The sequence below is a fragment of the Vicia villosa genome, linkage group LG5 (assembly GCF_029867415.1).
Source record: "Vicia villosa cultivar HV-30 ecotype Madison, WI linkage group LG5, Vvil1.0, whole genome shotgun sequence".
In the NCBI taxonomy this organism is placed as follows: Eukaryota; Viridiplantae; Streptophyta; class Magnoliopsida; order Fabales; family Fabaceae; genus Vicia; species Vicia villosa.
In genome coordinates, this window is record NC_081184.1 from 129,912,029 (window position 1) to 129,984,117 (window position 72,089).

Here is a 72,089-nt window from a genome sequence, read left to right on the forward strand (position 1 = left end):
TCGACAACAACATATCTGATAAACAGATGTCCTTCGACAGCGTTAGATATGAAGACACCTGAAGAAGTTTGGTTGGGACATCCACCAGATCTCGACAAACTGAGAGTATTTGGTTGTGTAGCCTATGCTCACATTAGGCAAGACAAGGTCGAACCTAGAGCTCTGAAATACATGTTTATGGGATACCCTGAAGGAGTCAAAGCTTATAGGCTATGGTGCCTAGAGCCAGGTCACAGGAGGTGTATCACCAATCGAGATGTAGTTTTCAATGAAGCTGAAATGGCTTTTAAGAAAATTGATGATGTTGGTCGAAGTATAGAAACATCTGACGAAGAGCTGGAACAGGTAGAGATTCCTGTTGAGGTGGAGCATGTTTTTGCTGAATTGCATATCCTTGATGAAGTCGAAGAAGAAACAGAAGATGCTAAGGAAGTTGAGGAAACTGAGGATGACTACCTATTGTCGAGAGATAGGTCGAGAAGAGTCATCAAGGCACCTCAGAGACTTGGGTATGCATATCTTATAGCTTTTGCCTTAATCTCTGCAAGTGAGGTTCTAGACGAAGAACCTAGAGACTACAAGGAAGTTATGAGGAGTCGAAATAAGACTGAATGGCTGAAGGCCATGGATGATGAGATGAAATCTCTTCATGATAATCATACTTGGGAACTGATCAAGAAACCTGCTGGGGCAAGGTTAGTCAGCTGTAAATGGATTTTCAAAGTTAAGGAAGGTATTGAAGGAGTGACGTCGAAAAGATACAAGGCAAGGTTAGTTGCAAGGGGTTTCACTCAGAAAGAAGGTGTCGACTTCAATGACGTGTTTTCTCCTGTTGTGAAGCATAGGTCCATTCGAATGTTGCTTGCCATGGTGGCACAGTTCGATCTTGAACTGGAACAGATGGATGTGAAGACTGCGTTCTTGTATGGTGATCTAGATGAAACGATCCTGATGAGGCAACCTGAAGGGTATGTCGAAAAGGGGAAGGAAGAGTGTGTGTGCAAGTTAAAGAGATCTTTGTATGGGCTGAAACAATCTCCTCGGCAGTGGAATAGGAGATTCGATAAGTTCATGGCACGCATAAGTTTCATTAGAAGTCAGTTCGACCACTGCGTTTACTTCAGATTTCGACCTGGTAATTCATTTGTTATTTTGTTGCTTTATGTGGATGATATTCTCATAGCAAGCAACAATGTTGAAGATGTGACGAGGGTGAAGGCTGAACTCAATAAGGAGTTTGATATGAAGGATCTGGGAGCTGCTTCCAGGATTCTTGGAATTGACATTCGAAGAGATAGAAAGAAGCTGAAGTTATGCTTATCTCAAGAGGCATATCTACGGAAGATTCTCGAAAAGTTTGGTATGTCGAATTCGAAGCCAGTTGTGACTCCAACAAACCCTCAATTCAAGCTGAGTATTGATCAGTGTCCCAGTACTGATGTCGAAAGGGCCTATATGAATAGCATCTCATATGCTAATATAGTTGGTTCTTTGATGTATGCTATGGTATGTACTAGACCCGGCATAGCATATGCAGTAAGTCTTGTAAGCAGGTACATGGCGAATCCTGGAAAGGCTCACTGGCAAGCATTGAAGTGGATTTTAAGGTACATAAATGGGTCTCTGAACAGAGTCCTAATTTATGGTGGAGCCTTGGGTGAAGATAGTAAAGCAGTAATAGAAGGATATGTCGACTCTAATTATGTAAGTTGTATGGATTCTAGAAAATCTATTTCTGGATATGTTTTCACTATGTTTGGCACTGCAATTAGTTGGAAAGCAACACTTCAGAAGGTTGTTGCTCTATCAACCACTGAAGCGGAGTATATTGCCCTAACTGAAGCTGTGAAAGAAGCATTGTGGCTTAAAGGTTTTGCGAAGGAGCTGAAACTTCAAGGTCAAGGTATCACTGTTAAATGTGATAGTCAAAGTGCAATACACCTGTCAAAGAATTCAGCCTATCATGAGCGAACTAAGCACATTGATATAAGGATGCATTTCGTCAGAGGAGTAATCGAGCGTGGAGAAGTCCAAGTGCTGAAGGTTTCGACTGAAGACAATGCTGCTGATATGATCACCAAGACATTGCCGGGTTGCAAGTTTTCCCACTGTATGCAGTTGATAAAGATGCATGAAGAAAGCTAGTTTGTTCCCTTGATGTAGTAGAGTTAGATCCAAGGTGGAGATTTGTGAGATATTGGATCGAACTCTAGTATGATCGAACGGTAGCTTCTTGGTTCGACAGTTCGACAGAGTTAAGCATGAAGTCGAAGGTTGTTCACATGCTGGTGTCGAAGTGTGCATGCTGTAGTCGAAGATGGGTCTATGCAGATGTCAGAGATGCTAGGGTTGTTAGCATGTTAAATTAGGTTTTAGTGTTTAAACTCTAATTTGTTAAGTTAGCTTGTTTATTAAGTTGGTTTGTGTAATGGGCCTTGCTGAAAAAGCCCATTAGTTAGTATGTTAGGTTTTATTATAAATAGCACATTAGTCTCTCATCATTGCTAAGCTGCAAATCCTAATTTAGGGTGAGAGAGGTTATTTGTTATTCTTGTAAACTTGTAATCTTGTTTTAAGAGAAAGTAAAAGAATAGCAGTTATAATCAATTCTTGTGTTCTTCTTATCTTCCCTAATTACCTATTATACTTTGTTCTTGACATCGTTTTTCACAACAGTTCCTATATATACTATGCTCATATTTTCCCATTTCACTCACCATTCTCCTAACTAAATTTGATGGCCTTTAGAAGCATTGTCGTTCCAGTATTATCAGTGATCATAAAAATATTATTACATATTCATTTATGTTTATCGGCGGATATTAGTAGAGCAGATTTTCCAAATGGCTTTGTATTTGGCACTGCCTCTTCAGCTTTTCAGGTTACTTTCACTTCTCAATTTCCGATTAACTAATTAACTGCTAAGAAATAAACTTGTGTTGTGTGTACTGTTTAGTGTGAAGGTGCTATGAAAGAAGATGGAAGGGGTCCATCTGTGTGGGATACCTTTTCTCATACTTCTGGTAACATTTCTTGCATACTTTTTTGAATCGCTTACATAAATAAATTGTATGGTATATGATAAAGTTTATACAAAAATAGACGAGATGCTTAAATGGTCGTTGATCATTATCACCTCACATTTGTTATAGGCAAGGTGATTTCAGCAATGCTGATGTTGCAGTGGATCACTACCATGTTAAATATTAATAATATAATCAAAATCATAGATATAATTGTAAGGCATATCATTATATGAATATTGCTATAAACATGTACCTGTTAAGGTTGAATCCATTTGCACTAGTAGAAAAATAAACTGAGAATCTACTGCCCTCTTTCTGATGGTACGACGGCTTGATATCTGACCTAATGGGATAGTCAGAATATATAACCACCAGGTGAGGGAAGGGACCTCTCAGCAGGCTAAACAAAAAAATGGCCCAACCCATCACGGGTCATTCAACAATTAAGCCCAATATATTATTCATTTTATCTAATAAAATAATAATTGATATTATAATTATATTTTATTTAATAATTAATTAAAGTAAATCCATAAAATTTAACATTCTCCCACTTGGATGACTTTAATTAATTACTAAAATATAATAATTATCAATTTATCATCAAAACAGTGTGAGAAAACACAATTCAACAATATAGATATTGTATCCGATAGGGAAAAAAATCATGCATGTCAAATACTCACATCCCACATAACAATAATGAATATGGATTAACATAATATAATTAAGTTTGTAATCCAATAATGGTCCAAGCATCTGAAATGCTATAAGAGATATGATTATTAAATTGACGTCATCTTATACATATCTCATTACAATAATTTAAATATAACAATCAGACTCCCACTAATCCAAAATATCAAATGACTTAACTACACCCATGTTGGTTGCATGCCTTTGAAAAACTCCAACAGTTAAGCCTTTGGTCAGTGGATCTGCCAGCATGTTCTCTGTGGCAAGATGCTCAATTCGAGTCTGAAATTCAAGAATTTTCTCTCTGACAAATAGATACTTAATATCAAAATGCTTTGAGCGGGAAGAACTCTTAGTGTTCTGAGAGAAATGTACAGCAGCAGAATTGTCACAATATATCACAAGTGGCCTAGATATGCTTTCAACAACTTTGAAGCGAGAGATTAAGTTCTTCAGCCACATAGCTTGACAAGTAGCTTCATAGCAAGCTACATATTCTGCCTCCATGGTTGAGGTAGCTATAAGAGTCTGTTTAACACTCTTCCACGAAATAGCTCCTCCTGCCATCATAAAAATCAAGCCGGAGGTAGACTTTCGGTCGTTAGGGCAACCCGCAAAATCAGAATCAGAATAACCAATGACCTGAAGTTGATCAGACTTCTTATAGGTCAACATGTAATCTTTGGTTCCCTGCAAATATCGCATGACCTTTTTAACGGCTTTCCAATGACCCAAACCTGGGTTACTCAAGTATCTCCCTAAAACATTAACTGCATATGCAATATCGGGACGAGTACAAACTTGAGCATACATCAAACTGCCAACAGCGGAAGAATATGGGACCCTTTCCATTTCAGAAGTTTCTTTATCATTTTGAGGACATTCAGATTTAGAGAGCTTATCACCCTTTTGGACAGGCACAGTGCACGGAGAGCAAGATTGCATATTAAATCGCTTAAGGATCATTTCAATATATCCTTTTTGAGACAAACCAAGAATACCACGTGACCTATCGCGAAAAATTTGGATGCCTAAAACAACAGAAGCATCACCTAGGTCCTTCATATCAAAGTGGTTACTTAACATCATTCTTGTCTCATTCAAAAGACTAACACTACTGCTAGCAAGAAGGATATCGTCGACATACAAGACTAAGATTATAAAATCTCTCCCACTGATCTTTAAATAAATGCACTGATCTGAAGCATTTTCATTGAAACCAAAAGAAGTGACAACTTGATCAAACTTTAAATACCATTGTCTAGATGCTTGTTTTAATCCATAGATGGATTTCTTCAGTTTACGTACTAACTTCTCTTTTCCTGCTTCAATAAAACCTTCAGGCTGAATCATGTAAACATCTTCAACAAGTTCTCCATTCAAAAAGGCTGTCTTCACATCCATCTGGTGAAGTTCCAAATTAAATTGTGCAACCAAAGCCATAACAACTCGAAAGGCGTCTTTGGTAGAGACAGGTGAGAAAGTCTCTTTGTAATCAATCCCTTCTCTTTGACTATAACCCTTTGCCACCAGTCTGGCTTTGTATCTATCAATCTTACCATCTGGATTACGTTTAGTTTTGAAAACCCATTTGCATCCAATAGCCTTGGAATCAGCTGGTAACTCTGTGAGATCCCAAACACCATTATGAGACATAGAATTTAATTCATCATGCATAGCATTCAGCCAATCAGAAGCATGAGAACAAGAAATTGCTTCATTAAAGGTGGTAGGATCATCATCATCATGAATATCAAACTCATGCTCTTGGAGATACACAACAAAGTCATTTGATATTGAAGGCTTGCGAGCTCTTTGAGATCGTCTCAATTAAACTACTTCAACATTGTTATTTGGTTCAGCAACAACTACAGGCTCTAGAATATCAGCTTGTTCATGTTCATCTGCATGTGGTGTCACAACTTGATCATTATTTTGAATAGCCGGAATCACAACCTCATTAGGAAAAGTAAAAATTGGTATAGGAAGAAAAGTACGATCTTCTTCAAGGGTAACTGGTCGTGGCGTAGAGACTCCACTATCCAAATCATCCTCAAAGAAAATCGCTCTATCAGATTCAATGACTCGCGTAGAATGAGAAGGACAATAAAATCTGCAACCTCTAGACCCAATAGTGTATCCGATGAAGAAACCACTAATAGTCTTCATATCAAGTTTCTTCTGTTGAGGGTTATAATGTTTGACTTCAGCCTTACAACCCCAAACATGAAAATGTCTCAAACTTGGCTTTCTACCTGTTAATAGTTCATAAGGAGTCTTCAACACTGATTTACTAGGCACCTGATTAAGAATGTAGACAGCAGTCTTCAAAGCATCACCCCAAAGAAAATCAGGCAATGAAGAATGGCTCATCATGCATCTCACCATGTCCATAAGTGTTCGATTACGCCTCTCTGCAACTCCGTTCTGCTGAGGAGTTCCTGGCATAGTGTATTGAGCCTCAATCCCACATTCATCTAGGAATCTAGCAAACGGTCCAGGATTTCTTCCAGTCTCATCATATCTACCATAATATTCTCCTCCTCTATCAGATCTCACACATTTAACCTTCTTTCCTGATTTCAATTCAATGGCAGACTTAAAAGATTTGAAGGCATCCAAAGAACTAGACTTGTCTTGGAGAAGTTCTATCCATCCAAATCTGGAGAAGTCATCTATGGAAGTGATAAAGTACTTATATCCACCCATAGCATTGGGTGTAATAGGTCCACACATGTCTGTGTGAATCAATTGCAACACATCTTCACATCTATTCGCTTTTGTATTCCTCCTTTTGGCAGTGAACTTTCCTTTGAGACAATCAACGCAAGTGTCAAAATCAGCGAAGTCAAGATTAGGAAGAATACCCTCCTTAATTAATCTTTCAATACGAGGCCTAGAAATGTGCCCTAACCGTCTATGCCATAGCATCGAAGAACACTCATCCTTCCTATTGCGCTTAGTCCCAACAACAGAATTAACAGACATCTCATTCACATTTAGCATATACAAACCATCACACAAATTCCCAGAACCAACAACAGTGGAATTAAAACAAACATCAAGTTTTCCATTACCAAAAACAAAAGAGTAGCCACATTTATCCAAAGCTGAAATAGAAATCAAATTCCTTCTCATTGAAGGTACATAAACTGCATCATTTAAAATCAAAATGTGTCCTGAAGGTAAAAACAAAGAAACAACTCCTATCTCCATCACTGGTACTCTAGCTCCGTCTCCCACAATGACCTTCGCCTCAACATCACTTGGTTTCCTCAGGCTTTTGAACCCCTGCAGAGAATTCACGACATGAATAGTGGCACCTGAGTCCAACCACCAAGTGTTGGAAGGAACATCTACTATATTTTACTCAAAACAAGCTAGAGCTAGGAGTGTACCTTGCTTTTCAAGTTTCTTCTTCAAGATAAAACAATCATCAGCCTTATGTCCATACTTCTTGCAGTACTTGCATTCTCCCTTAAAGAATTTCCTCTTAAAAGACTTATCTCTAGGCTCCAAATGTTGTGTTGTCCTTTTTACTTTCTTATCATCAAAGTGATGTTTTCCCTTGCGGAAATTTTTCTTGAAATCCTTTGTTCCTGAGGTAGAAGCGATAAACTGAACACTTTGAGCTTTTGCATTTTTCATAGAATCTTCCTCTTGAGTTACAATGGCTATCATCTCATCCACTGTCCATTCAACTTTCTGAGTATTATATGAGGTCCTCATAACATCAAATTGGGGAGGTAGAGACTCAAGAACCCTCCAGATTAGAGTACTTTCACCAATTTCAACTTTGAGAGTTTTCAGCTTATTATAATAGTGAATCAACTTCATAATATGCTCACGCACACCACTAACACCATCATACTTAGTTTTGTCAAACAAAGAGAGATACTCACACTTCTTAGCCTTATCAAAACGAGTGAACTTCTCACCAACAGACTTTAAGTAATCTTTTGCACTCTCACTTTCTGGTATGCTTTATCTTATAGATTTTTCCATAGTGTAAGATATTACCTTAAGGCACACTCTATTAGAGTGCTCCCATTTTTCATAAAAAGTCCTCTGAGCTTCAGTAGACTCATCAGTAATAGCGCCAGGTTTTTCAGTTCTTAGAGCCAAGTCAAGATTGGCTATAGCAAGATAAAGGTCGAGAGACTCTTTCCAGTCCTCATAATTGGTCCCATTCAGAGTTTTGACAGAGTTAGGAAAGGAGGCTGTTAAGGTCAAATAAGGAATCATTAAGTGAACAATTATGTAATATAGAAAATGATTCCACATATACCAGCCAAATATTTCCTTAATAAAACTCTAGCTCATTATGATCTTATATCAGAAATACAATAATAAATAAAAACTTATATTATCAAAATTTTAATATCGATAGGATATCTAAACATGATAAAATAAGCATAAATTGTCAACGATATTTTGTACCATAACAAAATTACACTAATAATAATATACCGATAGGATATAATTATTATTAATATAATACAGATCATAATTACTAATAAATTTTATTTACTTTAAATTAATATTAATAATATACCGATAGGATATAATTATTATTATTAATATAAATAATTATTATTGTCACTAAATTAATTATTATGTAATCAACACGTGGGCAAGATTATAATTATATAAATCAACAATATTTATGTTTAAGAGACTATGCCAAATTTTCACTATGCATAATAATTATTAATTATATAGAATGATATTACATGTCTCAAAATAAAACAATATAATTTTCTAAAATATTGCTACGTAATAGCAATTATCTCCGGCATATGAAAATTAGTTATAACAATAATTATGTGTGCATATTGAATAAGGGAAGCATCAGACTAATAAAACAAATGGCTAAATAAAGTTAATTGAGTTGAAGTGCTTCTTCTTCACCCGATTTACAGTAAAACGGGTCATACTACCCGGTTTTAGATCCGGTTCATTTTCGATCAATTCTTAACGCAAGACAACAAAATTTATATTTATTTTAATCGGTTTTCAAAGTTACAGTGATCCCACATATTAGTTTCACGAATCGGCGACCGAAAATTGCAAATCGATAGTTTAAAGTTCTTAAACAAAAAACGAAATGGGATTGCTCAATGAAAACTAACTGAAAAACTTTCATCTTTTATATGTTGTTCGCACAATCGTATTGATTCCAACCGTTCAAAAAAAAAAATAATAATTCTAAAATGGTTTCTAAAATAATCAATTTGATTTTAAGGGTTTTATGAAGAAAATAAAAAAATAAAATTTGTGTTTTTTTTTTTTGTTTTTTTTTGTTTTTTTTTGTCAATACTCATTTATCGATCGGCATATAACACACTTATCTATCCACACAGGCATATAACACACTTATCGATATGACACATACATAAATTTTCATAATCAAATACATCATTACAACAAATAGCCATACAATATATCTACGAGACTCTAATACCAATTGTTAAATATTAATAATATAATCAAAATCATAGATATAATTGTAAGGCATATCATTATATGAATATTGCTATAAACATGTACATGTTAAGGTTGAATCCATTTGCACTAGTAGAAAAATAAACTGAGAATCTAGTGCCCTCTTTCTGATGGTACGACGGCTTGATATCTGACCTAATGGGATAGTCAGAATATATAACCACCAGATGAGGGAAGGGACCTCTCAGCAGGCTAAACAAAAAAATGGCCCAACCCATCACGGGTCATTCAACAATTAAGCCCAATATATTATTCATTTTATCTAATAAAATAATAATTGATATTATAATTATATTTTATTTAATAATTAATTAAAATAAATCCATAAAATTGAACATACCACCGATACCAGTAAATCAGACTTGATCATAGTTCACTAGAAACTCTTGTTAGTTTAATTACTTAGCATCTTAGGCCTTATTTGGATAAACTTTTTTTTTTTTTATCCAGGAAGACATACAACTCATCAAGGATATGGGAATGGATGCCTATAGATTTTCCATTTCTTGGCCTCGGATTTTTCCTAGTAAGCAACTTTCATACTTTGAAAAATTTTATTATTGTTGTTTTGTTAGGGATACCCTATATATGATGGACGATTAGAGATGTCTCATGCTATAAACGGTTAGTTAATATCTAACGATGAAACCGTATGTGGCGTGGACAGTGGACCGAGTACGAGTCTCAAATTCGTGGGTATATTGTACCTTCAACACCTTATGATTTTGGACTGATGACTGAGCCTCCTTGTCACGCGGGGCCTTTGACAGGCCCCAGAACAATTTTCATCTTTAAGTTTTTTTATTGATTCTAGCTACTTTGAAAGGTTATCTGAAACCATAAACATTTCATGTGTTAGATGGATCTGGAACGATCAATCAAGCAGGAATTGATCATTATAATAACGTCATCAACGCATCACTGGCAAAAGGTAGCTCTCTCGTTATTATCCCTCCATAATCGTTTCATCTCATCAAATCTGTTTATAGTTTTAGTTAGTAGTTATGCATGCTTTTGTTTGCTTGATCATCCATTACATTTGTAGGAATCGAACCTTACGTGACACTCTATCACTGGGACTTACCTCAAGCCTTAGAAGACAAGTATAAGGGATGGCTCAGCACTGAGATCATGTATAGAATGTTACAAATTACTTTAAACACGATTTGAAACTATTCTTATGATTCTGGACATGAAATTGAAAACAACACTTGTATGATTTATATGCATTACAGAAAGGACTTTGCAACTTTTGCTGAGACGTGTTTTCAGGAATTTGGGGATAGGGTGAAGCACTGGATTACATTCAATGAGCCACATACATTTTCTATACAAGGATATGATGTCGGTTTATAAGCGCCCGGACGATGCTCTATTCTCCTTCACCTGTTTTGTAGAGCAGGGAACTCTGCGACTGAACCTTACATTGTTGCTCATAATGTCCTACTTTCTCATGCATCAGTAGCTGATATTTACAGGAAAAAGTATAAGGTAAAGTTATCGGCAGCTTGGAAGAACCTTGTGAAAATTCAAGTTGAAATCCATCGAAAATTGTTTTGGATATAAACTACTACTAATAACTCGGCTATTCAACAGAATATACAGGGTGGATCACTTGGAATAGCTTTTGATGTAATTTGGTTTGAGCCTGCCACAAACACTCAAGAAGACATTGAAGCAGCTCAGAGAGCTCAAGATTTTCAGCTAGGCTGGTAAGTTATCATTCACATACTACATAATAGATTGAAAATCATTGATATGAAAACTAATTACCTTTTGCTTACATTTGAAATTAAGGCTTAAGAAAGTGATAATAACTCAATCTTAATTACTAATTGTTAAATGTGTTAATGGTAGGTTTCTTGATCCTTTGATGTTTGGAGATTATCCGAGTTCAATGAGAAGCCAAGTTGGAAACAGGCTGCCGAAGTTTTCTCCATCTGAGGCTGCTCTTGTTAAGGGTTCATTAGATTTTGTTGGAATCAATCATTACACCACATTTTATACAAGAAAAGATTCCGCTAATGTAATCGGAATTTTGCTCAATGATGCTATTGCAGACTCCGGTACCATTTCACTTCGTAAGTTTCATACCAAACATTATCAAAATGCTTTATAATTTTTTGGTTTTGCATTGCCACTAAGTGATTATTTCCTTTTCTTTCATTTTCAGCATTCAATGGCACTAACATTTTTGTAGAAAGAGTAAGTTATACATCAAAATGTAATGTAATTTATTGTTATCATATTCAATTATAATCAACTATCCTTATATTAACCACATATCGCGGTAATGGCGTAGTTTCATTAATATATATAAATTCTGAATTGCAGGCAAATTCTATATGGTTATATATTGTGCCACAAAGTTTGAGAACCTTAATGAACTACATCAAACAAAAGTATAGGAACCCTCCTGTCTTTATCACCGAAAATGGTAATCTTCAAACTCTCATGATATCTCGATCTTCCATCTTGCATTTATAAATAGAAGTCTGCAATAATTTCACAGGGATGGATGATCCAAATAGTTGAGTTATTTCCATGGAGGAAGCTTTGAAGGATGAGAAACGGGTTCGATACTTCAAAGCCTATTTATCTTATCTACAAAAAGCTATTAAGTATGTAATAAGTTAATTATCTCCATGGTCAAATTATGAAGTTAACAAGTTAATTAATGAAGTATTGATTTGGGTAATTGCAGAGATGATGGTTGCAATGTGAAAGGATATTTTGCTTGGTCATTGATGGATAATTGGGATTGGCCAGCTGGATACACTGCAAGATTTGGTCTGTATTTTGTTGATTACAATGATAACTTGAAGAGATATCCAAAACAATCTGTTCAATGGTTCAAGAACTTTTTGAAACAGGCTAAATAGTTGGAAGAATAAAAAATTGTATTTCAAATCCATTACTTATATTTCATTTGGGAGAGTTGGTGTTGGTGAAATCGGTAGGAAAGAGGCGTTGAGATGGTGGCTCAGTGGCAGTACCGGGTTGTTAGGCGTGGCTGTGATTTTGGGTGTCTGTGGCAGTTTTCTATTGTGAGTTTTCAATCCTTTGGAGCGGTTCTGGTGGAAGACATGGTTTGGCTACCATAAATTTGTGAGTTTTATTAGTGTCTTGATGGGTTCTTTGTATGGTATGCTGGTTTTGGGTTTAGCTTTTGTATGTGAGATTTGGTGTTGTTGTTTGGGAGCAGTTTTGCTTTAGCTTCTGTCTTACCTTACTAACTTATCGTTTTTATCTTGCACATTTTATATAAAAATTGATTTATGTAATATATAGTTTGTTGAAAACATATTTCATTTGGTTTGAAATGAGATTGAGGTAATTGGACTGAACTTTAGTCTTGATAGGATAGTTTTATGATTAGACTTAGTATTGCATGTTGTAGTTGGTGTTTGTTAGTCTAAGATGTGCGTGTTGTAGTCGATGTTTGTTCTAGCAGGTAGTTGTATAAGTTAGCTTGTTGTTTAAGCTAGATTAGTGTCTAAGTTAATTGTGTATGTGATGTATGTATATGGGTTATCATCATACATAACATACATAGCTAGTAGTCTATAAATAGGCTGATCGCTCAGGTTGTTGAGAGAGATTGAAGTTGATTGTTAATTCTATAATATTTGTAATCATAAACCCTAATGAGAAAGTTAAGAATAATGGTTTTAATCAGTCCTATTTTTTTGTTTTCTTCTTCTTCCTTCTTCTCTCCCCTTTGTTAACTAACCATTTTTTTGTCAATCATGAAACTCTTTATTCCTCACTGAATCACACTGTTATTGCTATAGTTTGTTTCAACAAATTGGTGCGGTGAGCGTGGATCATGATGTCATCAACAAAGTATGAGATTGAGAAATTCACCAGAGTGAATGATTTCGATTTATGGAGCTTCAAGATGCAAGCTCTTCTTATTCAATGGGGTTTGTTAGAAGCGTTAAAAGGATCAAAGAAGATGAATGCTTCCCTAGCAGAGAATGAGAAGGTGACAATGATCAAGAAAGCCCGCAGTGTCATCATTTTGAGCCTTGATGATAAGGTTCTCTGACAGGTCTCAAAGAAGAAAACTGTCACAGGTGTATGGCTGAAACTGGATGAATTATACATGACCAAATCCTTGATAAATTGTCTCTACCTGAAGCAAGCTCTGTATTCATTCAAGATAAGTGAGACAAAGTCTTGACAGAGCAGCTGGATATTGATGTTACCATCAATGATGAAGATCAAACGTTGTTGTTGTTGTTGTTGTGTGCTTTACTCAGTTCTCATGCTCACTTTAAATAAACTCTCTTGTATGGATGGGAGTTCCAAACCTTTGAAGAAGTTCAATCATCCTTGTACTCGAAAGACTTGAACGAAAGAAAGGAGCAGAAGCCATCATCTGTTGCTGAAGGATTTTCTATAAAAGGAAAATTCTAGAAGAAGGATAGTATGTTTGAGAAGAAGCAGAAGAGTAAAGATCAACACAGTTGAATAATGGCAATGCTCTTGAAATTAGGTGTTATCATTGTAAGAAGGAGAGTCATACAAGAAAGATGTGTCATGAACGCTTGAATAATCGTGGAGGTAAGGATAATGACTACACAACTATTGTGCAAGATGATTTCGAATCATCTGATGTTCTTGTAGTTTCAAGCAGCAACTCTAGTAAGGAAAGGATATACTTAGCACATGACTCCAAACAAATACGTGTTTGAGGAATTATGTGATCAAGATGGTGGGTCAGTGTTGTTAGGAAACAACAAAGCCTTCAAGATTGCAGGTATTGGATCTGCAAGATTCAAGCTCCGTGATGAGTTAATACAACTATTGACTGGTGCCAAGTATGTACCTAATCTTAAGATAAATTTGATTTCTCTGGATGAATTTGACAAGAAAGGATATGTTTTCAAAGGAGAGAAAGGTATCCTGAAAGTCATAAAGAGGTCGAAAGAAATCTTGAGAGGCGGGAAGAAACAAGACTTGTATACCCATGAGGATGAGGTTGTAAATGGCTCAGTAAATGAGATATTTTCTAACTTATCTCATTATGATTTAATTAATCTTGCTAAATATGTTAAAGGTGTGTGTCGAGTTAAAGTTAGATATGTAGAAATTATGAAAAAGCGTTATGATCTCTTGAAAGATGAATCATATTTCAATAAAAACAAAAGTATTGAATCTAAAAGAGATCGTATTACTTTAATAAATGACATGGTTGACAAACCTCTTAATAAGTATGAAAATGCTTATAAGGAGTTTGTCATTTATGGCTTTAATAGGACAAAATTGGCCTCTATGATGTATAAAGTTGGAAGAAACAGCGGAGAAGGTCTTGGCTATTCTAGAAAAACAAAAAATATTAGTGACCGAAATTTCGGTCTCTAATTTTTATATATAAATTAAATTGTATATAAAAATAGTATTTCGTGGCCGATTTAGTGACCTCTTAAAATTGGCTTATGAATATCAAATTTTGGTGGCTAATTCGGTCACAACATTTTGGTCTCTAAATTGGTGGTTGATTTATTTTAGTGACCTCTTAAAACTTGCTCATGAATATCAAATTTTGGTGGCTATTTCAGTCACTACAGTGACCAAAACTTTTCGATCACTAAAAATGAATTTTCTAGTAGTGGTAGTGTTGCTACTGTCTTTGTGCCAAAGTATCATGTCTATCTTTTGAAAATCAAGCGCTAGAAAGAATTGGTTTTATCTAAACTTTTGTTTAAGGATAAAGTGTTTGGTTCTGTGTATTGGCTCGGAATTTGAGGATGATCAGAAGCTAGGATGATCAAAAGCTACTATGGTCATAGAAATGATCGTGGAGTGTGGGTGGCTAAATGGATGATTGAGTGTCCATTCAATAATGATTATGAAAACATAATTGTAAGTTGAACTAAGTGATCCTTGCCTTTTAAGAATTTCCCCTCTCATTATATTTCTAATTTTCCTAAATATTTATAATTATATGCAGGTTGTGAGTACCACAAGGATGAAACTTTCACTTTATCTCCTTCAATCTTCTAATAATGTTTTGTTGAACGAAGTTATGCCAAAGGCTACATATTGTTGGAATGTTTAGGAAAAGAGAAGGAAGGCATTGGTTAAAGTATGAAGTTTGGGATAATTTTGCATTATGTTGGTTTTGTTCTAATTGAATTTTATTTTGGCTATTCTATTTGTGTTAATCTTTTTGAGTTTGGATAATTTGGTATTAATTTGGTTGATGTTCCATGTTTGGCGGATAACTTCTTTGTATTTTGGATTATGTGATCTTTCACTCTATGAATTATTTTCATGGTTACTAGTACATTTTGTTGTCTGAATTTAACATACACACCAAATACACTTAACATTTTTTTACGTCTGGATTTAACATACCTCTTTAGAATATAATTAAGTACATCTGACTTTAGAATTCATATTCTCCTTCTTCACATGTTGACTCCATCTCTAATCACCTGCATATTCATCTAACTTATGTTAATATCTAATAGTAGAAGTCAACCTTAGGCAATAAAGTGGAAAAAATTTATTCTAACAAAATTTGTTTTAGAAATCAACAAAATTTTTCATGTATTAATCTAAGCTCTTTAACAATTTGATATTGAAAATCAAAATTTGATATTAAAAATGAACAACAATTTTCATGATACAATATGCATGTAAATTTGAACTCAAACATAGAGCATTATCTACGACATCGTTCTGTACAAGTTACTTGTTTATCATTACATTGAATAAATCATAATTTATCAAACTTTTGGACTTGTCTAATTAAGGTACATTAAACAACCTTCATTTGTAACTGTAAAGTTTACATTATTGAACTCAAATACAGAGCATAATATATGATATCTTTCTATAAAATTAATGTACTAGAACTTATCTCAAATTTACAGGCATGTATTTCTTATGCCAAGTTCTTGCATACGACATAGAGAAAGTATATGGTCTTGTCAATACAACCCATTAACTTTGATTTGTTCACCCATTCAACCCCTTCTTCAGTGTGTCTTTTGGAGATTAAACTCGTCAACCGTTAGCTCATTTGTTTCCTTTCTCTCATAAGAACCTTATACAATAGTTTTCCTTACATGGGATCAGAGTGAAGATATTGCATTCATTACTTAAATGCAAAAAAAAAAATTGAAGAATAAAGTATCAAAATAATTCACAATAGCACACAAACTAAATTTGAAAAATATCACAATCTAGTTTCACAATTCAATTGAAATGCTAACAATTAAATAACACGTCATCAAAATATAAATTCTCAATTCAAATCAAACCCTAAGGCTTTGTTTGGGAGTTTGGGGAGGAGGGAAAGGAAAGGCTTCCAAAAGTGAATTTTTAAAAAAAATATAAGAAAATATTTGACAAATTTTGAAAAATGATTTTTTATAGAATAATAAAAGAGTGTTTATCATTACTATATCTTTAATTTTCAGAATACTATAACAACAGAAAATATATTTGAAAAATTTATGTAAGTTCTCCAAAATCCTCCTTCAATACAAATTTTGAGTTCTCCAAAATTAGGGGTTTTTGATGTTATGAATAAAAGCAAACTCTGCAAAACCCTTCCAACCAAAATTCTTCAATTCTTTCCATTCAATCATTCTCTTTTTATAAAGCTTTTCCTTCCCTTCTCTTCCATTCCCTTCCTTTCCCTTCCCTTCCAAACTCCTAAATAGAGCCTAAAGATTCTATTGAATGCAGCTTATTTCACAATCTTTCAATTTAATGCAAATGAAAATTCATAATTTATGAATTTGATTAAATACAAACCCTAATCCCAAATTACATAATTTCTAGGTAAGATTTTAAATCAATTTTATAATTTATGAATTTCATAAAATACAAGCCATAATCCCCAATTACATAATTTATAATTTATGAGTTTCATAAAATACAAGTCATAATCCCCAATTACCGAATTTCTGGGTGAGAACTCGAATCAAATCAATTTCATAATTTATGAATTTCATAAAATACAAACCTTTATCGTGTAAAAGTTCAAATCAATTTTAGAATTTATGAATTTCATAAAATACAAATCCTAACCCCCAATTTTATAATTTCTAGGTAAGAATTCAAATCAACTTCAATTTTAAATACAAATCTAATCCATAAATCTTAACCCCCAAATTATTGTTTTTGGGTAAGAATTGAAATCAACGTCAATTTTAAATTCAAACCTAATCCTCATAATCCTCAAATCAATGTTTGTGGGTAAGAATTCAATTCAACTAAAATTACAAACCTTAAAACTCAATTCAATATTTTGTGTGATAACTAAAATCAACTTTGAAAAAATATAAAGATTGGAATGGATATGAACAACTATAACAACATGAAAGTATTACTTTGATGAACACCACAACTAATACGAAGTACATGAACGTTTGCTCTAAAAGCTAAAAAAAATTAAACTAGAACACGGTGAGAGCAAAGAGGTCGAATAAGAAGGATATGATTTAGAAATTTAAATTAAAGTAGCACAAAATAGAGGTCAAAATTGGAAGAAGGAATACAAAGAAGAAGAAGTTGTACAAAGTATTATTAGAACGTTATCATTCAATTGACTTTCATGTAATAAATATGGTAATTAAGATATGATTTTGCTTCCTCCAATTCCATAACTACATTGAAATAAGGACACTCATTATAAATTATAAATTATTCGTTGTCGTTTATATGTTATATAAAACTCTATTCAAGTGATGAATTTTCAACTATTCATTAGCACATCCTTGTCAACCACATGAAGTATCCTTCACATGGAAAGCAAACTAAATGAAAACCAATTGAAAACCAATAAGTGGTGATGAGGTAATGTAGAAAGTCTTAAAAAAATTACTTTAAGTTGTATTTTGATAGTGTTATCGTAAGTATATTGGAGTTAAAATGTTTTTTTTTTTCAATAAGCAAGATATATTGAATAGAGAACAAAGAGTTCTCCGAATCGTTTACAAGGGGACACGGGAAAAACCCAACAAAAAGAAAATTACAAACCAAATAAAATTACGAGAGGAAAAACAACGGGTCTTTAGAAAACTCGTAAAAAGAACATTTGGAATGAGTAATTTTCCCACAAAAAGTCCACTTCCAAACGAGCATCTTAATATTCCACACGGTGTCATCAACGCTCCACTTGTCCTTCCGGAAGCTCACTCCATTCCTTAGCAACCAAATGGTCCAAGTAATGGCGAGCCACACCACCCCTAACTTCCTATCTTTCACCCCTTTTAAACGGAAATACCGGTGCCAATTCAAAAAATTTCCCATCCCGTCTTCCTCACCGATGTCCCCTTTGTCAACCCACAAAGAAATCCCCCTCCAAACCTTCCCCACCACCGCGCAACTAAAAAATAAATGCTTCATGTTCTCCACACCATTCCCACACATAAAACAATTTAAATCTTCAATAGATAAAGTAATACCTCTTCTCAACAAAAGCTCTTTTGTGGGAAGCCTATTCCGAAAAAGTCTCCATCCAAACGCCTTTATTTTGAGCGGAACATCCAATTTCCAAAGAAAGCCAAACGCTACGTCATTCTTGTTTGGAGGTCCGAAAGGAATTCTAATGTGATTATAATAATTATAACAAGAAGACACCGAAAAAGTAGAATCCGCATTTCCCTTCCAAGTAACCAAATCCTTCCCTTCCTTCCACCCCTCAAAAACCTCCAACCGTTCCTTCAAGTCTTCCAAAAAATTACCGAAGCCATTTTCCCTCAACCCATCCTCTTTCAAGCCTAAATCTCCCCAACGCCACCTATCATCCCTCCAACCTCCCATCCCCGCCACCGATACACCCTTCAACAAAGAAGCATCAAATAAATCCGAAAAAACATCTTTCAAAGGAATATCCTCCAACCACGAGGATTCCCGAAACAGAGTATTATAGCCATTATGAACGGTGAACTTAGAAGGAGCTTTTATGGGATCAAAATAATAAGAAAAAGAAGAAGAAGATGAATTAGAAGAAAAAGAGCCTAACTTTAAAATATCTTTCCACCAAACGGAACAAGGGGGAGAGACTTTTAACTCCTTACCGGCATTCAAAATAGCCGACGAAAGATCCCCATAACGAGACTTCAATATATTGTACCATAAGGAATTGTGCCCTTCTAGGATCCTCCATCTCCATTTGTTAAGGAGAGCTAGATTAAAAAAAGAAATATTCTTCACACCTAGACCTCCTTTCTCAAACGGTAAAGTAACATCATCCCATTTAACCCAATGAATTCTTCTTTTCTTCTCCACACCCTCCCATAGAAACTTATTTTGAATAGAAGTCATCTTCTTGACCACGCTTCTCGGCATTTTGAAGTGTAATGGCTAAAGAACTAAGCACAGACTTCAAAAGAGTAATTCTTCCTCCCAAATTCAAAAACCGATTCTTCCATCCTTCCAAACGATTCTTCATCTTTGAAATTAACGGGTACCATGAAGCCTCCTTCCTTGGATTGAAACCTATCGGAATACCAAGAAAATACAAATTGCTCTCTTCCTTTTTGCAAGAAAGAAAGAGAGAAGCCGCATCCAAGAAATAATTGTTAGTATTAATCCCAATCAACTTACTTTTGTGAAAGTTAATACCAAGACCGGACACTATTTCAAAGGCCCGAAGCACCGCTTTAATCGCCCGAACTTGTTTCCAATTGCCTTCACCCGCAATTAAAGTGTCATCCGCAAATTGGAGAATGTCCACTTTACAAGAACCCTTAATGTCAAAACTTTGAAATTCCCCCACTTCAATTGATTTTCTAATAAGACCCGTAAGCCCTTCCGCCGCTATCACAAAAAAAAAGAGGAGAATGAGGATCTCCTTGTCTCAATCCTCTTTTAACAAGAAACTCTTTTATAGGACTTCCATTGAAAAGCACCGACATACTACTATTGAACACCATTAATTCCATCCATTTCATCCATTTCGCTCCAAACCCCATCCTATTAAGCATGTACCTAATGAAACTCCAACTCACATTATCATAAGCTTTCTCAAAGTCAACTTTAAAAAGAATACAACTTTTCCCTTATTTTCTAGCGTAGTCAACCACCTCATTAGCCACAAGCACACCATCCAATAATTGTCTCCCGGGAACAAAAGCATTTTGACAAGGCGAAATGATAGTATTGAGCACTCCTTTCAATCTCCCCGCCAAAAGTTTAGTCACCGCTTTGTACATACACCCTACTAAACAAATCGGCCTATAATCATCCAAACTCAAGGGATTTTAAGACTTGGGAATCAAAGTCAAAAAGGAGGAGCAAACCGCCTTAGAAATAGAACTTCCCTCAAAAAAGTGGTTGAAGTAATTAATAAAGTCTTGTTTAATTACGTGCCAACATCTCTTTAAAAAGAGAAAAGAATACCCATCCGGCCCCGGACTTTTATCTCCACCACAATCCCATATTGCCTCTTTAATCTCTCTTTCAAGAAACGGTTTTTCAAGCCCCGCCGCTTCCTCTTCACCAATGGCATTAAAAGAAACACCGTCTAACATCGGTCTAACCTTTTCCAATTCAATAAATTTATTCCCAAAATGATTGAAAACCGCTTCTTTCACCTCTTCCATCGTTTCAACCATTCCGTTCGATGATAAAATTGGCCCAATATGATTACGTCTTCTTCTTTCCTTCATCACCTTATGAAAAAATCCACTATTCGAGTCTCCCTCTTGAATCCACTTTAACTTAGATTTTTGGAGAAGCATATTCTCTATAATGCTCAAGTTCTTCCAAAATCTACAACACGCTTCCCTTCTCTTTTCTAGATTCTCATTGAAAAAAGCGTCATCTTCTGACTCCAATTTCTCATCAGCCAAGTTAATATCCCTAACCACTTCCTCCATCTCCAAATCAAATTTCCCGAATACCCCCTTATTCCACCATTTGAGCCTCTCTTTAAAAAGTTTAAGCTTTTCTTTTAACACAAAATCACCTCTACCTCCAACCTTCAAACTTTTCCATTCTTTCTCCACGAACGGAATAAAAGACTCGCTAGAGAACCACTCATTGTTAAATCTAAACGGTTTAGGACCCCAATTAGATTTATCCGACAACAACCAAATAGGACAATGATCCGAAATATCCCGATCTCCAATAAATTGACCGATTATCTCCCACTTGTTAACTACATTGATAGATAAAAGAAAACGGTCTATCCTACTTCTTGACTTGCCATCTCCACTAAACCAAGAAAATTTCTTCCCTTTGCAAGGAATGTCAACCAAAGAAGATTTGTTAATGAAATCCGCAAATAAAACCGCCTCCCTATTGTTATACATAACCGCCCTCCCTTTTCTTTCTCTTACATTTTTTATGGCGTTGAAATCTCCACCCATAACCCATTCACCGTCTTTGAATCTTTCCATCGTGACAAGTAATTCGTTCCACAAAGTTTTCTTTTTTCCCAAATCACAAGAGGAGTAAATATTAACCACAAAATATAAATGATTCTTCCACCGCACTTTAACCCCCAAAAAACCTTCTCTTTTGAAGCTATTCACCACTTCCACATTATCCTTATTCCACAAAGTGAGCAATCCCCCCGATCTTCCCATCGAATTAACATAAGAGTAACCCAAATTCGGACATCTCCAAAAACTATGCGCTATATCATCATTCATACTAGTGACCTTCGTTTCTTGAACCAAAAAAATATCCGCTTTTCCTTTATTAATCAAAGAAGAGATTCTTCTCCTTTTGAGTGCATTCACTCCCCCTCTAATGTTCAAAGATCCTAGTATCATTGAGACACCGATTTTATCTCCTTCCTAACCCTTCCACCTATCCCTCCTTCTTTTTCCAAGTTCTCTATTCTACCAATAAGCTTGTCTCTTCCTTCCGCATCCACCACCCCTAAAGCTACAATAGCCGACCGAAGTTTTCCCGGAACATCATTTTCCAAGAAATCTCATTGTCTTCCATTGTTTCTTCGGATATCGGACTCCTCCTTTTAATTTCCATAACACACCGACATTCTCCCACTTTCATTATCATCCACTTCCTTGAAATCATGCTTCCAAAGCGATCCTTTTTTATTAGCAAGGATTGCCGTCGAAGTTTTGTCCCGCTTACTACCAAGAGTATAACTCTTTCCCTTTTTACACCTTATTACATTTTTCCCCTTAAACACATTACCTGCACCTCCCACCCCATTAATACTCTTCCACCTTATCTTTTTAACGCCTCTATGTGACAAATCATCCTCCTTGAGAGTTACAGAACATCCCTCCACCGATTTAACGAAGCTCTGGTCCGAAACATCAACCCCCTGTTTAATCACCTCCCTACTGCCCTCCCCACCATTCTCCCTAATTTTTGCCACCTCACAATCAAAACTGCCTTGCTCACATTATTTACTATCCCCCTCTGCCTCCTCTCCCACGTGAACCCTCAAAGCCACACCAAGACTTGTTCCCTTATCCACTACCATATGCTGTCCCACTTTGGAAATGTGATCCTCCATATTACTTTCTTTGCAGCATGAAACCGAATACCCACAACTCCCAGAATTCACAGAGAGGCCCACCGCCACTTCCTCATCATTATCCACTAACTGGGTGTACCGCTTCTCTTTTCTAATCCAAACCGCAAGAGGCATAGACAACACCGTGTTTCCGCCTTCCTCCTCATCCTTTCTGCCGCCGCCAAACCTGTTAACCTCCTTCGAGCCAGTCGAGAACAATTGAATACTATCCTCGGATCCCAAGGAATTAAGGTCGTCGCCGGCATCAAAATTATTATCGCAGACAAAGTCATCGGATTCCGATGATTCAGAAACAGAGAAAAGAGTTGTCGGAATACCTGGATTGGACCGAATTGTTCCCATAGCATCCTCTCTCACTGTGAGTTTGAAGAGAACACCGTCAATGCTAACCGACAAGAAGTCCGGAATTTGCGTAAGAGGAACTCTCAGCATCACGCGCGCGACGTCCATAACTTTGCCTTCAGCGGTTTTCTCGTCTATGCAAATAAAGATTCCCCACACCTCTGCCAATTTAACAAAGAAATCCGAGTGCCAAGCTAAAGCCGGAATACCGTAAATCCTCAACCACACCTCTCTGTAATCATCCACCACGTATTCCACCAATTGTCCTTATGCCCCAAGAAATCCTCTATATATCCTGCCTCCAATTCTTCCAGCAAACATAAATTACCCCCGAGAGGACTAACCTTGATTGCATAGATGCCCTCCATCTCCATGTGCATCTGAATGTTATACGCTGCTCCGGGAATCAACGCTTTGGCCACAAAAGCCTTCTGAAACCTCTTTCTGTGTTCCTCACTTGAGATAAAAGTGAGGCTTGGAACGATGCCTTCCTTCTTTCCTGAAGACTCAGCAACACCCACAACAACCTTTGCAAATGTCCTAGTATCCCTTCTTGCAAACACATTATTTCTGATTTGCCCCTTTGCCTGTTCATGGACGAAACCGCTCCCTGACCTAACCTCCTTCTCCTTCGAACCCCTCACATACCGAGGAAGATTCACATGAATCTTCTTGCCAGCTATCTGAATGTTATCGAGCCTTACCGCCATCATCCTCCCATCCTCGACATCCTTGAAACGAGCGAAGGCGAATCGTTTCCCAATATTATTCCTCCTCGGAGACACAGCAACCTCCACCACATTCCCCGCGCAACCAAACAAATCAAACAGGTTCTTAGCTGATTGAGAATCCGGGAATTCCGAAACGTAAAAAGAGATCACTTCCTCCGCCTTCCTCGACCCCCAATCGCGCGAGTTTGTATTTCTCCCTCCCCATGGAAACACATCCCAACCCAAACTCTTCCCTCCTCCGCTGCGTTTGTGATAGACCTTCATCCATCCTTCATTACTCTGAGCCGATATACCTTCGACCATGGAAGAAAGTGAACGATGTGCCCTAACTCTCTCCTAGAGAGAAGTCAGAGCGTTTCTAGAGAGAGATCGTTACTTGAATTTTTTTATAACGTCTATTGTAACACCCCATTTCTACCCGGCAAATATTCAAGAATCAGAGTTTCAAAATTTCTCGACAAACAAATGAGGCGTCACATATTCATTTAACAATAAATCACATCATCGCATTTAGCGGATACATAGCACCTTTGAAAAACAGAATAACTTATTTTATTAAAACACAACGAAATCGTCTCAAAATACGAAAACTTCACTAAACACTCCGAACATCTAGATTAAGCAAATAATTGAATTTCTGGGCGTTACATCTATCTCTTCGCAAATGATATTTTTAATGTTTCTGTATTTTGTAAATCATATACATTGTTTCTGTATTTTGTAAATCATATACATTATAGAGAAAGGTTATGTTTACACTGATTTTGTACAACTACACCGTATAAATATACGGTACAAGTACTTTTTGTATTTTATTTATTATTTTTATATAAGTTGAAATATATGCCACTTAAAAATGATGTTTGGAAAATTACGGTGTAAGTCACAGTCTCATAATTTTGATGTAGATATAGCATTGCTCAACATTATACCATAAACTTTCTGTTCCTAAGTTTTTCAAGAAAATTAAAATACTTCGTATATGTTGTTTTTCTATTTGTGTGAATACTTCCCAAGTCAAATTGTATAAAGGTCTATGATCTAGACATTTGAATTTCTATACTTTCATGTTAGTTTTTTATATTTCCCTCATGTCTTCTTAAATTCACTCAATTCATAAGAACATAATAAAAAACATACTCAAAAAACACATTTGGTTTTTTGAATTCTTTTATAATATAAGAAACTTAAAATTCTTTGAAAAACAAATTAAAACGAAATATATCTCTTTCAATGCCAACAAATACTTTTTATTCTTCGCTCTTCATCCATTGTCTTTGTTCTACATACACTAATATTGAATTTTATAATTACACTTAAAATATGTTCGACAACTTCTATTCTAGCATATTTTATTTTATAAATATTTTTTATAATATTAAATTAATTATATTATAATATTTTTAAAATATTTTGATTTTATATTTGCTTTTAATTTTAAAGTATATTACTTTTCATTCTAAAATAAAAAATCAACATGAAAAAAAAATGACAGACGTTTAATGTTTTGTTTAATGTTTCAATCTGTTCAAAAGAACGACAATTTGATTTGAAATACATTAAAAAATTACATTATAAAAGATAGATATTTTGAAATATTCTAAAATATACAAAATATTTTAAAATATATAAATTTAATTATTCTTTATAAAATATCAATAAATAATGAAGAACAAACTTTATTATAAATGTTGAAAGAAATAAAAAGGAATTATAAGAAAATTATAAAAAAAAATTAATACTTATTTCACATTTTATAAAAAAAATTAATATGTCTAATACTTAAAAGAACACATTTGAGTCTCAGGCATAGCGTGGATCATAATTTAGTTATTATTAACTTAATGAAAGACTCATATTCAGTAAGGAAAATTTCTTAAAAAAATACTCACCATAGATTTCAACTTCAAACACTAATAGTGATGTGACATCAGCTTATATTATATGGGAAAAGATATATTGACTAATTAAACTGACTTCAACAAAAAAAATCAATTGTATATATGATTTCACCTCAAAAATTCCCTAAACATTTTCGCTCCACATTTTGCCCTGGTAGTTTCTCCCACAAGCACCGCACCGATGTTAATTAAAGTTTATTATCATTCTGAGACCACATGTCCAGTCCATGGAAATCAACGTGGCAGATGCTGTATAAGCAACGGTGGCAGGACTACTATCCTCACCAGCACCGCCTAACAACTCAAATGTATATATACTCTCTTTCCCTTTGATCAATATCCATAACACCATAACATATATAACTGTATATCTCATATTCTCATTCTCATCTCCTCATCATCTATAAACATTCGTTTCTTTAAAATGGCACAACAGCAACAACATCGTGACGAACCTCAACATATTTCTAGAACCGACGATAGTGAGATCAATGACCGTGGTATTAGGAAGAACGACGGAGCATTCGGAACCGGAACCCCCGCGGACCCTGTAGCCGTGTACGCTTATGAAACCATCGGGAGTGCCCCTGGTGTTGGTGACATGCCTGAGTATGGAGCAAACATCACCACAACCACTGAATACACTGCTGTGTATGGTACTACTGCTGCTCCTGGATTTGGTGCTCCGATGGCTGGTGCTGCAGCCGGAGGCGGTGTGGGGCCGTGGGGACTAGATGCAAATACTGGTGGAGGTCAGTGGGGACAAGAAGCAAATACTGGTCGTGGTGGTGCTGCTGGAAGCCAGAGAGGGCAGGAAGCAAATGTTGATCGTGCTGCTGCTGGTGTGGACAATACTGGAAGGAACAAGAACAGGAATGTTGGCAGGGATCAGAAATAAAGATGCATCATTGATAACATATATGTGCTAAGTTAGTTAAGGTTGTGTGTTGCTATAAATAATGTCATACGGTCATAATAAGAAGAATGAAGTCTCTTTTCTCTTGTAACCAAAATATAATATAAATAAAGGCTGCTTGTTTTTGTTTTACTAACTATTATCAGTAAATCTGTAATAATAACACCAACTAGCAAAAATTTCTGATTACATTCAAGTATAGGACAAACTGTTCTACCTAATTTCTATGATGTGAGTCCAGCTGAGGTACGAAAGCAAAGCGGAGTTCTTGAAAAGTCTTTCAAGAGCCATGAAGAAATATTAATTCAAAGCTAATTTGAAGGAATTACAAAGATGAAATAATTGGAATGCTTATGGATAAATGTAGGTATGTATTTCAATGAAAAGAAATTAATTATGACAAAGTATAACAAAATATTTATTCTATCACATTCTTACCAAGAGACCAAGAGAATACGAGGAACTTCTTTGATGAAGATGTTTGCGATCTGGTGTCTAGATGGCACTGGTATTATTACAATATACCAAAGTGGCTTGAGGAATAGGAAAATAAAGTTTCAGGAGAATATTGTGGAATCCAACATGATTTGGAGACAACATTGGCAAAACCCCTATATTATGTTTCATCATTAGAACGGGAGAGAGTAGGTTGCCTTTGGATGTGTAGACAAATATGTAGAACTGCATATGATATGTCAGGTCGAGTGAATGTTAGATATTGTAAAGCCTTTGCAAGACTGATATAGGGAGGGATATTCATAAGGAGTGCCAGCGGAGGTGCTGACTTTTTGCTTGGTGTCGACAGGAGTGGCTGACAGTTTGCAGGATGTCATGCCAACACGTTCGATGATCTCTAAGACATAAATGTTTTGATTGAGAAAGATGTCACTAGAGTGACGAAATACTGCAATACCAAAAAAGTAACTCACAGGCCCTAGATCATGCATCGCAAATTTAAATGTTAATCGTGACATAATTGATTTGCAAAGCACATGAGTGGAGGTAATAAGGAAGATGTCGTCCACATATATAAGAATGTGTGCCATGTTAGAAATTTGTTAATATATGAAGAGGAGTGATCTTATGTGCTGTGGCAAAAACCAATAGTGGTGACATAGTCAAAAAAGTGTTGGTATCATGCCTTGGGCGCTTGCATGAGATCATAACGTGACTTTTTCAAATAACAAACATAATCTAGATTATGGGGGTCACAAAAACCCAATGGCTGATGCAAGTAGACAGACTCGTGAAGATCACCATGTTAAAAGGCATTATGGACATTCAATTGATGAATGGACGAGGATTTGGATAATGCAATGGTGAGCACTATTCAAATGGTAGCAAATTTCACCACGGGCCTGGAAGTTTTATCACAATCCACACTTGCAACTTGTGATATGGCATCACCTATAAAATGAGCTTTATAACGCTCAAGTAGGATTTTTCATGGCATAGTTCTTTGAGAAAATCAAACCGAACCAAATCAAACCATAGAAAAAATTCACTCAAACTAAACCGAACCGTTTCAATTTACTCTGAACCGAACTGAACCAAAATAGTTGGTTTGGTGTACCATTTCGAAATTCCAAGTTGTACAAAACCGGTAGAAGTTATTTTCTTTCCAAACCAAGTCATTTAATAAAGAACCGAACCGTTAAACTATTTTTTTAATTAGAAAAAAAATTTAAAATTTGCTTAATTTTTTTTCATTTTTAGTTTCAGTTTGGTTCGGTTTCAATTTCAGTTAAGTTCTAGAATTATTTGTGCAATATGGTTTGGTTCACTAACCAAACATAACAGTTCGATTATTTTAACTTCAGTTCGGTCCAGTTCATGGTTTTTTGAACAGTTCTACTCTCAAAGTAGCCATCAAAAATTTTCTTATGCCTAAAAATTCATATACATCAAATAAGATTAGCGTTAGAAGGTTGTGGAACTAAATCCCACATCTTATTTCTAATAAGAACATCAAATTCAGGTTGCATTACGAATTTTTAATTCGGGTCAAATAAGGCTAACTTAGGGTTTTTAGGTATGGGAGAGATGGTATGGTCAGGTAGAGAAGCTTATAGGGTAAGTATGTGTAACATCTTGAGATAGAATGGAGTAGATGAAGTATACAAAGTTCGACTCTTGGATCTTAAATATGCCCTTCAATTATTTTGTAAGAAAACCTTCAAATTTGATGATATCATGAGTTGTTACACATACTTTACATATGAAGAACTAGCATATGTGAATGGCCTTCCACTAGCATATGAAGAACTAACAAAATTATTTATGAAAGAGTTAAAAAAATAAAAATAGTTTCTCTTGAAATTAATTTTCGGTCTCTCCAATAAATGGTAGTTTTACCCGCTTAAAATTTTAAAATAATCTCTGTTCATAACAAAATTTTATCAGTGAAAACATAAATTATTTTTAGTAGATTAATAAAAAGTTAATGATAAAAATAATAAATTTTATTTTTCTCGACCGATATTTTTATATAACGCAGTATAGAATAACCCGAAAAAGAATTTCATTATCGGCAAAAATTATTTCGGGCATTTTTATCAGTGTCACGTAACACCGAAAATTATACAGATAAAACAAAATAAAAATTCTACAGAGAGATAACGATAGATATTTGTAGATATGAGAGAATATTCATCATGACATGTATTAATGAGAAGTGATTGGTCATGATGATTAACTGACAAGTAGAAAGAAACCCTTGGATATAGCTGAAGGAAAATAACATAAGAAGGTGAACTCTTGCTATAAATAGGGTAGTGTTGTGCTAGTACTACACACCAGAAAAAGAAATATATAGTTGATCACTCTCTATTCTCTCTTCGTACCTTCTTACACAGTAGAGAAAAAAAAACAACACTCCTAGTTCATCTTCACTTTTAGGTGCACGGCCCGCCAAATAAAACATCAATTCTACAACTCTCGTAACTGTAAGGGCATCTCTCTATTTTTATATACTTCTCTCAAATATATATATATATATATATATATATATATATATATATATATATATATATATATATATATATATATATATATATATATATATACTCTGTATCTTCTTACGTGTTTATTTTGAATGTGACTAATTGTGAAGGTGAGTAAATGTAATATAAATATATTTGTGTAAATTCTGATGCATGAGATAAGTGCTTATATATGGTGATGTTACCCATATTATTGAAAAGCATATGTGGGGAATTGTATGCTCATACATTTCATGGTTACGTGGCTACCGGAGAGGAGTCACGAGGTGCACATCGGAGAGGTGGCACGGGTGCGTGTCCAAGAAGGAACCACATTATCCCGTAGTGGATCATTGAGTCTGATTGATGGGTAGATACCTATCACCTTATTGGTGCTAAATCCTGAAGCAATACCACGACCCTTTGCGGAGGGATTGATATTCCGGTATCATATGCATTAACATATAGACATTGCATTAGGAATGAGTCTTAATTTTTCTATATGTATTATTAATTGTAAATGTTTATATACATGTGTTAGAATGAGATCTCTAGCCATGTATAATGTATCCTCTGTTTATGCTTACTGCTCCGCTGTTGTGTATTTGTTATTTTTGGATTGATGACCCTTTCAGTGGATTGTGTGGGCTATACGCCAATAGATTATGACGCACCCGGGACACGAGGAGACACCACCGTCGAGGGTGACAGACTTCACCTTCCCTGATGCATGGACTGACACACCCTGGGGGTTCGACCCGGCCCTAGGACGACTCACCTTTTCCGGGAACGTGTTGGAGTTCACTACTATCATAGGACAGGATCCAAAGACCACTTACTCCCGTAGGACCGTGAGCTTCCAGGTTCCAGCTTCCCTGATCATATCTAGTTTTCTCTCCGGTGTGATTGACCGTTTCGGATTATTGACTCCTCCTTCAGCCCCACCTGGACCCTCATATTCTTCAGTCATGGGAGGGGGTCCATTCTTTCATGACACATTTATGCCTCCCTTAGACTTACAGATGTCGCTAGGGTTACCCTCGACGTACACACGTGACATTTTTCCAATAGGCGGGCTTCCCCTTATAGACCCGACACGTGTGCCATCTTTGGAGTCGGACGTAGGTGGAGCAGGGGACGACGTAGGTGGAGCAGGGGATGACGTAGATGGAGCAGAGGATGATGATTATGACCCCTTAGAGCACGATTACGATAGCGGACAGGATGGCTCTGATCATGCACTGTTGAGCGCTTGTAGGGGTTTGTGCGGAGCTGGAGCTGGAGAGTACTGCGGCTGTCATTAGTTTTCGATCACGTTAGTTAGGGAATAAATGATAGTAGTATTTTTAGCACTAGATGACGGTTACTGTATGCATGGTCTGGACTTTTCCCTGGGGCAGCTCTCTTGCGTGGGTGTCTATCGGGGACTCTTATTTTATCGTTTTATGGTTTGTATTGCTAACCACTATTAGCACCTTATCACTCATGAAACTACGATGTATGTATGTATAATATGTTTTGCTTATGTCCTAATCTATGTTATCTAATTTCCCTTATAAACCTAAGTTGAGTTCTTAGAACTTATCTAAATACAAAACGCATCGTAGGGTTTAATTATTTTATTTAAAAAAAGGACGTTATTTTGTATAAGGAAAACCATTAATTGATTTATTTATGGAAATAGTCCTTTTTAAATAATACATCCTCGCTGTTAAAAATCGGGGTGTTACATTGTGGTATCAGAGCTTAGGTTTATCTTGAGGATCGAAAGTTTAGTATTCTAAATTCATCACGTCATGCCTGGGAAATTTAGAGCTTATATCCACATTTTTAGGATAGTTAAGATTTGACATCCACTCACGATTTGGAAGTAAGATATTAGAAATTCTCTTGAAATAGGTAAGGAGAATTCTAATTGGGTGTTGGTGTTGTAGGAAAACAATGCCTCCAAGACGTGACAATACTAACAACCATCAGGTGGATCAAATGGCCCAAGCTATGGCCAATATGGAAGCCGCTGTCACCGCTCAAACTGCTGCTAAGAACCTTTGAGATTTAAAGAAGCGAGACAGAGAGATAAGAGTCGCAGAATCAAGAGGATTAACCGAGTTTCGCCGCTACGATCCACCTAAATTTCAAGGGGATGTTACTCCCGAGAAGGCTGACTTATGGTTACAAGAAATTGAAAAGATCTTTGAGGTAATCAATTGTCCTCCAGGGGCAAGGGTGTTGTATGCCACGTATCTTCTCTTAGGCAATGCAGAGTATTGGTGGAGAAGCACTAGATTGATGATGGAGGGTGCACATGAAGAAGTGAATTGGGAAGCATTTAAGACAAAGTTCTTAGACAAATACTTTCCCATAAGTGCGAGGGCCAAATTGGGAGATGATTTTCTAAAGCTTCGACAAGGGGGTATGACTGTAGGCGAGTACACCGCCAAATTTGAAAATTTATCTAGGTATTTCTGATTCTTCCGGGAAGGAGTCGATGAAGTTTACATGTGCCACCGTTTCCAAGAAGGACTCAAGTACGAACTACAAGACTCAGTCATTAGGGATACAATGTTTTCAATCATTGGTGGAGAAATGCAAAGAAGTGGAAGAAAGGAAGAATAAGAGGACAAATCGCGGGGCGGTCCAGAACTCTGGAGGACCTAATCGCCAAAATGTTTAGAGTTAAGAACGTAATAAACAACAGATGCGGCCATACCAACGACCACACTATAACAACCGAGGACCTTAAAGAACAGAAAATCATAACGCCAAAGGAGGAGGAACTCAAGCTGCCCCAGGGGTACGTTGCTGCCAGTGTGGTGAAGATAGACATTATGCGAATGAATGTCCAAATATGGGCCCTACCTGCTTCAAATGCAATAAAAGGGGGCATATGGCAAAGGATTGTAGAACTCCAAAAGCAGAGTTAGCTGTTAATGCTGCCAGAACTGTTTGGCCAACTTCTCAAGGAAGAGTGTATTGCATGGGTGCAGAAGGAAGATCTCCGTCCAACAACTTGATCCAGGGGAATTGTGAAATTGAAGGTACCATTTTAACTACACTTTTTGATTCTGGGGCAACGCATTCATTCATATCCAAGGATTGTGTTGATCGATTGAAAATGAAATTAACTCCACTACCTTTTGACTTGGTAGTATCTACCCCTGCTAAGGTTATAACTGTGAACACTGCATGCTTATTATGTAGAGTAGTGGTTCAAGAGAGAGAATTTCTAGTTAATCTAATATGCCTACCCCTACAATCTCTTGAGATTATTCTCGGGATGTATTGGATGTCATATCATTATGTTATGTTAGATTGTGCTCGAAAGTTGGTCATTTTGCCTGAACCGGGGGTTTTTAAATATCTATCAGCTAACCAACTTAAAGCTTCTCGAAATAGTGGAGCCTTGGACCTTTCAATACTTGCTAGTACAGAGGTTATGGCTGAAGTCAAGATTGAAAAAATATTAGTCGCTTGAGACTTTGAGGATGTGTTTCCTAATGAGATTTCGGGTTTACCACCTGTAAGAGACATTGAATTCTTCATCGACTTACACCCGGGAACGGGACCCATTTCCATTGCACCATATCGGATGGCACCAAAGGAACTTCAAGAACTTAAAGAACAATTGGAAGACTTGATGGAGAAGGGACTCATTAGGCAAAGTGTTTCCCCATGGGGAGCTCTAGTGCTTTTGGTAAAGAAAAAGGATGGGCGTTCCCGACTATGTGTGGACTACAAGCAACTTAACAAGGCAACCGTGAAGAATCGATACCCCTTACCTCGCATTGATGACTTGATGGATCAACTTAAAGGAGCATCTGTATTTTCTAAGATTGATCTAAAGTCCGGTTATCATCAGATCAGAGTAAGAGAGGCAGACGTACCTAAGACTGCATTTCGGACTCGTTATGGACATTATGAGTACCTAGTCATGCCTTTTGGAGTAACGAATGCACCCGCTATTTTCATGGATTACATGAACCGAATTTTCCACCCATTTCTGGACAAATTCGTTGTTGTATTCATTGACGATATCCTTATTTACTCTCAAAGTAAAATGGAGCACGAAGAGCATATACGTCAAGTGCTACAAATTTTACGTGAAAAGGAGTTGTATGCAAACCCATCCAAATGCGAATTCTGGCTAGAAAGGGTGAATTTCTTAGGACATGTCATATCAAAGGAAGGAATTGTTGTAGATCCAACAAAGATTGAAATCGTGCTCGCATGGAAGCAGCCTCAAACAGTCACTGGCATAAGAAGCTTCGTAGGATTAGCTGGATACTATCGGCGATTCATTGAAGGATTTGCAAAGATAGTAGCTCCATTGACTCAACTAACAAGAAAGGATCAACCTTTTGCTTGGACTGAGAAATGTGAAGCTAATTTCCAGTTGTTAAAGAAGAAACTTACAACATCGCCTATCTTGATTCTGCCACAACCTGAAGAGCCATACGAAGTTTATTGTGATGCATCCCATCAAGGACTAGGATGTGTGTTGATGCAGCACCGAAAGGCGGTAGCATATGCTTCGAGACAATTAAAGACCCACGAAAGGAACTATCCCACTCATGACTTAGAACTTGCAGCTGTAGTTTTTGCGCTAAAAATTTAGGGTCATTATCTCTATGGATCTACATTCACGGTGTTCAGCGACCATAAGAGTTTAAAATATTTGTTTGATCAAAAGGAATTGAACATGAGACAAAGGAGATGGATGGAAACCTTGAAAGCCTATGATTTCACATTACAATATCATCCAGGAAAAGCAAACATGGTGGCAGATGCATTGAGTATAAAAGGTGTCCTTGCAACAGCATCATTGATGGCCAAACAACAAGAACTGTGGGAAACATTCAGGGACATGCACCTAGACGTAAAATTGGGCCAAGGAACTCTTCACTGTGGGATGATTAAAATCTCTAATGGACTTTTAGAAGATATTCGGAACTATCAGAACAATCCACTCTTGGAAGAGAAAAGGGAATTGATGGTACAAGGAAAGGTACCCGGTTTCAAAGTAGGACCAGATAATATCTTAAGCTGCAACGGAAGAATTTGTGTACCCGATGTTGCAGAGATAAGGAAACTAATTTTACAGGAGGCCCACAAGAGCAAACTAAGCATTCACCCTGGAGCAACAAAAATGTATAAAGATTTGAGACAAAACTATTGGTGGCCAGGGATGAAGAAAGCGGGTGGCAGATTACGTAGCATCCTGTTTGACTTTCCAAAAAGAAAAGATAGAACACCAAAGGCCAGCAGGAATGTTGCAAAACTTAGATGTTCCCGAGTGGAAGTGGGATAGCATTTCAATGGATTTTATCACCGGAATACCAAAAACTCGAAGGATGCATGACTCAATTTGGGTGATTATCGATCGTCTGACCAAGTCTTCTCATTTCTTACCAGTGAGAACAACCTATAATGTAGTGAAGTTAACGGAAATTTACATTTCTGAAATTGTTAGACTACATGGTGTACCTTCTAGCATCGTGTCAGATCGAGACCCAAAGTTCACATCACATTTTTGGGGTGCATTACATGAGGCACTTGGAACAAAGCTAAGATTAAGTTCGGCATATCATCCACGAACAGATGGACAAACAGAACGAACAAATCAGTCATTGGAAGATCTACTTCGGGCATGTGTGTTGGATGATAGAGGGAGTTGGGATGATATACTACCTTTGATTGAATTCACCTACAACAACAGTTTTCATACTAGTATAGGAATGGCTCCATTTGAGGCTCTATATGGACGGAAATGTCAGACGCCATTATGTTGGTATCAAGATGGTGAGAGTATGATTGTAGGCCCAGAAATGGTTCATCAAACTACAGAAAAGGTTAAAAGCATTAGGGAAAAGATGAAGGCTTCACAAGATCGTCAGAAAAGCTACGCTGACAAAAGGCGTAGGCCATTGGATTTTGAAGAAGGAGACCATGAGTTCCTTCGTGTCACACCCACCACAGGGGTAGGGAGAGCAATCAAGGCACGGAAGTTAACTCCTAAGTTATTGGACCCTATCAAATAACTTCTAAAATTGGACCGGTGGCTTACCGAATTGCATTACCACCCATTCTATCTGGAATACATGACGTGTTCCATGTCTCACAACTACGGAAATACATTTCAGACTCGTCTCACGTAATCAAACCATACACCATTTAGCTTAAAGACAACTTATAATTTGAAGTAGTACCCGTTAGGATCGAGGATAGGAAAATGAAGCTGCTAAGGAATAAGGAAATTCCGTTAGTAAAAATAATTTGGAACCAAGCCACTGGTGATGCAACTTGGGAACTTGAAAGTGCAATCCGAGAGAAATACCCAGAATTGTTTACAGACGCGTAGTTTCGAGGACGAAACTCTTTTAGGGGGAAGTATTGTAAGACCCGTAATTTTATAAATAAATTAATATTTTAAAATTATAGTATATTCTCACCTCTATAATATATTTTTGATCAAATATGTAGTTAAATAGTATTTATACTAATAAAATCTTAGAATTTTTATTTCATTAGTAGTTCAAGACATAAGTTTCTTAAAAATCTTGATTTCAGTCTCTTTAATGTTCGGTAAAATTAGCCGCCTTAATTTTTAAAACAACCCCTGTTTGATAAGGAGATTCTAGTAAATAGTAATAGAATAACAAAATTATTTATGAAAGAGTTAAAAAAATAAAAATAGTTTCTCTTGAAATTAATTTCCGGTCTCTCCAATAAATGGTAGTTTTACCCGCTTAAAATTTTAAAATAATCTCTGTTCATAACAAAATTTTATCAGTGAAAACATAAATTATTTTTAGTAGATTAATAAAAAGTTAATGATAAAAATAATAAATTTTATTTTTCTCGACCGATATTTTTAGATAACGCAGTATAGAATAACCCGAAAAAGAATTTCATTATCGGCAAAAATTATTTCGGGCATTTTTATCAGTGTCACCTAACACCGAAAATTATACAGATAAAACAAATTAAAAATTCTACAGAGAGATAACGATAGATATTTGTAGATATGAGAGAATATTCATCATGACATGTATTAATGAGAAGTGATTGGTCATGATGATTAACTGACAAGTAGAAAGAAACCCTTGGATATAGCTGAAGGAAAATAACATAAGAAGGTGAACTCTTGCTATAAATAGGGTAGTGTTGTGCTAGTACTACACACCAGAAAAAGAAATATATAGTTGATCACTCTATATTCTCTCTTCGTACCTTCTTACACAGTAGAGAAAAAAAACACTCCTAGTTCATCTTCACTTTTAGGTGCACGACCCGCCAAACAAAACATCAATTCTACAACTCTCGTAACTGTAAGGGCATCTCTCTATTTTTATATACTTCTCTCAAAATATATATATATATATATATATATATATATATATATATATATATATACTTTGTATCTTCTTACGTATTTATTTTGAAGGTGACTAATTGTGAAGGTGAGTAAATGTAATATAAATATAAATGTAAATTCTGAAGCATGAGATAAGTGCTTATATATGGTGATGTTATCCATATGATTGAAAAGCATATATGGGGAATTGTATGCTCATACATTTCATGGTTACGTGGCTACCGGAGAGGAGTCACGAGGTGCACACCGGAGAGGTGGCACGAGGTGCGTGTCCAAGAAGGAACCACCTTATCCCGTAGTGGATCATTGAGTCTGATTGATGGGTAGATACCTATCACCTTAGTGGTGCTAAATCCTGAAGCAATACCACGTAGGTGAAGCAGGGGATGACGTAGGTGGAACAGGGGATGACGTAGGTGGAGAAGAGGATGATGATTATGACCCCTCAGAGCACGATTATGATAGCAGACAGGATGGCTCTGATCATACACTGTTGAGCACTTGTAGGGGTTTGTGCGGAGCTGGAGCTGGAGAGTACTGCGGCTGTCATTAGTTTTCGATCACGTTAGTTAGGTAATAGATGATAGTAGTATTTTTAGCACTAGATGACGGTTACTGTATGCATGGTCTGGACTTTTCCCTGGGGCAGCTCTCCTGCGTGGGTGTCTATCGGGGAGTCTTATTTTATCGTTCTATGGTTTGTATTGCTAACCACTATTAGCACCTTATCATTCATGACACTACGTTGTATGTATGTATAATATGTTTTGCTTATGTCCTAATCTATGTTATCTAATTTCCCTTATAAACCTGAGTTGAGTTCTTAGAACGTATCTAAATACAAAACTCATCGTAAGGTTTAATTATTTTATTTTTAAAAAAAAAGGACGTTATTTTGTATAAGGAAAACCATTAATTGATTTATTTATGGAAATAGTCCTTTTTAAATAATACATCCTCGCTGTTAAAAATCGGGGTGTTACAAGCTGTAAGTAAATGATCTTCCTTTGGATTATGTATAAATTGACTAACCACACTTAAAACAATTCAATATATGGCCTAGTGTGGGAAAGGAAAATTAATCTCCCAACCAATCTTTGATACACTTCTTTATCCACTACCGTACCTTCTTCCACATTAACCAACTTATGGATTGGATCAATAGGACTGCCTACAGGTTTGTAAGCTAGCTTACTTGTTTCCTTGAGCAGATCTATGACATACTTTTGTTGAGATATGAAAATACCCTTTTTTGAGTGAGTCACCCTATTCCTAAAAAATACATCAACCTTCCAAGGGTTTTAATTTCAAACTCTTTTGCTAAATGTAAAGTCAAGACTTTCTCATCCGAGTATCACTAATCTCCAAAAACATTAGGTTTCATAGCCATGACATAATCACCGAGTCTTTCTCATCCTATGTAGTAAAAGTTGGATCTCCCTCTGGGACCAGTACCAGCTAAGTGACTAAGTTTACCTTTTCCTTTTAACATAGTACGAATAAGTTTGGCCCATGATAAGTGCCAAAATGTTGTTATTTTGAGTATATAATTGTGGCACTTATCGATTCTATTCATTCTGATTTTGTAATAAAATCCCCACTTTTGTGTATATATTCACATTATTTAGTTTTCATATGTTTTATATACCGTTTAATAGTTTTTCCTTTGTTTTTATAGGTATTCATGCTTATTGGAGCCTCGAGGAATAAAGTGTCGAAGGCACGGCTCCGATGGCGCGATTTTGGATCAAATAAGCAAGTTTTGTGCAGAGAGCGCCGCTGAGCGGCGTGTAAGCGCGCTTTCCAGGGGCGAACCAAATTTCTCTGGCCGCTAAGCGGCGGGTCTGGCCGCTGAGCGGAGGCCTGTTTACTGTTCTTGATATTTTTGTAATACGTGTAGCCCGCTAAGCGAGAATTGGCCGCTAAGCGGCCGTAGTAGAAAATGTGTTTATATTCTTTCATTTGAACCATTTTAGGGTTATGGTTTTGGGAAAGTTTTAGTTCTAACTCCATCATTTTCATTCTTAGATCAAGATTAGCTTAGAAAACAACATCGGGTCATGCACTTGGAAGATCGGAGGTGGATTTCTCATCAACCGGAGCTGACAACCCGCGAGATGTTTGGTTCATTTCTTCTATTCTCTGTGTATTTCCTTTGTGTTGGGTTTGTTTGTATAGTTACTCGAATCTTATGTATATTTACCGATTATAATGTTATATTTAACTTGCTTTACAAATCTGTGTTGATATTATCCTGGATTTTTGCTCTATGCTGGGGATTTAGGTTGCTTTAGAGATAAACTTCTTGAATCTTTATCTAGGATGATAATCTGTTGGTTCTGAACTCTAGAGATAGATTTAGAGCTAGCATTCACCGTTTGTATCTGTTCATAATGCTTTTGTGTTTCAGCGGCGCGCGAGAGATCGCCGACGCAAGAACACGGATGTTCTTGCGACTTCGCGTTAGAGATAACCTTAGTTGTGAGATGATCTCGTTTGTGCTCCAGAGATGGACGCTTATGTGAGAGATACGTGATGACATAGATGAGTATTGTAGGTTGAGTATAACGAGTTGGTAAGTGTATGTTTGTGAAGAGTGAATATATTTACATTCCTGATAAGTTATTTCTCTTCTAAGAATGTTTTTATTCTTTTCCTGTCTATATCTTTGTTTACTTTTTGCTCATTCAAACCCAAGTTCGAAACCGTAGAAACTATTGAATGGCATCTCTCCATCTCTGAGGACGATAATTCCCGGATCAATATTTCCAAATCTTTTCTGTTGCTTGCCCTATACTGCATTCAACAGCCCACTTCAAATAATTTTTTTCCATTTAGTCAATAAGCAGGTTGGATGCTCTATAATTCTTCACACTGATTATTACGGACTTGAGAAATTCCTCCTTGAGTAAATGGATTAACAATCTCTTCCTCCATAAGCAGGCAGTTAAAAGTATATTTTGATACAAAAAATTGTTCAAAAAGCGGTTGGACAGACAGCTACCGGAAGAAGTACGAAATTGTACAAATGACTACAGGAAAGAACAAACAATGTTTAATTGAAAGAACTTGACAGCAAGTGTTGCTCACTCAAGTGTTTAACTAAACAAATAATGTATAATTCTCCACATTGTTTAATTGAAAGAACAAATAGTGTTTAATTGAAAGAACCTGACAGCATAAAAATGCATATCCGGATTTTCTAAATAATGATTAGCGGAAGCAGAGTCCCTTAGATTAGGAGCTCTGATGCCATATGAAAAAATAGAAAGAAAATATTTATAAATGTGCTTGAGATGCATTGCTTTCATCATAAGACTTAATTTATAATCATTTTGTTACAACTTACAAAGGTTATAAACAATTATGTGCAATTTTACAAAGGAATTAAACTAACACAATTTACCAAGATACATAAAACTTAATATGAGTACTTGGAAAATACATAATTAATGAAAAGTGCAGAGTTAATTATTTTAATTTTCAAAACAAAATCTTGAAGTCATAGTTATGCAATATGATTTAGAAAGGCAAAAGTTTAGAAATATTGCAATAATGATAATTCACACAACAAATATAGTAACTATAGTGTTTTTATAAATTAAATATTTTAAGTTAGCATGAAGACATCAATAATGATTCATGTAATTGGTCTAAGACACAATCTGAACATACACATCCTCTTTTACATAGATTCACAATACTGAAACTTCCAATAACTACCACAATATAACACCACAATTAATTAAACAGTAAATAACAGTTACTAAAATAAAAATAACGAACACCTAATATATAAAGACTCCACATCAACCGTCATAAGCATGATAATTAAGAAAAGTTACTGAAAAATGTGAAACAACAACAAACAAAATTCTTCGAAACTCATTATCAACCAGTTGGATTTGGGTTCAACAAACAACAACAAAATGTGAGACTACCAACCTAAAAAAAGCAAACACACAACTAATAGAAGATAGGAGAGGAGTTAAAACCTTGGAATGATAAAGCCCTAAGATGAGTTAGCAACGGATACTGTTGAAGTATGCCTTAAAATCTTTGTTGATGAAGAGAAAGAAAACATGTTTTAAAATTTCCAGAAATTATAAAGTCAAAAAGTAGTCTGGTACGATCGGTTCACGGGTATCAAACTCGGTCGATTCGGTTCATTAATCCATTCAATAATGTTAGAATATTTTATATTAATTTGGAGATCATATAAATTAATATAAAAGACTATTATAAGATATTTATAATATTCTAAAAGATATTTTATATATATATATATATATATATATATATATATATATATATATATATATATATATATATATATATATATATATATATATATAGTCTAAGAATAGAATACTTCTAAACTTTGAAGATGGTGCAAGGTGGAGTAGTTTGCCTTGGTGATAATAAAGCAGTAAGGTTCATGATCATCAAACATTTTAAATCTGACCGTACCAATACCATGAAAACAGGTAGAGTCAATGGTGGTTGAAAAATTATACTTGTAGGCTTGTTAAATTACCTAGGCAGAAAAAGGTAATTTTAAACAAGTGGATGCAAGTGGCGAGATCAAGATTCAAGGGTTGTTTGAATTTGATCAAGGTTATTGATTAGAGTTTCAACTTGATAGAGAGCAGTAATGTTGTTGATGGTTAAATTGGTATCAATACGGTTTAAAGTTAATATGGAGATTTTTGAAGTATGCCTTAAAAACTTTGTTGATGAAGAGAAAAAAACATATTTTGAGATTCTAGAAATTATAAAGTAAAAAAGTAGTCTTGTCTGAGCGGTTCACGGGTATCAAACTCAGTCGGTTCGGTTCATTGATCCACTCATTAATGTTAGAATATTTTATTTTAATTTAGAGATCATATAAATTAATATAAAAAGATATTATAAGTTATTTATAATATTCTAAAAGATATTATAAGATGTATATTTATAATATTCTAAAAGATATTAAAAGATATATATTTATAATAGTCTGAGAGATATTATAAGATATTTATATTGAGTGATATTATAAGATTATAATAATATATTTTATTCTAACAATTAAGGAGAAATGTTTTGGGATTTGTTGGATTTTGGCTATTATAAATATGTATCTCTTCTGTTATTATAGTGTGACAATCTTATAGCTTACAACAAGGGAGAATAAGGGTTTAGAGAATTCCAAGGAAAAACTTAAAAAGGCAAATGTTTTGGGGAAACCTTTAGAGTTATCTAATGGGATTCTTATATTGAGAGTTGGAGAGGTTGAGAAACACTTGGGTAGAAAATAGGGTTTGTTCTTTGAGAACTGCGAAGGCTATTTTCTTATAACTCATCTGTAATCTCTTGTAACAACTTTATGAGTATAGTAAATTGAAGAGCTGCCCTCATCCCCAGAGTAAATCATATGATCGAACTGGGTAAACAAACCTTCATATTTTTCTCGTCTTATTATATTATATTATCTATATGCGAATTATCATTGTTGTAGACCATTGATTTGGTGTGGTGTTGATAAGAAAGAGAGAAAAACGAAGGAGATAGTGAGAAAAGAGGGAGTTGATTGCTTGCTAGGAAGTGAGAGGCATGTAGTTATTTTGGTGTGAGAGAAAATTTGATAGTATTAGCTAATCAAAGTTTGACACTTGTAATCAAAAGAGAGGGTTTTGGAATTATTTGATTCGGACATTAGTTATTTTGTATAAGTTAGATAATAGATAAAGTAGACTCCTGTGTTCTCTCAATTAATTAGATTTCTAGGTACGTTGTTGATTTGGGTGATGTTGAAAAGAAAGAGAGAGAGAAAAACGAAGGAGATAGTGAGAAAAGAAGGAGTTGATTGCTAGCAAGTGAGAGGTGTGTACTCCCTCCGCTTCTTTTTAAGTGTCATTTTTTTTTTACATTTTACACATACCAAAAAAACGAGTTTGGATTTCCTCCATTTCTTTAAGAGTTCAATTATCCGGTTAATCTCATCGATTTTTGACACGTGGCAATTAACAACTTTAATGGCTCAGATTTTATGTTTAAAAATTGATAGTAATAAATTAAAAAAAACAATAGAAACACGGTTTCTATTTCTTGTTTCAACCCATCTCTCATCTCTTTTTCTTTTCAATCCATATCACTTTCTCTTTGAAGATCCACACTGTAATACGGTGAACTGACTTTTTTATCGATCGAAATGTCGCGGTTAAGCATGAGTCGCCACCGACTTTTATTTTATCCAAACAAATTCGGAAAGGCAAAAAGAAACAGAAAAAAAACCTTTTAAGAAAATCTGAGTTCGGGGGGTAATTTATGCAAAGGGAAGGTGTAAGGCACCCTTTGCATCCATGGTTTTCCATGGGCTCTTAATTGCTTTGCTTGCTCGTTTTCAGAAAAAGTAGATGAAAGAGATAGGGACTTTAGCTTGTGAATAAGCGTTGCCCTTTTGAAAAATTATGAGAAAGAATATAATAAAAAGGTTTGAGCATTGCAAGGCAATTAGGGGCAATTACCTTAAACTCAGATGATAGGTCTCTTTTTGCCTTTCAGAATGAAAGGGTCTATCCTTGCCATAGGAGGGCAGGAAGCCTTGGTTGAAGGGTCGTCGAGATATCATTCGCCCAAAGACTGACCCATGCCATAGAGAGGCAGGTAGTCTAAGGGGAATGATCAGAATAGCCTTTTTCGTAGGCAACCAGAAGATACCTCAGCCTTATTCGTGGGCAACTTCCGAGGGTCGAGGTCATGTTAGTGTATCGAAGGCAGCATCATTCTAGGGTCTCATGACCTCTTATCGAGGCAACATGGCTGAGGTATCCTCAAATTCGAGGGACTGGCTATTCTGCAAAAAAACACAACGAGGCAACAGGCAACAAGGCAACAGGCAACAGAGAGGGTTACCCAAAAGTGTGCGTGGGTGCACCAATCACGTGATTCGATTCAGTTATTTATCTTGTAATTAATCATTCTAGGTTCAATTCGAGGTTATCACTCCCTAGGATTACTAACCACGCAAATATAACAAATATGGGGGAGGGAAATTGTAACCAGCGGATCCCTTAATAGGGTTTGACACAAGTAATAATTAAACAGAAAAGTATTAAAGTCAAGGTTTAGGGTTACCAAACATTCGTAGCTTTGGCAATATGACAAACCCTGAAAAGGTGGGAAAAGTAATCAAACAAAAAATAGGGTGAGTGCATTATCGGTTCAAATGATAATTAGGATTAACCCTAATCAATATCAATAACAATAGAAGAAAAAGGTAAAAGAGACTTAGCTTCGATTGATGAAGGTTGATGGTCGGAGGTAGCCTGAAGCATTGACTCTGAACATCTGAGAATTGAATAGAGAAATAATAGGAAGCACTGAGTGTATGGCTAATTCATTGGTATTTAAGAATAAATCCTAATTTAATCTATAAAGCATAAATTGAAAGTAAAATAATATTTAAGTAAATAAATGAAATAAAGATTGAAACTTAGCTTTTTGATTGGTGTAGCGCGTAGTCGGAGAATTTCGAAAAGCAAACCCTGAAAAATGCACAAAGGAAAGATTTCAGTGTAGGGAATGATCGTGGCAAACCCTGATTAGGGAACAAGTTAGCCATGGTTAATAGAATCAAAATAAATTAATTGTTGGTTTTCAACCCAATTAATTAAATCGGTAAAAATCGGATTGTGATTAAATTACCTAACTCTAATGTATTTTTTATCATTTAATAAAGATATTTAAATTAATTTAAACATTTAATCAAATAAAAATTATTTACTAATTAAATTAATAAATATTTTTATTTTTTAATATTTTTGTGAAAAGGAAAAAATAAAATTCAAAGGAAGTTTGGTTTTAAAGAATATTTAAAAGACAATTTATTTATTAAATAAATAAATAATATATATACAAACTAGTTATTAAATAAATAGAAAATAAAATAATAAAATAGAAATAAAAAAAAGGAAACTTAGCTCAGGATTGGGTGTGGTAGGCTGATGAAAGGCAATGATGCACCAGCATCTTGTGGTGCGTTGGATCAACTGGAGAGGAGATCCGAGGGCTGCGATGAGAGGATGTATAGTGGTGCGCACTGGCTGAGATGCCTGGAATCTGTCTTGTAAGAATGGTAAATAGTTGCGAAAAAAATAACATCCTGGGCATGGTTCGAACCCAGGATATCACGTGTACAGCTCTCTCTGCCTTACCAATAGGGCTACGCGCTTCATTCGTTAATGTGACACGAGCAATCAATTATATAATGAAAATGAATAACCAAAGGGAACGCGCGCGCCATACTTTCGAATGAGCCAATCGAGTGACAACACCTCATCGTCTTCCCCAAATACAACCTGTAACAGACCTTTTACACCGCCTTTTGTCTCCAAGCTATAAAAACGTATAACTATTACACCTGTCAATGGTTAGAAACCTCGTGGTACGTGCGTGACGATTCTGTATGCTCTACTTGTTGGTAATGGCTGGGATAGCTCCGAGGGATGTCCAGGAACGTGTATGGATCGTCAAAACTCCTCGATTTGGTGCCAAACTTCAAGAACGAAAGTGAAACTTTTTGATTTTTTGAGTGCTCGGATTAGAGGTTTTGGTTGCAGATTTTTTTTGTGAACCCTAGCATCTGGCCTTGATCAGTATATATATGAGATTGATTAGGGCAAATAAAATTGAAGGAAATCTCTTTGAATCAATAATTCAATGTGATGAAAATTTGATTGAAATTATGAAGAAATTTTCCTTAATTATGGCTCAATTTCAATCTTTTTTCACCAATCCTTTTGTGCACGAAATTTGTATCCAATATTGTGTTTAAATGATGATTGAATTGATTGGAAATAGAATCAAATCAAATTTCTTGTTATTTACATGATTTATTTTGATTTTTATTCACTTTTAATATGAATAAAAATTCATAATAAATCACATAATTCAAGTAAATTCGTAGCAATTGGTTATTGGGCTTTAGATGACTTGTGGATCAAGGTTGAATAAAAATATCTTAGGCCCATTTGCAAAAATATTCAAATTTCTTCACATTTTTCCCTCCAAAATAGCCCAACTTTAGCACGGCCTATCTCCTTTAATTTTTGAGGTATGGGGGTGTTCTAGGACTTTTTAGAAACCTTAGAGAGTCCCCTAACCAGTGTATTTGGTCTCATGTCAAAATTATTTTCTATGCTCCTTGTGTGTCCTTTTGAAAAAAGTGTCTTTTTGTTGACTTTTGAAAAGGACCTGTAATGTTTTGGTCCATATCTCTCAAATGAAGCAATTTTAGACTTGGCATGTGAGAGACAAAATTGTAGAGAATCAAATTTCCTTCAATTTGAGCTTTGGATGGAAAATTTCTGATGTTCCATGTGGAAGTTATGGCTGGTCAAAGTTCAGTTGACTTTTCCTATACAAACCCTAATTTAGAAACTTTTTGATTTGTGGATTTTTTATCTTTCCTTGATGAACCATGATCAATTCTTGATCAAATGGTGAATGATATTTCACTATGAGGATCTTGCCAAAAAATCAGGAGTTTTGACTTTACTTTGACCACAGTTGACTTTTAGGTTAGCTTAGTCGATTGTTGACTTCTTGAACAATTGAGTGACCAATCTTTTAAGATGAGACTTGATATTTGCTATGGAGATTATGTGAGATATATTGAGCCATACGAGATGCCTTGGAGCCATTGATTCACTATTTTTCCTTTTAATAAGCCAAACCCTAATTCTCTGATCTTTGCTTAGGAGAGTGTGTCTTGAAACTTTGTTTTGATTTGAATTTGAATAGGAGAAAATGTATGGGCAAATTTTGGGGTATGACAGCTGCCCCTGTTCAATTATCTTAAACCTGAAGATGTAGAGTGGTTTGTATGCCAGTCGGTATCTGAAGGTGGAAGATGATTGAACACTAGAATACCAAGAAATTTGCCCTAGCTGAAATAGGGACTTTTGCCGGAGATGGGCTTAAAGATGCCATATGACTTGATAGGATTGAGGGTTAGAATGTGTCGTATGTTAGACTGTTTGCATCCTCAGATGTCTGGAAAACCGTGCGTTAGGTTGATGGATAGGTCGTGCGTTAGACTACCTCATTTGCATCCGTAGATGTCTGGAAGACCGTGCGTTAGGTCGAAGAATGAATCGTGCGTTAGACTATTCTCAATTGCATCCTCAGATGTCTGGAAAACCGTGCGTTAGGTTGATGGATAAGTCGTGCGTTAGACTACCCAATTTGCATCCGTAGATGTCTGGAAGACCGTGCGTTAGGTCGAAGAATGAATCGTGCGTTAGACTATTCTCAATTGCATCCTCAGATGTCTGGAAAACCGTGCGTTAGGTTGATGGATAAGTCGTGCGTTAGACTACCCAATTTGCATCCGTAGATGTCTGGAAGACCGTGCGTTAGGTCGAAGAATGAATCGTGCGTTAGACTATTCTCAATTGCATCCTCAGATGTCTGGAAACCGTGCGTTAGGTTGATGATAAGTCGTGCGTTAGACTACCCAATTTGCATCCGTAGATGTCTGGAAGACCGTGCGTTAGGTCAAAGAATAAATCATGCGTTAGACTTATCCAAATTGCATCCGTAGATGTCTGGAGCGCCATGCGTCAGGCGTTGCTTTGAATAAGATTCGCTTCTTTGTACTGTACCTGTCAAACATTGTTAGCTTTTATGTAATGTTATGATGCATGAACTATGTGCTTCTCAAAATAAATGAGGAATGTGTATGTGATGTGTGAATATGTTTATGACTTATGATGCGTGTTTATGATTTATGATGTATATTTATGATCTGTGCTTCTCGGAACATCTCGATTGAGAAGATAAATCTCTATTTCATTGTGAGTTTGATGTTTGATCTTGTCTTAAGGATGCTCAGCTGGGGATTCGTGGTTTCCGCTTGGGGATGAAAGTAACTTGATGTATCCTGATTGGGGGTGAAATATACTAGTAAGCCATGTTGGAGAAGAGCAAAGTGTTGGAGAACCGGTAGTGTTGAAGATGTCAACTCTGTTGAGGAACTATGTCTTTTATTGGACGAGAGCATTTGGAGATATCTTCTTAATGATTACTCTGTGGGGATGTGATTTTATGAACCTGGCTCTGTGGGGAGACATGGGCATCTTGAAAGTTGCCCCCAGTATTATAGTAACTACCATTTGATTCAGGGCACGCCACTGAGTATTGATCAAGATGTCAAACTGGACTTGCGTAGATTTGCCCCCAGCTAGTAGGAACTTTGGAAAGATTCGCCTCGCGAGGACTTTATGAGATATGCACTATGGGCGACATGCCCCTAGTAATCATAAACTTAGGACGATGCCCCTGACTGTTTTTGCTTCTGAGAGATTCTCGGAATCTTGACCTGATTGTCCCAGATTGATTGGGCAAAGCGTGTCATGCCCCTTGTATACGTAGGAGATATTGCTTCTCAGAGTAATCTTGTCTGTCAGGATAACTTTCAGTCATTAGTTGTACCCTGTGCAAGTTCTTTCTGATGCTAACATTTGAAATTATGTAGCAGAATATGTTTAATAATGAATTCATGAGATGCAATGCATACGTTTGTCTTGAGTTTTTGAAAAACCTTTAAAACAGGAAATGTAAAAAGCGCAATACTTGTAAAAACATGATATTTGTAACAACGTGGTGTTTGTAAAAATGAAATATCAACTCAGCATTTTTGGTAAACCTTAAGGAGTCAGGATACCCTTTTGGTGACAGTATGCTTTCGAACTAACCATACTTCAATTAGGACTTTCAAGGGTTGTAACGTGGCTTGGTTCACGGTTTAAGAAACAAAGGATAAAGGCTCAAATTTTTATTGTACCCACCCCTCTTCGTGATGATCTTCAGTCCTAAGCTCAGTTAATTCGACTTATGCATTCAGGTTCCAAGAGACTTTTGGATTTGCGCCTTTGAGGATGATGGTTCACAAGCAGAGAGAATTTTTTAGATGACAGTCACTTCTTCATTTTGGTAGTCACAACTTTGAGTTGTTCAAGAGTTTATTGACTTCTCTTTTTTCATCTTTTTGATATCCCTAACTTTTGCCTGAACTGTCTGTTTTGAGTTTACAGTCAGCGGGGTGCCTTGATTTTTGCCTAAGTCATCTTTTTGATTTTTGACTTAGCAGGCTTTTCTTTATATATATATTTTTTCCTTTTTCATTCATTTTTTGAAAGATATTGACTGCCTTGTTAATGACTGATGAAACATCATTGGCTTCTGATTGACATCTCTAATGCTTCTTTGATGTATGCGGATGAACGCTTGTGACTGAAACATTTGTTGGAAGGTGTAAAAAATGATTCTCTTAAAAATAGAATGCACAGCCAAATTAAATGAGAACTACCCTGCCCCAGGTTAAAAATGCGGTTTTTCGTACAAAAGAAAAACTTCTACTCCTTAGGCTCAAAGGGGTTGACGAGGGATTATCATCCTTATATCTCCACTGTTTTGGGAATTGAAACAATGCCTGTACATCGTCAGCATAGTCTGTTCAAAAGCATACTGTATGAAGTTGCGGTATCGTTTTCGTCATCCTCCTTCAAAAGTCTTACAGCTTAGCAGGAGTTGAATATCACAAAACATATGCAAAGTAAAGACACAATTTAAAATGAGTGATAGCGAAATAATTTATTCAAGACAAATATATGCAATGCACTGATGATGATTATTAAAACAGATAATGTCTATCATAATTTGAGTGTTTAAACGAACAGAATAGAAATTGCAAGAGAAAGTAAATCTAATGATCTAAAGATTCATCCTTCTAGCCATCCATAACATCAGCAATCTTGTTGTGATTAGGCATGGGAGCAGTAATCACATTAGGAGTTGCAGGAGTGTCGAACTCAATTTCACCAGCATCTATCATATCTTGGATCTTATTTTTCAATGCCCAGCAGTTGTCGGCATTGTGTCCAGTAGCATTAGAATGGTAGGCGCATGTAGCCTTGGGATCATAAGCTGGACTAGCAGTGTTGGTAAACTTCGGAGGATCCTTTAGGGTGATCAGCTTAGCCTTTAGTAGATGTTGTAAGGCTTGAGACAAAGGCATGTTGATCGGGGTGAATTGTCTCCTTGGTCTATCAGTTTTGCGTTGATACTCTTGTCTGGGAGATTTTTGAGATGTTGGAGTAGAGATGAGGACAGCACCAACAGACTGATTCTGATCGTTCTTATCACGGCCCTTCTGACTATGAACAACGTTAGACTCATTTTTTCCATGATATGGATTCTTTGCAGCACCAGAGGATGCGCCCACTTGAATCTTCCCACTTCGGATACCACTCTCAACACGTTCTCCAGTCAAGATAAGATCAGTAAACCCAGACGAAGAACTACCCAGTAAGTGACTATAGAATGGTCCAGTTAGCGTGCCCATGAACATGTCCACCAACTCCCTATCAGTCAAAGAAGGTTGGACTCTTCCAGCTAAATCTCTCCATTTTTGAGCATACTCCTTGAAACTTTCTTTAGGACCCATGGACATGCTTTGAAGTTGCATGCGAGTCGGTGCGAGATCGGAATTATATTGGTATTGCTTATAGAAGGCAACAACTAAATCTTCCCATGTATGGATGTTGGTACTTTCCAGTTGATAGTACCATTCGAGTTGAGTTCCGGATAAGCTTTCCTGAAAGAAATGGATCCAGAGCCTCTTATCAGCAGTGTGAGGTTGAATCTTCCTTACATAAGACCTCAAGTGTAGTTTAGGACAAGAGACTCCATCATACTTAGCAAAGGCGGGAGTTTTGAACTTTGGAGGAATAACGACCCCAGGCACAAGTCCAAGCTCTTCAAAATCCAGCCCAGGTACCTTCTGAATTTCCACACTTCTCAGGCGCTCTTCTAACATTTTGTATTTGTCATCGGGATGTTCGCCCTCATGGTAATAGTCCTCTTCTTCTTCAGAGAGTTCGGCAGAATCGTGGTTACTTTTTGCATCGGTTTTGATACTAGCATCATCATCTTGCTCATCCTCATCACCGTCTTCAGAGGTTTCAGCATCCCTGAGTTGCAAGATTGGTCTAAGCTTTTTCCCTCGAGTCTTCTTACCCTCTTTGGGAGCTTCAGCTTCTTCAACCTTTTTGAGGGGGCCTTTGAACCTTCTTCCCATATTGAGAACACCTTTAGGTTTCTTGGTCTTCTTTTCCTTCTTAGTCAGAAGGGATTTCAGCTCATCTTGCCCCTTGGACAAATTCAAAATCAAGGCTTGGAACTCAGTGTTTTGAGCTTGGAGATCCTTAACTGATTGTTCGAGATTCATGATGCTGAAATAAACAGCGAGGAAGGATGAGAAACCCATCATAGGAAACCTGTTATGCAATGTTATGAATGCAAATGAAATGTTTTCAAGGATCTTTAAGGAATTTAATTAGCAACTTTAGGAATTTAATCAGTCACAGCTTCGTCTGAAGAACCTTGGCTTTCATTTTTAAGCGTCCTTCTTTAAGAATCAAGCTCACCATATCGAGTGGGTCATCGCCTCTGATTCGGGATACTTCTGAATTTAAAGGTACATGGCTAGAGGAAAATAAATCCTCTTGCCCCTTGATAGGTGTCGAGTCTCTGAATTGGAAGGCATGTGGCCAGAGGAAAATAAATCCTCTTGCCCCTAGATAGGAATTCAGTCCTTGATAAGAGCACCTGAAATTGTGCGCCCTAAATTCCTAAGATCCTTGAAAGGGTTAGTTAAATTATGTCATGCTTATGATGTCATGATGTCATGATGTTATGCAAATGCAATACATTAGACTTAGTGTGAGATAGTAAGGACACACGAGTCCTTTCAATAAAACCTGCGAGGAAACAAAGGTTAGTAGCAAACACAAACAATTCACACAAGTCACGCAAGTCACACAATTTTGCCTTAAGGTAGGGCTTGCACGTGGTCCAGAGGTATGTACCCTCCCCCTGAAGTTTAGTTGGTTCAAACCTGTCCTATATAAAGATCGGGTTCTAGGGAGCTCATATCATTGACCTTTCTCGAAGGCGCGTATCTCAGTTCGGCAATCGAATCGCCAACCGAAAAGGTCCTGAAAGTCCAGTCCATATGAGTGTAGCTTCGAGTATCAACCAACTTCAGTCGGAACCAAAGCCAGCCATCTCGCTACTTTCTAATAGGCTAAAGTCAAGTTTGACTAAGGTTCTAAGGGCAAATTAGTGCTTAATGACACCACGCGGCAGCCAAGCATTTCCTCAGGTCAGATCCCAAGGAACACCAGGACAAACCAATGTGTCACACTAACGATGGCCATCAGATCAACCACATCAGTATACGCTGTGCAGTCTCCTTGATCTCATGCCATATACCTAAGGTACTCAGATCCGGGTTAGGATCTTTCACACAACAGAATACCCAAAACAGCCCTGCAAAATTAAATCAAACAAAGCAAACAATAGAAAACATTTAAATGAATCCTAAACTTTTAAGGTAACCCCTCTTTTATCGAAAATTTATCCCCAGCAGAGTCGCCAGTTCTGTAATACGGTGAACTGACTTTTTTATCGATCGAAATGTCGCGGTTAAGCATGAGTCGCCACCGACTTTTATTTTATCCAAACAAATTCGGAAAGGCAAAAAGAAACAGAAAAAAAACCTTTTAAGAAAATCTGAGTTCGGGGGGTAATTTATGCAAAGGGAAGGTGTAAGGCACCCTTTGCATCCATGGTTTTCCATGGGCTCTTAATTGCTTTGCTTGCTCGTTTTCAGAAAAAGTAGATGAAAGAGATAGGGACTTTAGCTTGTGAATAAGCGTTGCCCTTTTGAAAAATTATGAGAAAGAATATAATAAAAAGGTTTGAGCATTGCAAGGCAATTAGGGGCAATTACCTTAAACTCAGATGATAGGTCTCTTTTTGCCTTTCAGAATGAAAGGGTCTATCCTTGCCATAGGAGGGCAGGAAGCCTTGGTTGAAGGGTCGTCGAGATATCATTCGCCCAAAGACTGACCCATGCCATAGAGAGGCAGGTAGTCTAAGGGGAATGATCAGAATAGCCTTTTTCGTAGGCAACCAGAAGATACCTCAGCCTTATTCGTGGGCAACTTCCGAGGGTCGAGGTCATGTTAGTGTATCGAAGGCAGCATCATTCTAGGGTCTCATGACCTCTTATCGAGGCAACATGGCTGAGGTATCCTCAAATTCGAGGGACTGGCTATTCTGCAAAAAAACACAACGAGGCAACAGGCAACAAGGCAACAGGCAACAGAGAGGGTTACCCAAAAGTGTGCGTGGGTGCACCAATCACGTGATTCAATTCAGTTATTTATCTTGTAATTAATCATTCTAGGTTCAATTCGAGGTTATCACTCCCTAGGATTACTAACCACGCAAATATAACAAATATGGGGGAGGGAAATTGTAACCAGCGGATCCCTTAATAGGGTTTGACACAAGTAATAATTAAACAGAAAAGTATTAAAGTCAAGGTTTAGGGTTACCAAACATTCGTAGCTTTGGCAATATGACAAACCCTGAAAAGGTGGGAAAAGTAATCAAACAAAAAATAGGGTGAGTGCATTATCGGTTCAAATGATAATTAGGATTAACCCTAATCAATATCAATAACAATAGAAGAAAAAGGTAAAAGAGACTTAGCTTCGATTGATGAAGGTTGATGGTCGGAGGTAGCCTGAAGCATTGACTCTGAACATCTGAGAATTGAATAGAGAAATAATAGGAAGCACTGAGTGTATGGCTAATTCATTGGTATTTAAGAATAAATCCTAATTTAATCTATAAAGCATAAATTGAAAGTAAAATAATATTTAAGTAAATAAATGAAATAAAGATTGAAACTTAGCTTTTTGATTGGTGTAGCGCGTAGTCGGAGAATTTCGAAAAGCAAACCCTGAAAAATGCACAAAGGAAAGATTTCAGTGTAGGGAATGATCGTGGCAAACCCTGATTAGGGAACAAGTTAGCCATGGTTAATAGAATCAAAATAAATTAATTGTTGGTTTTCAACCCAATTAATTAAATCGGTAAAAATCGGATTGTGATTAAATTACCTAACTCTAATGTATTTTTTATCATTTAATAAAGATATTTAAATTAATTTAAACATTTAATCAAATAAAAATTATTTACTAATTAAATTAATAAATATTTTTATTTTTTAATATTTTTGTGAAAAGGAAAAAATAAAATTCAAAGGAAGTTTGGTTTTAAAGAATATTTAAAAGACAATTTATTTATTAAATAAATAAATAATATATATACAAACTAGTTATTAAATAAATAGAAAATAAAATAATAAAATAGAAATAAAAAAAAGGAAACTTAGCTCAGGATTGGGTGTGGTAGGCTGATGAAAGGCAATGATGCACCAGCATCTTGTGGTGCGTTGGATCAACTGGAGAGGAGATCCGAGGGCTGCGATGAGAGGATGTATAGTGGTGCGCACTGGCTGAGATGCCTGGAATCTGTCTTGTAAGAATGGTAAATAGTTGCGAAAAAAATAACATCCTGGGCATGGTTCGAACCCAGGATATCACGTGTACAGCTCTCTCTGCCTTACCAATAGGGCTACGCGCTTCATTCGTTAATGTGACACGAGCAATCAATTATATAATGAAAATGAATAACCAAAGGGAACGCGCGCGCCATACTTTCGAATGAGCCAATCGAGTGACAACACCTCATCGTCTTCCCCAAATACAACCTGTAACAGACCTTTTACACCGCCTTTTGTCTCCAAGCTATAAAAACGTATAACTATTACACCTGTCAATGGTTAGAAACCTCGTGGTACGTGCGTGACGATTCTGTATGCTCTACTTGTTGGTAATGGCTGGGATAGCTCCGAGGGATGTCCAGGAACGTGTATGGATCGTCAAAACTCCTCGATTTGGTGCCAAACTTCAAGAACGAAAGTGAAACTTTTTGATTTTTTGAGTGCTCGGATTAGAGGTTTTGGTTGCAGATTTTTTTTGTGAACCCTAGCATCTGGCCTTGATCAGTATATATATGAGATTGATTAGGGCAAATAAAATTGAAGGAAATCTCTTTGAATCAATAATTCAATGTGATGAAAATTTGATTGAAATTATGAAGAAATTTTCCTTAATTATGGCTCAATTTCAATCTTTTTTCACCAATCCTTTTGTGCACGAAATTTGTATCCAATATTGTGTTTAAATGATGATTGAATTGATTGGAAATAGAATCAAATCAAATTTCTTGTTATTTACATGATTTATTTTGATTTTTATTCACTTTTAATATGAATAAAAATTCATAATAAATCACATAATTCAAGTAAATTCGTAGCAATTGGTTATTGGGCTTTAGATGACTTGTGGATCAAGGTTGAATAAAAATATCTTAGGCCCATTTGCAAAAATATTCAAATTTCTTCACATTTTTCCCTCCAAAATAGCCCAACTTTAGCACGGCCTATCTCCTTTAATTTTTGAGGTATGGGGGTGTTCTAGGACTTTTTAGAAACCTTAGAGAGTCCCCTAACCAGTGTATTTGGTCTCATGTCAAAATTATTTTCTATGCTCCTTGTGTGTCCTTTTGAAAAAAGTGTCTTTTTGTTGACTTTTGAAAAGGACCTGTAATGTTTTGGTCCATATCTCTCAAATGAAGCAATTTTAGACTTGGCATGTGAGAGACAAAATTGTAGAGAATCAAATTTCCTTCAATTTGAGCTTTGGATGGAAAATTTCTGATGTTCCATGTGGAAGTTATGGCTGGTCAAAGTTCAGTTGACTTTTCCTATACAAACCCTAATTTAGAAACTTTTTGATTTGTGGATTTTTTATCTTTCCTTGATGAACTATGATCAATTCTTGATCAAATGGTGAATGATATTTCACTATGAGGATCTTGCCAAAAAATCAGGAGTTTTGACTTTACTTTGACCACAGTTGACTTTTAGGTTAGCTTAGTCGATTGTTGACTTCTTGAACAATTGAGTGACCAATCTTTTAAGATGAGACTTGATATTTGCTATGGAGATTATGTGAGATATATTGAGCCATACGAGATGCCTTGGAGCCATTGATTCACTATTTTTCCTTTTAATAAGCCAAACCCTAATTCTCTGATCTTTGCTTAGGAGAGTGTGTCTTGAAACTTTGTTTTGATTTGAATTTGAATAGGAGAAAATGTATGGGCAAATTTTGGGGTATGACACACACTAACGAATTTGGGTTGTGGAAAACTAAGATGCAAGAAATTTTAATTCAAGGGAAGTGTATTGGTTCTTTGAAGAGTGAAACATTGATGCCTATAGGGCTAAAACAAATACATAAGACCGAGATGTTGGATAAGGCAGGAGTACCATTATCTTGTGCCTCGGGGATAAAGTTCTAAGAGATATCGCCAGGGAGCAAATTGCGGTTGCTATGTGGGAAAAACTTGAATAATGTATATGAAAAAGTCTTTGGCTCACAGGTTATATCTAAAACGACAACTCTATTCATGCTAAATTGTGGAGAATAAATCCATAGCAGAGCAACTTATAGAATTTCACAAGATTATCGATGATCTGGAAAATATTGAAGTAAAGATTGATGATGAGGACAAGGCTTTGCTCTTGTTGAGTTCATTACTCGGATCCTTTGAGCCCTTTAAGGATGCCTTTTTTTATGGTAAGGAAGGTACTATTACTTTGGATGAAGTCCAGACGGCGCTGAAATCCAAAGAATTTTCAAAGTCGAAAGGTTTAAAGATTGAAGAAAGTGGTGGAGGCTTAAATGTGTCAAGAGGAGTAGGTGAGCGTAAAGGAATTTCCAAATCAAAGAGGTCTGACAAGTCAAAGGTAAAATGTTTTAATTGTCATAAAATCGGTCACTTTAAAAAGGATTGTCCCGAGAGAAAGGTCAATGAAGATTCTGTTCAAGCTGCAATTACCTTGGGTGAGGAAAGTTATGAGTATGCCGAAGCACTAGTAATAACGAATTTGGAAACTGAAGATAGTTGGTTCGCTGAATCAGGTTGATCTTATCTCATGTGTCCAAGAATAGAATACTTTTAAACTTTGAAGATAGTGCAATGTGGAGTAGTTTGCCTTGGTGATAATAAAGCAGTAAGGTTCATGTTATTGGTACGGTCAGATTTAAAATATTTGATGATCGTGAACTTCTTATTCACAATGTGAGGTACGTTCCAGAACTCAAGCGAAATTTGTAATCTATAAGTATGTTTGATGATCTAGGCTATTGTACTAGAGTTGAACATGGAGTGTTGAAGATTTCACGTGATGAATTGATTATTGCTAAAGAATATAAAATATGTTGTCTACATATTTTAGAAGATTCAAATGTTGTTATTCGCTCCTCGTTAACTAGTAGAGGCTTTCATGACAAGGAAGAACCATGGGATTTGAGTTTAAGGTAATATGAATGCCTTGAGAAAGTTTTGAAGGAGTATAATGAATTTTGCAGAAATCAAGGGATAAAAATGCATGTTACCGCTGAGTTGTTATTGAGTTTTGAAGGAGTTTTTGGAGTATAATGAATTTTAGGGTTTAAACAACTTACTTGGCAGAGAATTTCTTCAGAGGGAGAATTGTGAAAACCAATGAAGAAACTTGTCAAAAACTATAGCGGAGAAAACTCAGTTTGAGGTGAGTTTTCTACTATGGATGCTAGTATTAGTGGGGAAACGGTTACAGAGATTTATGATTATCATTTTACTCGTGATAAGGTAAGGAGGGTTATTGAGCATCTCAAAGGGACGGTTATGCTAGCCTTGGATATTATATTTTTAATTTGGATGAAGGACTGCAAAATGAAAGAAGAAAAACCTTCAGGGAGGCATTTGAAAATAGGTGGAGTCAATGGTGGTTGAAAAATTATACTTGTAGGCTTGTTAAATTACCTAGGCAGAAAAAGGTAATTTGAAACAAGTGGATGCAAGTGGCGAGATCAAGATTCAAGGGTTGTTTGAATTTGATCAAGATTTTGATTAGAGTTTCAACTTGATAGAGAACAGTAATGTTGTTGATGGTTAAATTGGTATCAATATGGTTTAAAGTCAATGTGGATATTTTTGAAGTATGCCTTATAAAGGCAAATGTTTTTGGGAAACCTTTGGAGTTATCTAAGGGGATTCTTATATTGAGAGTTGGAGAGGTTGAGAAACACTTGGGTAGAAAATAGAGTTTGTTCTTTGAGACTGCGAAGGCTATTTTCTTGTAACTCATCCGTAATCTCTTGTAACAACTTTCTGAGTATAGTAAATTGGAGAGTTGCCCTCTTCCCCAGAGTAAATCATATGATCGAACTAGGTAAACAAACCTTCGTATTTTTCTCTCCTTATTCTATTATATTATCTATATGTGAATTATCATTGTTGTAGACCATTGATTTGGTGTAATATTAATAAGAAAGAGAGAAGAACGAAGGAGATAGAGAGAAAAGAGGGAGTTGATTGCTTGCTAGCAAGTGAGAGGCATGTAGTTATTTTGGTGTGAAAGAAAATTTGATAGTATTAGCTAATCAAAGTTTGACACTTGTAATCAAAAGAGAGGGTTTTGGAATGATTTGATTTGGACATTATGTATTTTGTATAAGTTAGATAATAGATATAGTAGACTCCTGTGTTCTCTCAATTAATTATATTTCTAGGTACGTTGTTGATTTGGGTGATGTTGAAAAGAAAGAGAGAGAGAGAGAGAGAGAGAGAGAGAGAGAGAGAGAAATGAAGGGGATAGTGAGAAAAGAAGGAGTTGATTGCAAGAAAGTGAGAGGTGTGTACTCCCTCCGCTTCTTTTTAAGTGTAATTTTTTTTTTTACTTTTTACACATACCAAAAAAACGAGTTTGGATCTCCTCCATTTCTTTAAGAGTTCAGTTATCCGGTTCATCTCATCGATTTTTTACACGTGGCGATTAACAACTTTAATGGCTCGGAATTTATGTTTAAAAATTGATAGTAATGAATTAAAAAAATAATAGAAACACGTTTCTCTTTCTTGTTTCAACCCATCTCTCATCTCTTTTTCTTTTCAATCCACATCACTTTCTCTTTTAAGACCCACACTAATATTAAATTTGATTCTCTTTTAGAATCCTCCACCACTTGCCACGGTGACGCCAACCACCCATTTTGCTGATCTATTCATCGTCGTCGATTATTGCAGGGCTGGTGTATAGTTTGATTTGCACTTGGAGATTTTTAGATCTGACTAAGTTTGCCTCTAAGATCGGGAAATTCTTTGCCACTGGTATATGACAACAATGTTTTTCACGATATGCCTATGCGAAAAGCACAATGAACATTAATTTTAATGATGCTTTTATTTACTAGTTTTTCCCAAAATTTTTGACGAAATAATTTCTGAAATCTTTGCAAAGTGGACTAAGAAAAATACCCAGAACTGTTTTGCAATTTTTCACCAATAATTTTTAAAGAAAATCTCAAATGAAACATAGATAATAAGGACAGTGAGTAGGATGTGACCAAGATTTGAAGAGAATGCGACTATATTTTTTTCTGGACGAAATGGGCTTTTCTACTCATTGAAAATGAGTTACACAAAGAAGAAGAAGAAGAAGAAGAAGAAGAAGAAGAAGAGAGACAACCATGTGATTCCCTATTTTTGTTTTAAACAAATACTTAATTTCCACCTTTTAATCTTAGCGGTTGATGCCTCGTGTCATTCATCTATGGAGAGAACTTGAAAACTGGAGAGATGTAGTACTGGAGCGAATCCGAACTTCAAAAACACTAGTCATTATTGAAACCTTTTAAACAATAATTATCTTTTTGCGTATAATGCCCTCAATTTTTATTACTTTATTTTACTTTCTTCTCTCTATTTAATAAATGATTAGGAATAATTTTTACATAATAACAATAATTACTATTTTAAAATTTGAAATGACACTTAAAAAAAATAATTTATTTTTAAAAAAAATGACAATTAAAAAGAAAGGAGACAATAGTTGTTTTGGTGTGAAATAAAATTTGATTGTATAATTACTCAAAAAAAAAATTTTGTTAGTATTAGCTAATCAAAGTTTGACACTTGTAATAAAAAGAGAGAGGTTTGGAGTGATTTAATTGGGACATTAATTATTTTGTACAAGTTAGATAATAGATATAGTAGACTCACTCATGTGTTCTCTCACTCCGTTGACGCACCCATTGACGCATTCCATATTCACCTGCTCATCTTTCTATTGCTGTCGTATTGCTGAAGCTGCTCATACAGCAATGTCCACCATCACCACCACCACCTCATCGTAAGTTCATATTTTCTGAACTCCTTTGCATGTTCTATGACTTGTAGTAGTAACCTAGTATAGTTTTTTTTTTTGACAAAAGTAACCTAGTATAGTTAATTATTAATACATTCTCTCATTTTATTCTAACTTGTTCAATTAATACACCTTTCAAACCTATTTTCCCCTTTCCATCAATGATTTCGTTTTCTCGAATTTGGATTCTTCAAATATCGTTTATTAATTATATCAGCTATTATTTATCAATTTGTTGCATGAATTAATACCTGATCAATTTAATTGATAAAATTAATTAGATTTCTCATTGGTAATAAATTAATTTATTGAAATGAACTCAATTATTTGTGTTCTTTATGCTAAACTTGTTTTCAACTGTGTTGCATCAATTCATGTTTTTTTTGAGTTCATGCTACATTTGTTCAAACAACTGATAGTATGAAGAATATACTAATTCATGCTGCTTATTATGATATACTGACACACTAATTATAACCATATAATTTTTTCTTGCATTTGCAAATTTTCAGCTTTACAACAACAATGTAAAATACATCATCCTCGGCAAGTTAGTTTTGGCTTTTACAAACTTCAATGGCTTGTAGTATCCTCCAAAGTGGCTCTTCTCCTAAGGTGACATGGAAATATGATGTGTTTGTGAGCTTTAGAGGCGAAGACACACGCAACAATTTCGCTGATCATCTTTTTGGTTCTCTCAGTAAAAAGAACATTGTTGTCTTCAGAGATGATACACAAATCAAGAAAGGGGAACATATATCATCTGAGCTTCAACAGGCCATTGAAGGTTCCCATATTTTAATTGTTATCTTCTCAAGAAACTATGCTTCTTCCACATGGTGCTTGCAAGAACTCGCAAAAATTGTTGATTGCATTCAAGTATCAGGACAAACTGTTCTACCTATTTTCTATGATGTTAGTCCATCTGATGTAGGGAAGCAAAGGGGAAATTATGAAAACGCCTTTCGTGAGCATGAAGAAAGATTCAAAGCAAATTTAGAGGTAGTGCAAAGATGGAGGGAGGCCTTAATACACGTAGCCAAACTCTCTGGTTGGGATGTAAGGGACAAGTAAGTAGTCTTTTCTATGTTTGGAATAAGTTGCTTAATTACTTTGTCAATTAATTTTTGTAGTTTTTGTTAAGGGTTGTCATGTGACGGTTTTGTATTTCCATCCTCTGGTATTTTAGGCCACAATATGCAGAGATTGGAAATATTATTAAAGAGGTAACATGCTTATTGGGAAACAAATCTTCAAGTTTACCCGGCGATATAGTTGGGATGAACTCACCAATGGAAGAACTAGAAAAGCTTCTAAATTTGGACTCAAATGACGATGTTCGAGTTGTAGGGATTTGTGGAATGCCTGGAATAGGAAAGACAACTCTGGCTACTGCTTTGTATGCCGAATTCTCTAATCAATTTGATGCTTGCTGCTTTATTGTTGATGTAAGTAAAACTTATGGAGACCATGGCTCAATTGGAGTACAAAAGCAACTTCTATGTCAAACTCTGAAAGAAGAAAATCTTCAGATACACAATCTTTCTATGGGTTCAAATTTGATCCAAACTAGGCTATGTCAAATGAAATCCCTTGTTGTTCTTGACAATGTTGATAAAGCTGAACAACTGGATAAATTGGATATGAAACGAGAATGGCTAGGGACAGGGAGCAGAATAATCATAATTTCTAGAAATTGGCATATCTTAAGAGAGCATGGAGTAGATGAAGTATACAGAGTTCGACTCTTGGATCGTAATAATGCCCTTCAACTTTTTTGCAGGAAAGCTTTCAAAAGTGATGATATCATGAGTGATTACATACACTTGACAGATGAGGTACTAACATATGCCAATGGCCTTCCATTAGCAATTAAAGTGTTGGGCACATTTTTGTATGGTCGAGATGTCTCTGAATGGAGAAGTGCATTGGCACGATTAAGGGAGAATCCAAATTTAGATATTATGGGTGTGCTCCGAATTAGTTTTGATGGACTAGATGATACAGAAAAGGATATATTTCTAGATATTGCTTGTTTTTTTAATAAAAAAGAGGAGACATACGTGAAGAGAGTTTTAGATTTTCGTGGGTTTCATCCTGAAATTGGTTTAAGAGTTCTCATTGATAAATCATTCATAACCTGTGAGAAGGGGAGAATTTTTATGCATGATTTGTTCAAGGAACTGGGCAAGAGTATCGTTAGAGAAAAATCACCTAAAGAACCAAGAAAGTGGAACAGGATTTGGGACTACAAAGATGTCCACAATGTTGTCTCAGAAAACATGGTAAAATAGTTGAAATAAAAGTATTGCTTAGCATTTTTCTATAATTGATTAATAACTTTAAGGTATCTATCATATTTTAAGTCATTTGTAATACAGGCAACAGGAAACCTTGAAGCCATGATTTTGAGGCGTTATCCAGAAAATATTGAAGAAATACAGGATATGACAACATTAAAGGCTGAAGCTTTAGCACAAATGAGACGCCTTAAATTGCTCATGCTGTGGAATTTGAATTTCTCAGGAAGTCTCAATTTTCTTTCAAGTGAATTGGGGTATCTTTGTTGGGACAAATACCCTTTCACTAGTTTGCCATCAAGTTTTCAACCAAATAAACTTGTTGAACTGATTCTACCTCACAGCAACATCAGGCAACTATGGGAGGGAAGAAAGGTACCATAAACGTGGTTATGAGCCTTTGTTTTTGTTTTTGTTTTTTTGATGAACACATAAGAAGTGTTTATCTCATATTGTTTCCTCTTTCACTGCAGCCTCTACACAATTTGACACGGATTGATCTCTCTCACTCGAAAAATCTTATAATGATGCCAAGTTTTTTGGAGATTCCAAATCTTGAGTTGCTAGATCTTGAAGGGTGTATAAAACTCATGCAGATTGATCCATCCATTGGTTTTCTAGAAAGGCTTTTCAAATTAAATTTGAAAAATTGTAAAAATCTGGTCAGTATTCCTAACAACATTTTTAGTATGAGTTCTCTCAAGCATCTAAATCTCTCTGGCTGTCCAAAATTACTCAATAATCAGCTGTTAGGAAGACAAAGACAAATAGAGCAATTGGATAACAAGGAAACTGCCACCCAATACCAGTCGACATCACGCATCCTCAAAGTTCTAAAGCCATCCTTTCGATTTTCGTTTTTTCAAAAACATGATGATTCTGTTGGTTTAATGTTACCTTCGTTGTCTCGTCTGTCGCGTTTGCAATATCTTGATTTAAGCTTCTGCAATCTTTTTCAAATCCCTAATGCTATTGGGCTGTTACATTCCTTAGAAATCCTAAACCTGGGGGGAAACAACTTTGTGACACTACCTTCTAGCATCAAGGAACTTTCCAAACTTAGACAATTGAACTTGGAGCATTGTAAGAAGCTGCAATTTTTTCCTGAGCTCCCATCAAATACTATTTTGCCAGTAAGAAAAACATTTTTTGGTAGATATGTAGCTGGATTATATATATTCGACTGCCCCAGTTTAATTGATATGGAATGCTGTTATAGAATGGCTTTTTCTTGGATGATACAACTCCTTCAGGTGCCTACTCTATCCTTTTACCTTTTGTCTATATCTATTTTTATGTGATTGAACTAATACTACTCAGCTAATTTATCTGGTATAAGGTGCACATGCAATCTGATCTTCCAATGGGTCAGATTGATATTGTTATTCCCAGAGCTCAAATTCCAGTATGGTTTAGCAAACAAAATGCGGGCAGTTCGATAAGCATGGATCCATCACCTATTATGGATGACAAGAATTGGATAGGTGTTGCTTGTTGCTTAACATTTGTAGCGCATGATGATCCAACTAATTTAGGTGAAGGATTGTCGCCTCATATTGGGTTTGGTTTTCAAAATAAGCAACGCGGGCGCTTTCCGGTTATTCCCATACATCTTGAAAAAGATCTGGTTACCGTTGAGTTGGATCACTTTTTGCTCATTTTTTTCACTAAGGAAGAGTTTATTGATTATTATGTGAGTTATATAACAAAGGGATTGCATGATATTAGTGGTATTGAATTGACAGCTATTGTGGAGCAGCCCATTGGTTTGCACTTAGAGGTTAAAAATTGTGGTTATCGCTGGATAATTAAGGAGGATCTGGAACAGTTAATCCCACAAACAATTTACAGTGGAAGTGGAAATTCATCAGTTCAAATCAAGTATGTAACAAATGATTAGCCATATTGAGCTGATTAATGAACAGCCCAGAAATTCCATAGAATCATTGTTAAATATATTGTTTAAAGATAGACATGATAGAATAGATACGACAATTGAAACATGTTTATAAGAAATATTTGATGATGACTATTGATAATGCACTCAAGTGTCTTATGCATATGAGTTGGTAAGTTAAAGAATGTAAATAAATCAGTACTAATCATGGCTCATAATATCCATGAATATTGACTATAATTGTACCTAAAAATGGAGTACACGAAGACTGATATAAACAAGTGTATTTGGTGCAACGGTAAGTGGGTATAACCTATCAATTTATAAGATAACAATCTTAGTATCATACATCATGGACCTTAGCTAAAGGTTGGTTATATTTTGGGGTATCGTTGTTTCCACCCTTTAAGTGTTATTCTACATCACTATAAAAAGTTTAAAATGTCTCTAGCGTTCGAAGATGCATCTCCAAATTCACTTATTTTAACCATTTTTCTATCCAAATTGAAGAGACGTCTCTATTATGTCAAATTTTAATCAGAAGATGCATCTCCGCAAACACCAATTATTCAAATAGTTGTGGGTGATCTATAGTTACAAGAGCGTGATTGTTTGAAATCGGCTAACCACAGAAGGAAGATTTTGCATATGGTGCATCCCATTGCTGCTTGGTTCACTGATGTTATCCTCTATTTCGGTCTTGTCGACTTATGTTCTTCGGCTTACATGATCATAAACCTTGACATGTAGGCGACTTTTGTTGAGAGGTGACATTCAAAGACGTCATCGTTCCACCCACCTATAGGCGAGATGACCATCACCTTGAATGACGTCTCTTGCCTCCTGCATCTTCCCATCAAGAGTAGATTATTAGGCCCCGGGAGGATCAGTCGAGAGGAAGGCGTCGACTTGATAGTCACCTATTTGGAGGCTGATCCAAATGAGGCCTCATAGGAGGCACATGAAACTAGAAGTGTTCACGCTAAATTTATTTTTTTGGAAAAGCTTTATAAAAAAACATCTGCAGTGGGCCCTGGATTCCGTAGGCAATGATATGCAGGTTGGGTACCACCGCCATTGCGCATTGAGGTGTTACCTCTTATTTCTGGTTGGCACGTCCATGTTTGTGGACAAAAGTGCAACCTATGTCGATATCGTCTACCTTAATTATTTTGTTGACCTGACTTTGATTCACGAGTAAAAATGGGAGTCGCTTGTTTGGTTTACCTGTACTCTAAGCTGGCCAAGAGTTTTCTTTGGAAGACAAAGCAGATGACAGGGAGTTGTACGCTGCTTATGGTAATTTCTTGTTAATAATATTTTCATAATTCATTTGTTACACTTGTTACCAATATTTTATCTGAGCTATTTTCAGGGATGTGTAATCTCCTGGTTCTCTCGCATTACCGGGTGGGAAATTGCGACTGCCTATGATGAAGATTGGTCACGTGCAGCCGCATTGGTCACGTTGCAAGGAACTTGATGTGATACTATAGACTCAGCTGATACAAGAGGAGTATGGTCGTGATACCGAGGGCTACTTGACATGATTCTATATGGTGTCACACCCTATCATGACAAGATTCTATATGGTGTCACACTCTATCATGACATTATATATTTTAAAAGTTGTTGATTTATAATTATCAACAACTTATTTATAAATAAATGCCGCTGTCAGGAGTTGAACCCTGAACCAACAACTCCCTTAACCAACTAACAAGTGTCAGTTTATATATATATATATATATATATATATATATATATATATATATATATATATATATATATATATATATATATATATATATATATATATATATATGAGAAGGGATATATTTACTCCAAGAGTAAGTGTTAAAGACTTACTCCAAATCTTAACCATTGATTATCATTAATCTAACGGTTTTGATTAATTTTTATATTGAAAAATGTTTCCAAAAATAATTAGATTAAATGATCAGTTAATACCGTTAGATTAATAATAATCAATGGTTAAGATTTGGAGTAAGTCTTCAACACTTCCTCTTGGAGTAAATATATCCTCCTCTCTCTCTCTCTCTCTATATATATATACTAGTACTTAGACCCGTGCGAGGCACGGATTAAATGTTTTCTAAAAGAAATCTCATTTTAAAAACACTTATACTTTACAAATTTTACTTAGATTACTATTATATAGATAAAATGTCATTGCTATTAATAACATACATAAAAAAGTTTACTTAACTAAATTTTTTTGCAAATTATAAAATAATTTTGTCACTTCTAATTTATTAATAATTTGTGTAAGTTTTTTAAAAGATTAATTCGTTAAATAATTGTATATTGACTTTTTCTCATTTATAAAAATGTTTGAAACTTATTCCCGTTTATAAAAATAATTGTATCATGAGTTGACTTTTTCCCGTTTATAAAAATATTTATAACTTATTACAGTTTATAATAATAATTGTATCAACAGTAAACTTTTTCATGTTTATAAAAATATTTGTAACTTATTCCTGTTTATATAATTGAATTAATTAATTAATATTTTAAATATCTCACATAAAACTAAATATGAGTATTATTAATTAAATAATAATTAAAACTATAGTATAAATCTTTAAATTACATAAAAGAGTTTAATAAATATGCATTGATGCTGGGAAAGCTTGCAGAAGAAGGAAATTAACAATTCTATTTAGAGGACGGCGGGTCGCACAACGTTATTATAAATAGTAAATAATTATGTTAAAGTAATGATTAAAAAATATAAATAAAAAATATACTATTAAAAATAATAAATAAAAATATGTCAATTCATGCCAAATATGAATTAATTGTATAATGTAGAATTATTTTATTAATTTTTAAAGGGAAATTGTGTTAATTCAAAAAAATTAGATATACAAATTGAATAGTCTCGGTCCCTAGGGCATGTCTATTTTAAGTAGTCTCGACCCGTAAGAAATATATAAAATAGATCTTTTATTTAATATATAAAAAAATAAATTGAATAAAAAGAATGACAAATTTGTGTTTTTCATAAGAAAGTTATGTTTTTCATACATCATAATTGTCTCGTGTCTAAAATAAATATTTATAGCAATTTTTAGTATAAATATAATTTGCATAGATATATAATTATGTGTAATTTCAATGTACATATTTCTAATAATAAATTTGTATTTTAGTTATAAACTAAAACTCGTTTTGATATGAATCTATTCAATGATAATAATAATATATAATAATATAGGTTTTATGTAATAAAATTATATCATCTCATTCATTAAAACAAAAATAAAAATGTCAAACTACATTAGCCTCTAAAATTATTTACTAACACAAATGAAAAATGACTCTTATGATATTTGAAGATAAAAATTTGAATATAATGTAATATATCAAATTAATTTATTGATCTTTATTAAATATAGTAAGAGAATATAAATTGTCCAAATTTTACCGCATCAAATTTTATAGTAATAAATTTGCGTATTAATCAACTATTTTAAAAAAATTAAGAATAAATATTAACATTTTATTTTAAAAAATACAAACTTTTTTGATAAACTAATATTTCAATATAATTGGTTACCCTTTAATAGTGTTTGTAATTATAGTTAATATATTACATATATTTTTAATAAAAAAATATCACAAATAAATAAAATTTATAGATACAAATTATTATATATTATTTTAAACATTTTTTAATAAGATAAAATTTACTTTTGATACAAAGTAAACTTTATGTTAAACAAATTTCAAATTCTCAAAATGATATTAAATTTAATTAATTATTTAATTATTGCTCTAAATTTATACCTTGGTTATAAGATTAAAAGAATAGATATGCCAGTCAAACTAAGTTTATATGTAATGGTCAAGAGAAAAAAAATAAAAAACTTTGAATATAAAGAAAAGGATAATGTTGAAATAAACGAAGTAAAAAAATATAAAAGATCTATTTCAATTTAATACAATGTAAATAATTCTTTTTAACGTTGTTATGACACACAAAAAAATGATAAAAAATTATTGTTTAATTATATTTATTGGAACATAATAAAAATAAAAATAAATATTAATAATAATTACAATTATTATTAATAATTATTATTGATAATAATAATAACAATAATCAAAATTTTAATACTAAAATTAATATAAAAATTAAAATGATAAATGTAATGAGAAGAAGGTATATCTCCAAGATAACGACAATAAAGCTAAGGATGAATTATATATTTAAAAAAAATCGAGGTAACTGAACATGCCTATCATTGTTATGGAATCCACTATTATTTCAACTGTCCTCCCGTCTCAGCTTCTTCACTGTTCACACACAATCAAACATTTTCAAATCTGAAAATTAACAGATCAAAAAGTAATCCTCCCGAAAAAATCAAACATTTTCAAATCTCAAAAAGCAACCAATGATGTGGAAATATCATATACTTATAACAACAACCTTTAATATCCTTATCCCTTGCCGAAGTCAAAATTTTTAAACATGATTCAGAAAATCAATATCTACTAACAATTGCCCGACCAAAACTTTTCAATTTCTTCCAATTGTAAAACCACTTAACCACCGCAGCTCCGACACCACAAATTTCAGACAATAACGATGACACCACCGCAAACTCTGGTTGACAAAGAAGACACAATTAATCTCTCAGGTTCCACTCAAACGGTAACCAAAATCAAATAATGGCAAACAAAAATAAAACAAACCGACAAAGAGTGTTGCCACGGCGGCGACGAATTCTGGTTGACAAAGAAGACACAATTAATCTCCCAGGTTCCACTCAAACGGTAACCAAAATCAAATAATGGCAAACAAAAATAAAACAAACCGACAAAGAGTGTTGCCACAGCGGCGACGAATTCCATAACATAAACATATATGAAATAGAGAAAAAAAGAGACAACAACTCAAGATTTTCAGAAAAAATTCACATCTCTAAAACACATAAATAATCAAGAACCGAGATTTATCTCTGTTGTTCAACAACTTTAAAAGTTTATTAACTTCGGAAAAAAAACAATTTGTAATATAGAAATGACTTTGAAATGGATTAGGGCTCTCTAGGGATTATATAGGAATACGGTAGAATTCAAGAAGTTTGTATTTTAATGTATGAGGAAAATCCAAAAGCCATCAAATATTGTTTGAATCAATGAATATTTTAATTAATGTGCGAAGGAAATATCAAAAGACATGGGAATTGTTGGAAATGGAAAACTGAATTGATTTAGCGTAAACGTTTATCATATCAGAAGCTTTGGAACTGATGAATTGTGAAAATGCGTTGATTCACGGTTGAAACAATTTTTGAGAAAATAAATGGTCCATAATTATTATAAAAAATCTGTATATTAAATAAGATGATATTAATTAAAAATAATAATGATAATACCAAAAAGAATATACAATAATTTAAAAAAATTGAATTATTAAATTAACAATTATAGTAAGATTTCTAAATGTAGAAATAATAAAAATAGTAAACTCTCTATAACGGTGACACGTGTCAAAATTGCCAAAAATCTCATTTTGCTTTATTATATTGTATGATATATATATATATATATATATATATATATATATATATATATATATATATATATATATATATATATATATATTATATCATGAAGAATTAGAAAAACTTTGAATTATGGTGTGAAATGAAGTGAGGAAATACCTCCTTTATATGTGAGAAAAATTGGCTCAAAATGGAAACAATCCTGGAGCCAAATTAATATTCTAATCGATTAGGTGCATCCAATAATCAATTATTATTGTCTAAAAAGAAAGAATTTGATATAGATCTGTTACCAATCATTAAGAGATTGTCATAGTCAATTATGGACTCGGTTAGACATATAATCTAATCAATTAGATAGTTCAAAAAATTGTCCTAATCAAGTAAATAAATGCCTTAAAACTATTTTAAGTGTGTGTGATTTGACTTAGTATCTTAAGAATTTTTCTCCTACTTTTACAAGACTCTAATAAGTCAGACATACACAACCATGCGAGCTTTCTCTTTCACAACTCCGAAGCTTTCAAGTTCCCTTGCCAGATGTACCACTCTTATAAGTAGTTTATTAAAACCTCGAATCTTCTACTTGATGTGACTTGAGATATATTCAAGTTAAATCACCATCACCAACGGGTTGAAAAGATATTACCGGTGAATTCAATATTCATTAGTGTTATCATTATCCAAATATTTAAAAGGTTGTCAACATCATCATCAACTTCATACATGTAAGCACATAGATCCTCGCATACTTGTTTGAATTCAGAGATTAGGATTTGAACCAAGCTATAAAAATTCAAAGTGTTTGCTGTGATAGGACCCGAGACAATGAGCACAATTATATAGTCACGTTACTTTTATTTAAAAATGATGTGCATGCCGTGAAATTTCTTGATAATTTAATTCTTATATGAAAACAAAATTTCTTATAAATAGACAATTTTGTTGGGTTTGTAGTAATAAAAAAATGTAGTGTGAGTTTTTTTTAACTAGGAGGGCCAAAGCCCAAAACTAATTACTAATAATCCTCTTGTAAAAGGTTCCCAGTATATCCGCAACATAACAACTCTGAATCTCCTTAAGACAAGTATCTAGAAAACAAGTTCATAAATTATGGTTTACTCTCATCTTCACAAGACGATACATGCATTTGTTCTCCTCTCTGGACACATGGATAATACGGTGTTCTTCCACTTTTCTTAGCTCCATTTGAATTTGTCTTTGCAAGCTCCTTTCTATTCACATGTAGTAATTATCTTTCGCTATTGATTCATAGACCTCCTTAGAATCCGTTTGGATCACTATCTGTGGATTCTTTTGCTTAGGACAAGTCTGACACCTTCAAGCACCCCCACAATTCCGTAACAACTAGACCATCTTCCTAGAAATTTAGTGTAACCTCCTATCCATTTTCTTCTGCCATCTCTTATGAGACCTCCACTACCTGCTTTTGACTTACTCGTAACAACACCATTAATGTTTAGAATATATCTGCTGTTTTCAGGAGGTTCCCATTCAATATAAATTGGAATGTTACTTTTGCCCCGATACTTTGAACTTGAATCCTCTGTAGTCACATATGACTGCAAGGCACTATATCTAGGCAAAATTTGTCACACAAAATTTGGACAGAGAGATAAAATTGAATTATGTAATGACAATATTAGCCTCCAAAAACACTAACAAAAGAAATTTTCATGGTGGCAAAGGATTATGATTCTGATACTTTCTGCAACATTTTCGAGTGTGAATTTCTAATTATATTAAATTATATTATATTATACTATATTATATATTAATTATGTTTGAAATCTATAATCTAAAATATTTAAACTCACGTTTAGGATCCAGATACTAAAATACAATTAGCACTTTAAGAACTTTTTAGGGGCATCCTAGAGGAATTAAGAATAAGAATTCTTATCAGTTTTGAACTTCCACTTATTTATAACGCCTGCCCCACACACATATCCAGCAAGTATTCAGTGGCAAAAGTAGTTACCTTTCCCATGTCTAACGGGGTCTGGTGGAGGGATCATCATCATTGTGGTGGGAGTATCGTTTCCTTAAAATATATCACACCACAAGTTTAGTTAGACTATCACTAGTGACAACTTTAGAGTGAGTATTTAATTTTAGCACCAACCCCAACTACATATTATC

The 72,089-nt window shown here is 35.1% G+C and overlaps 3 protein-coding genes and 1 pseudogene across 3 annotated transcripts; 3 read left to right on the plus strand and 1 right to left on the minus strand.

The window, feature by feature from the left end:
• Nucleotides 1-10,070: 10,070 nt before the first annotated feature.
• Nucleotides 10,071-12,503, plus strand: LOC131605435 (beta-glucosidase 40-like; annotated as a pseudogene).
• A 7,484-nt stretch (nucleotides 12,504-19,987) lies between these two features.
• On the minus strand, nucleotides 19,988-21,853 carry LOC131605436 (uncharacterized). The gene is made up of 2 exons (XM_058877789.1): nucleotides 20,598-21,853; nucleotides 19,988-20,186 (listed from the first exon to the last, which is right to left on the minus strand). Exons 1-2 carry the CDS (start codon nucleotides 21,851-21,853, stop codon nucleotides 19,988-19,990), a joined length of 1,455 nt encoding a protein of 484 aa, XP_058733772.1.
• A 10,621-nt stretch (nucleotides 21,854-32,474) lies between these two features.
• LOC131605437 (uncharacterized) lies at nucleotides 32,475-33,062 on the plus strand. The gene has a single exon (XM_058877790.1). The coding sequence runs from the start codon at nucleotides 32,475-32,477 to the stop codon at nucleotides 33,060-33,062; it is 588 nt and encodes a 195-aa protein (XP_058733773.1).
• Nucleotides 33,063-60,012: 26,950 nt separating this feature from the next.
• Nucleotides 60,013-64,546, plus strand: LOC131602481 (disease resistance protein RUN1-like). Its single transcript, XM_058874606.1, has 6 exons — nucleotides 60,013-60,171; nucleotides 60,699-61,256; nucleotides 61,376-62,471; nucleotides 62,568-62,861; nucleotides 62,960-63,739; nucleotides 63,826-64,546. The coding sequence occupies exons 2-6, from the start codon at nucleotides 60,763-60,765 to the stop codon at nucleotides 64,384-64,386; spliced, it is 3,225 nt and encodes a 1,074-aa protein (XP_058730589.1). The 5' UTR covers nucleotides 60,013-60,171; nucleotides 60,699-60,762; the 3' UTR covers nucleotides 64,387-64,546.
• Nucleotides 64,547-72,089: the final 7,543 nt, after the last annotated feature.

Excerpts from the sequence above, each read along its gene's own strand:
- LOC131605436 (XM_058877789.1), bottom strand. The coding sequence starts at position 21,853 with ATGAATGATGATATAGCGCATAGTTTTTGGAGATGTCCGAATTTGGGT. Across the intron at positions 20,187-20,597 it reads AAAAGTCCGGGGCCGGATGG|GTACATGCTTAATAGGATGG; the intron begins GTATTCTTTTCT and ends GAGTTTCATTAG.
- LOC131605437 (XM_058877790.1), top strand. The coding sequence starts at position 32,475 with ATGGCAAAGGATTGTAGAACTCCAAAAGCAGAGTTAGCTGTTAATGCT.
- LOC131602481 (XM_058874606.1), top strand. The coding sequence starts at position 60,763 with ATGGCTTGTAGTATCCTCCAAAGTGGCTCTTCTCCTAAGGTGACATGG. Across the intron at positions 62,472-62,567 it reads ATGTTGTCTCAGAAAACATG|GCAACAGGAAACCTTGAAGC; the intron begins GTAAAATAGTTG and ends TTTGTAATACAG. Across the intron at positions 63,740-63,825 it reads GGATGATACAACTCCTTCAG|GTGCACATGCAATCTGATCT; the intron begins GTGCCTACTCTA and ends ATCTGGTATAAG.